Source organism: Tamandua tetradactyla, chromosome 8, assembly GCF_023851605.1.
Source record: "Tamandua tetradactyla isolate mTamTet1 chromosome 8, mTamTet1.pri, whole genome shotgun sequence".
Classification (NCBI taxonomy): Eukaryota; Metazoa; Chordata; class Mammalia; order Pilosa; family Myrmecophagidae; genus Tamandua; species Tamandua tetradactyla.
In genome coordinates, this window is record NC_135334.1 from 12,822,797 (window position 1) to 12,876,177 (window position 53,381).

At 48.4% G+C, this 53,381-nt stretch overlaps 2 protein-coding genes and 1 long non-coding RNA gene across 5 annotated transcripts; 2 read left to right on the top strand and 1 right to left on the bottom strand.

The window, feature by feature from the left end:
- Nucleotides 1-14,140: 14,140 nt before the first annotated feature.
- ROBO4 (roundabout guidance receptor 4) lies at nt 14,141-28,862 on the top strand. 3 transcript variants are annotated; one of them, XM_077112570.1, is made up of 18 exons: nt 14,141-14,306; nt 14,530-14,859; nt 15,085-15,242; nt 15,391-15,517; nt 15,768-15,895; nt 15,988-16,216; nt 16,480-16,592; nt 17,117-17,285; nt 17,401-17,586; nt 17,711-17,753; nt 19,397-19,533; nt 19,632-19,895; nt 22,797-22,904; nt 23,070-23,208; nt 23,341-23,586; nt 23,732-24,090; nt 25,869-26,075; nt 26,191-28,862. In XM_077112570.1, exons 1-18 carry the CDS (start codon nt 14,237-14,239, stop codon nt 26,199-26,201), a joined length of 3,024 nt encoding a protein of 1,007 aa, XP_076968685.1. In that variant the 5' UTR covers nt 14,141-14,236; the 3' UTR covers nt 26,202-28,862. The 3 variants fall into 3 exon arrangements, with proteins under 3 accessions (XP_076968685.1, XP_076968686.1, XP_076968684.1); XM_077112571.1 differs by having other exon boundaries at nt 15,391-15,511; nt 26,191-28,861; XM_077112569.1 differs by having other exon boundaries at nt 14,142-14,306; nt 15,391-15,511; nt 25,848-26,075; nt 26,191-28,861.
- ROBO3 (roundabout guidance receptor 3) lies at nt 27,828-43,655 on the bottom strand. The gene is made up of 28 exons (XM_077112568.1): nt 43,496-43,655; nt 39,987-40,313; nt 39,498-39,655; nt 38,997-39,117; nt 38,761-38,899; nt 38,342-38,469; nt 37,942-38,066; nt 36,567-36,738; nt 36,050-36,255; nt 35,707-35,788; nt 35,258-35,420; nt 34,890-35,056; nt 34,288-34,409; nt 33,901-34,126; nt 33,563-33,684; nt 33,112-33,283; nt 32,781-32,966; nt 31,980-32,003; nt 31,856-31,898; nt 31,537-31,676; nt 31,023-31,217; nt 30,736-30,868; nt 30,360-30,572; nt 29,781-29,932; nt 29,540-29,650; nt 29,163-29,324; nt 28,528-28,715; nt 27,828-28,291 (listed from the first exon to the last, which is right to left on the bottom strand). The coding sequence occupies exons 1-28, from the start codon at nt 43,653-43,655 to the stop codon at nt 28,280-28,282; spliced, it is 4,149 nt and encodes a 1,382-aa protein (XP_076968683.1). The 3' UTR covers nt 27,828-28,279.
- LOC143644069 (uncharacterized) lies at nt 42,212-44,463 on the top strand. The gene is made up of 3 exons (XR_013156495.1): nt 42,212-42,273; nt 43,466-43,643; nt 44,319-44,463. It is a non-coding gene; the product is annotated as an uncharacterized LOC143644069 (long non-coding RNA).
- The last annotated feature ends 8,918 nt before the right edge of the window (nt 44,464-53,381 follow it).

Sequence of the window (53,381 nt, forward strand, 5' to 3'; positions counted from 1 at the left end):
CAATACACAAGTAATGAGCTAGGTGAGGAGTCAATTAAGGAAAAAATTCCATTCAAAATAGCAACAAAATGAGTTAAGTACTTAGGAATGAACTTAACAAGGGACATAAAGGACTTGTACACAGAAAACTACATAACATTGCTAAAAGAAATCAAAGGAGATATAAATCGGTGGAAAGACATTTCCTGCTCATGGATAAGAAGGCTAAATATAGTTTAAGATGTCAGTTCTCCCCAAATTGATCTACAGATTCAACACTGTACCAATCAAAATTCCAAAAACCTACTTTGGAGATTTGGAAAAGCTAACTACCAAATTCATCTGGAAGGGAAAGAGACCCTGAATAGCTAAAAGCATCCTAAAAAAAGAAGAACAAAATGGGAGGATTAACACTCCCTGACTTTAAAACCTATTATAAAGCCACAGTGGTCAAAACAGCATGGTAGTGGCACAAAGATAGAAACATTGACCAATGGAATTGAATCGAGAGTGAAGAAATCGACCACCAAATCTATGGTCAACTGATTTTTGACAAGGCCCCCAAATCCTCTGAATTAGGACAAAATAGTCTTTTCAATAATTGGGCATGAAGAACAGGATATCAATAGCCAGGAGAATAAAAGAAGAACCCTATCTTACATCCTACACAAAAATTAACTCAAAGTGGATCAAACACTTAAATATAAGAACTAGCACCATAAAGCTTCTAGGAAAAAATGTAGTGAAATATCTTCAAGACCTAGCAATAGGAGGTAGCTTCCTAAACTTTACACCCAAAGCATAAGCAACCAAAGAAAAATAGATAAATGAGAACTCCTCAAAATCAAATGTTTCTGCACCTCAAAAGACTTTGTCAAAAAGGTGAAGAGGCAGCCAACTCAATGGGAGAAAATACTTGGAACTCATATATTAGACAAAGGTTTGATTTCCTATATATACAAAGAAAGCATACAACTCAACAACAAAAGAACAAACAATCCAATTATAAATTGGGCTAAAGATATGAATAGGCATTTTTCTGAAGAGCAAATACAGACGGCTCAAAAACACAGAAGAGATGCTCATTTTCACTGGCTATAAGGAAAATGCAGATCAAGACTACAATGAGAGACCACCTTACACCTATAAGAATGGCTACTATTGAATAAACAGGAAACTATAAATGTTGGAGAAGATGTAGAGAAACTGGGATCCTTATGCACTGCTGGTGGGAGTGTATAATGGTTCAACCACTATGGAAGACTGGCAGTTCCTTATGAAACTAAATATCAAGTTGCCCTATGACCAGCAATAGCACTACTTGGTATTTACACAGAAGAGATGAAAGCAATGACACAAACAGACATTTGCACACCCATGTACATAACAGTATTATTCGCTATTGCCAAAAGATGGAAACAAACCAAATGCCCATCAACAGATGAGTGGATCAACAAAATGTGGTATATACATACGAAACTGCCATTGCATGCTATGAGCTATGTTCAAAAGGAAACCATTAGCACTATACAGCAACAGTAGAGGTAAATAATGGGGAGAGGGACAAGAATTAAGAGGAGGTTTAGATTTTCTATTTGGCAAGTGTGTGTTTATTGGTTTTCTTTCTCTATTTTGTGAGGCTGTTCTATATATATAACCTGATATTTAGAGATAAGAATGAAACTGAACAGGTTGCAGTTAAAGTAATTCAGAATATAGGGGTAAGAAAGAGAGTGTCTATATTTTAGAACCGCACATACTCTTTGAGACCAATAGAAGAAAGGCTTATTTGATATGGAACTGAAATTTTCTGTTGTGTGTAATCTAATTCAACATATCTGTATAGCTCATTTGAACAATTGAAACACAGGGAGCATAGAATAAGAAAGAGACCCTTTAATCCTGTAAAGATTATTGTAATGCATGGAAACATCCTAGAGTACATCAACAAGATAAACAAAAAGTATTGGCAAAGTCCCCTGAGGGAGGAGATAAAGAATATGGAACTATTAAACCTCACCACTAGGGAATCCCCTGATACTGAGTCAAACATGAAGGACACCCAAATCAATAGGCCATGCCCTCTACCATTAAGCTTACTCTTGTGAAGTTTATGTAGGTAGCATAGAAGCTTAGATTACCTGTAGACATGCCTAAGAATTAGTTCTGGAGGACCTCTTTTGTTCCTCATATGTGGCCCTAGTCTCTCCAAGCTTAACTCTGCAAGTGAAGTCATTGCCCTGCCCCCTACATGGGACAAGACATCCAGGGATGAAAATCTTCCTGGTGACATGGGAGATGACTCCCAGGGATGAATCCAGACCTGGCACCATGGGATCAACAATTCCATCCTTACTAAAAGGGGGGAAAGAAGGGTAAGTAATAAAGTATCAGTGGCAGGGAGAATTCAAATATAGCCGAGAGGCTACTCTGGAGGTTGCTTTTACACAAGCTTCAGTTAGACCTTGCTACCTATCATAACCTGCCAAACCCAAACCAGGACCATTCCAGGCAATCCTAAAGAACACCTAGGGCAATATATAAGATTCCACATGGGTTCCATGCACTAGAGTAACTTTCCAGAAACCTACAACCTTCAGATGGCATTCTAGTTTGCTAGCTGCCGGAATGCAACACACCAGAGATTGATTGGCTTTTAATAAAAGGGAATTTATTTTGTTAGTTCTTCAGAGGAAAGGAAGCTAACATTCATCTGAGGTTCTCTCTTACGTGAGAAGGCTCAGGGTAATCTCTGCTGGCCTTCTTTCCAGACTTCTGGGTTCCAACAACTTTCCCCGCGGTGATTCCTTTCTGCATCTCCAAAGGCCTGGGCTGAGCTAGGAGTGCTGAAATGAGGTATGCTGAGCTGCTTGGGCTGTGCTACATTGAGCTCTCTCATTTAAGCACCAGCCAATTAACTCAAATATCATTCATTGCAGCAGGCACGCCTCTCAGCCAACTGCAGATGCAATGAGCAACAGACGAGGTTCATGTACCATTGGCTCATGTCCACAGCAACAGAACTAGGCACGTTCACCTGGCAAAGTTGACAACTGAATCTAACTACCACAGATGGGTCCCTGGTTCATATAAGTCCTGGAACCTAGCCCAGCCTCTCCAGAACATCAGATAGTTCCACCTTCCCTACCCCATATTAGTGACAGATCCTTCCAATATCAAAAATTTAGTATTGCCATAGTCCAAACAACCCTAAAGAGAGGGATGGAAAGTTCAAAGATGATGGTGGAGTTATACATAGAAGATAGGATTTTAAAAATGAATATGATTGGTGAATCATTAAATTGATATCTCTTTCAGTCTCCAGTATTTTAGAGCAGCTAGAAGTAAAAACCTAAAATTGTGAAATTGTAACCCATGTCAAACTCTGAAATATGTTCTACAACTAATTGTGGTGCTGTGCTTTGAAATTTATAACTTTTTTGTATGTATGTTATTTTTCACAAAAAAAGAAGGAAAAAAGTTGATTGTGGTGATAAATAATATTTAAACCCTCTAGCCTCCTATATTCTAGAGCAGCTAGGGGGAAAAATGTTAGAGGATCGTATGGTAGCCAATGACAAACTCGGGGATTTGTCCTGTAACTTACTTGTTGAAGAGTGCTTTGAAAACTGTCTTTTTATTTCTTTGCTTTGTATATATGTTATACTATAAAATTTAAAAAGTTAAAAAAAAAATTGGCAAAGTCCTTGAGGGATTAGAGAAAAAATATGAAACTATTAAACTTTTCAACCAGGGAAACTGCTGATACTGTCTCAAACATTAGAAACTCTCAAACTGATAGGCTAAGCCCTGGATCTTGAGGCTTGCTTTTATGAAACTTTTTTATTAGCGAAGAAGCTTAGCCTACCTATGGTTATACCTAAGAGTTACTACCAAAAAACCTCTTTTGTTGTTTATATGTGGCTTCTCTCTATATAAGCACAACTCTGCACGGAAAAGCATTATGCACCCCCTACCCTTGCATGGCACATGACATCCTAGGGGCAAAAGTCTCCCTGACAACATGGGACATCATTCCCACAGATGAACTTGGCCCTGGGACCGGGGGATCAACAACGCCTTCCTGACCAAAAGGGGGAAAGAAATGTAACAAAATAAATACGAGAGGCTAAGAGAGTTCAAATAGAGTTGAGAGGCTATTTGGAAGGCTACTCTTACGCAAGCTCCAGCTAGATATTGCTAATTGCCACAGTTTTCCAACCCCCAATCAACACCATTTCTGTTAACCCGTAAGAACATCTATGGCTGTATTTGAGGATCTACAAAAGTTTCATACATTAAGATTACTTTCCAGAAAACTACAACCTCCAGATAATAGTTATGAGGCCAGATAAATCATGAAAACCAGATGGGCCCCTCTCTCCAAGAACATCAACTTATTTCCATCCCCTTAACTCATATTGTTCAATCCCCTTTCTCACATGAAAAAGTTAGAATGGGCATACCCCTAATGATTGTGAGAAAGATCAAGGAGAAGGAGTTACAACAGAGAAGAAAGGTTTTTATAGATGAGTATGACTGCTGAATCATTTTATTGATATTTCTTTTAGTCTTCCCAGTTTTGGAGCAGCTGGAAAGAAAAAACTGATATTATGGAACCCATATGTAACCCATAACGGACTTTGAAATCTGTTCTATAACTACTTGTTACAATGTACTTGGAAATGTTTTGGATTTTTTGCATATATGTTATATTTTACAACATAAATGTTAAATAAATAAAGAGAAGTAAAGTCTAAAAAAATGATAGCATTACAAGGGTGAAAATAGCAAATCGACTTTTGCAGTGGAAGATTTCAACATGCCTTTCTTTATTGTGAATTGGTCAACTAGACTTAAAAAGATAGTAAATATATACAAAATTTTATTAATCCAATGTACGAACTTGTTTTTAAAAAATATCTAGGGGGTATGAGAGTAGTTCAGTGGTACATTTCTTGCCTGCCATATGCCATAATTCCATAAATATTATCATGCCTCACTTATATGGACCAGCCATAATGTACCGACTCAGAACTGAAGTCAAAAGCATGGGTTATCAGGTTGGGGCTTATTGTAAAGGGTCCTAGATTGTAAGCTCTTATAGCAGTCACATCTATTCTAGAGTTGTAACTGTTATTTCTAAATTCTAAAATACTGAGTTATTTGTGTATAATCTGGTTGTTCCTTGAAACTTCAGGTATTCATAAGACACCTGAGACTCAGAGTTAGAACTCTGAAGTTATGAAAGTCAGCATTACCTTACACAGCAACTGTTTAGAAAGTTCAAAAAGTGATCAGTCTTCAACTAGAGATATGAATGAAGCTGATCTGGACAGGACTAAGGTAAATCAAAATACAGGGTAAAGGATGATATCATTCGTGTTTTAAAACTTCAACTTCTGTGTGAGACCAAAGGGAGAGATGTTTATTTGGTGCAAAATTTATATTTTGACTAGTGCATTATCTAATTTAACTTGGATGGTCATTTTATTTGAATGCCATAATTACATGAAATGTTGAACAAGGCATGAGATTTTGTTGTTTTGTCCAAGTTAGTGTGATGCCCTGATACAACCTAGAATAATTTGGGCAGCAAATAAAGAAGCATTTGAAAAGTCCCTTTAGGGGACTGGGGAGAAAGGTGGAAATATTCAACTTCCCCATCTGGAGAATTCCTGATATTATCACCAGTAGTGGGGACAACCAATTCAATAGGCTGAGCCCTCAATCTTGGGGTTTACCCCTATGAAGCTTATTCCTGCAAAGGAGAAGCTAAGCCTACTTATGATATGCCTAAGAGTCACCCCCAGAGAACCTCTTCTGTTGCTCAGATGTAACCTCTCTCTCTAAGCCAACTTGGCAGGTGAACTCATTGCCCTCCCTCCTACATGGGACATGACTCCCAGCGTTGTAAATCTCTCTGACAACATGCGACAGGACTTCCAGGATGAGCCAGGATCTGGCACATGGGATTGAGAAAGCTTTCTTGATCAAAAGAGGTCAAGAGAAATGAGACAAAATAAAGTTTCAGTGGCTGAGAGATTTCAAACAGAGTCAAGAAGTTATCCTGAGGTTATTCTTAAGCATTACATAGATACCTCTTTCTAGTTTATGGTGTATTAGAGTGACTAGAGTGAAGTACTTGAAACTGTTGAGCTGTATTCCAGTAGTCTTGATCCTTGAAGACAATTGTATAACTATATTGCTTTTACAATGTGTGCTGGTTTGAAAGGAAGTATGCCCCCTAAGAAAAGCCATGTTTTGATATAAATCCCATTTCATAGAGGTAAAATAATCCCTATTCAATACTGCATGTTTGAAACTGTAATCAGATCATCTCCCTAGATGATGTGATATAGTCAAGAATGGTTGTTAAACAGGATTAGGTTATGACATGTCTCCACCCATTTGGGTGGGTCTTGATTAGGTTTATTGGAGTCCTATAAAAGGGGAATAAGAGATTTGGAGAGAGCAGAGAATGCTGCAGCACCACGAAGCAGAGAGTCCACCAGCCAGTGACCTTTGGAGATGAAGAAGGAAAACGTCTCCCAGGGAGCTTCATGAAATAGGAAGCCAGGAGAGAAAGCTAGTAGATGATGCTGTATTCACCATGTGCCCTTCCAGCCGAGAGAGAAGCCCTGACTGTGTTCGCCATGTGCCTTCTCACTTGAGAGAGAAACCCTGAACTTCATCGGCCTTCTTGAACCAAGGTATCTTTCCCTGGATGCCTTTGATTGGACATTTCTATAGACTTGTTTTGATTGAGACATTTTCTCAACATTAGAACTGTAAACTAGCAACTCATTAAATTCCCCCTTTTAAAAGCCATTCCATTTCTGGTATATTGCATTCCGGCAGCTAGCAAACTAGAACACAATGTGACCATGTGATTGTGAAAACCTTGTGTCTGATGCTTCTTTTATCCAGAGTATGGATAGATGAGCAAAAAAATAAGGACAATAAATAAATAATGAGGGGAAATAAGGGAGGTGTAAGGGGTATGGAATGTATGAGGGTTTTTCTTTCTTCCTTTTATTTCTTTTTCAGAAATGATGTAAATATTCTAAAAATGATTATAGTGATGAATACATAACTATGTGATGATATTGTGAGTCATTAATTGTATTCTCTGGAGGAACTGTATGTGTATGAAGATATCTCAATAAAAATATGTATTTTTGAAAGTCTGTATCAATTAGGAAATACATATTTGCGCTGGTTTGAAGCTGTTATATACCCAGAAAAGCCATTTCCTTTTTCTTGATCCAATCTTGTGGGGGCAGCCATTTTTCTTTTAATCCTGATTCAATATTGTAGGGTGGGACCCTTTGATTAGATTGTTTCCATGGAGATATAATCCACTTAATTGTGGGTGGGACCTCTTATTAGATGGAGATGTGACTCTGCCCATTCAAAGTGGGTCTTGATTAGCTTACTGGAGTCCTTTAAAAGAGGAGACATTTTGATGAAAGCTCAGTGCCAACAGAGATAAAGACATTTAAAGTTGCTTGGAGTGCTAACAGAGAGAGCAAATACCTAGAAACAGATGTTTGGAGATGCAGAGCCCAGCAGACATCACCATGTGCCTTCCCACGAGATGATAATCAGACCAGAACCCAGTGCCTTCCCATGAGATGCTTAACAAGCTAGAACCCAGAATTGTGTCCTAGAGGAGTTAAGTGAAAGCCCACAGACCCTTAGAGAGGAAACCAAGGGCATCAGAAGCAGGAAGTAATGGAACTGGGAATTAGGACCAGCACAGGCTGGCCATGTGCCTTTCCATGTGACCGACATCGGCCTTCCTGAGTCAAGTTATTTCTTTCTGGATGCCTTAGTTTGGACATTTTTATGGCTTTAAAACTGTAAACTTGTAACTTAATAAATTTCCTTTTTAAAAACCATTCCATTTCTGGTGTATTGCATTCTGGCAACATTTAACAAACTGAAACAATGTTCTCCTAAAAAACACATGGAACATTTTCAAACATTGACCATTGTGTCAGCCCAGAACCCAAGACTTCTCCTAAATGGCCAGTAACAAACCTGTTTTAGCCAAGGACAAAGGTCAAGAAAGTAACCAATCTCCCTGGAGGGAGAAGAATGTAACCACGCATATAAAAATACCATTGCTTTTATCTGTCTTAAACACTAATCTTAGTAAAACATCAGGTTTTAGACCCCTTTAATGATTATGCTAGAGACTCGATGTCCTCATACTATATGGATTGTCTTCGTTCTAAAATTATATATTACTCCTTATATCCCCCCATTCCGTGAGTCCATGCAGAGACAAACTAGGTCTGGGCCCAAATAACCATACACTAGGGCATTAAAAGACTTTTTATTTATTTATTTATTTTTGTGTATGGGCTGGGAATCAAGCCCAGGTCTCCTGCACGGCAGGCAAGCATTCTATACATCTCCCATATATATTTTTTTTTAACTTTTTATTTTGAAATAATTTCAAACTTACAAGCTGTTGCAAAAATAATACAGACTCCATACACAGAATTCTAAGATGCTCCACCACAGCTCAAATACCCACATCCACCGACTTGGAAATGTAACATTTTGTCACATTTGTCATGCAATTCTATCTATCCATTTATCTATCTATATCTATCTGTCTATTTTCTTTTTTTTATTCTGAAAAATAACATATCTACAAAAAAGCAATAGCTTTCACAGCACACTGCAGCAATTAGCTATAGAACAGATTTCAGAGTTTGGTTGGGTTACAATTCCACAATTTTAGGTTTTTCCTCTAGCCATTCTAAGACATTGGAGACTAAAAGAAATATCAATATAATGATTTAGCAGTCATATTCATTTGCTAAATCCTATCTTCTCTGTTATAACTCCACCATCTTCTTTGATCTTTCTCTCAATCTTTAGGGGTATTTGGGCTATGCAATTCTAACTTTTTCATGTTGGAAAAGGCTATCAATAGTATGGGATGGGGGGATGGAAATAGTTGATGTTCTGGAGAGGCTGGCTTCTCTTGGTTTCAGAACTCATCTGGCCTAGGAATCATCTGGAGGTTGTAGGTTTCTGGAAAGTAATCATAGTGCATGGAACACTTGTAGACTCTCAAATAAAGCCCTAGGTGTTCTTTAAGGTTGGCAGGAACGGTTTTGACAAACCGTGATAAATAGCAATGTTTAGCTGAAGCTTGCATTAGAGTAGCTTACAGAGCAGCCTCTCAACTCTATTTGAATTCTCTCAGGCACTCATACCTTATTTGTCACAATTTTTATCCCTTTTTGGTCAATAAGGCATGTCAATCCCACAATGTCAGGGCCAGGCTTATCCCTGGGAGTCATATCCCATGTAGCCAGGGAGACTTTAACCCCTGGATATCATGTCCCATGTATGGGGGAGGATAATGCTTTTTCCTTGCAGAATTGAGTTCAGAGAGAGAGAGGCCACATGTGAGCAACAAAAGAGGGCCTCTAGATGTAACTCTTAGGCATAACTATAGGTAAACTTACCTTTTCTGCTACTTAAATAAGTTTCACAAGAGCAAGCCTCAAGATCAAGGGCTTGGCCTAATGACTTGGGAGTCCCTAATGTTTGAGACAGTATCAGGGGTTTTCCCAGGGGTAAAGTTTAATAGCTCCATACTTTTTCTCTAGCCCCACAAGGGACTTTGCCATTTACTTTTTAATTACTTGCTCAACATACTCTTTGATGTATCTGAGCATTACCTTAAGCTATACAGAATTACAAGCCCTTATTCCCATTTTGGTCTCCATGTGTTTGAGTCGTTTAAATGATCTTGCCATTGACAAGCTGAATGCAAAGTATAGCAACTGATTTCCCCTTTTCTCTGGTCCTGTGAATGAATTGTTAAATACTGATACCCGCAGTCTTAGAAGTCTCCAACTGGGCAATGTTCGGTCTAGCACAGAAGTCAATGCCATGACATTAGGATTTTTTTTTTTTTAATTAAAAAAAGAATTAACAAAACAATTAGAAATCATTCCAATCTACATGTACAATCAGTAATTCTTAATAACATCACATAGTTGCATATTCATCATTTCTTAGTACATTTGCATCAATTTAGAAAAAGAAATAAAAAGACAACAGAATAAGAATTAAAACAATAATAGAAAGAAAAAAAAAAAAACCTATACCTCACATGCAGCTTCATTCAGTGTTTTAACATAATTGCATTACAATTGGGTAGTATTGTGCTGTCCATTTCTGAGTTTTTATATCCAGTCCTGTTGTACAGTCTGTATCCCTTCATCTCCAATTATCCCTTCTCTTTTTTTTTTTTTTTAATTAACGGAAAAAAGAAATTAACCCAACATTTAGAGATCATACCATTCTACACATGCAATCATTAATTCTTAACATCATCACATAGATGCATGATCATCATTTCTTAGTACATTTGCATTGGTTTAGAAGAACTAGCAACATAACCGAAAAAGATATACAATGTTAATATAGAGAAAAAAATAAAAGTAATAATAGTAAAATCAAAACAAAACAAAACAAAAACCTATAGCTCAGATGCAGCTTCATTCAGTGTTTTAACATGATTACTTTACAATTAGGTATTATTGTGCTGTCCATTTTTGAGTTTTTGTATCTAGTCCTGTTGCACAGTCTGTATCCCTTCAGCTTCAATTACCCATTGTCTTACCCTGTTTCTAACTCCTGCTGAACTCTGTTACCAATGACATATTTCAAGTTTATTCTCGAATGTCCGTTCACATCAGTGGGACCATACAGTATTTGTCCTTTAGTTTTTGGCTGGATTCACTCAGCATAATATTCTCGACATTAGGATTTCGACAAAAGGAAGAACTTTAATGCAAGGTTGACCAGCATGGAGACAGGAGCCACAACTCAAATCCGTTCCCCCAAATCTCAAGAGCTTAGGGCTTTTTTGGTATTTAAACAAATGGAGGTGAGGATAGTGATGTTAATTTGGCATAGATCTATTGCTTGTTTCAGTTTCAGTGAATAGGGAGTGTGCATGCATGGGCCTAAGAAGTCCTTGAAAACTGATCAAAGTTAGCTGGGGTAAGCATACACTGGCTGTAAATGAGGACAAAGGAAATAATTGAAACAAATAGGCTATAAATCAGGAGCAGTAAAGAAGGGCAAGTATTTGGTTACAGTAGTGTTGTAAACAACTACAATTTCAAGTAAAATAAGCTAAACACACTGACTGTAAGTGAGTCATGACAATGTTATAAATCCTTCAAATTAACATAAGGTAACAATTATAATAACAAATAAAATAAATAAGCTAATATAACAACTACCACTTCAAGTAAAACTGCCATAGTCTGCAGTTGGTTCATTGATTGTAACAAAAGAACCACAGTAATGCAAAATGTTAATAATAGGGAAAACTGTGTGTGTGAGTGTGTAGGGGTTATCTAGGAATTCTGTCTTTCAGCATGATTTTTCTGTAAACCGATCGCTGCTGTAAAATAAAATAAACAAATAGATAATTTTTAAAACAGTGTGTGGGGGGGTTGGTCAGGAAGAAGATAATTAACAAATGTCTAGTGTGTTCAAAGCACTTCCCACATCCATTATCCACAATCTTCACCCAAGTGTTTTATAGAAGAGGAAATTGGGGCTCAGAGAAGTTATATGCCTTAGCAAAGATTTCTCTGAGAATGGGATTTCAGGATCATCAACCTCAGGGTAACTGCCTGCAAATCCCACTTGAGTTCATACTCCACACTCCTCTGGTTTGGCCTGGGGCAAGCCCCTGCCCACATCTTCAGAGAACACAGAACAGGGTGCCAGAGAGGACAGGAGCTAGAAGTAAAGAATTGCCTCTGAAGGATTGTTCAGAAGGGCGCCTGGTTCTTCTCTCTCCTTCTTACAACCGACTAAGGAGTTATTCGCCAAAACACAAGACATAGCGGATCCAGGGGCCGAAGGAAAATACTATCTCAGCTGAGACCCAGCAAAGCGATTTCTTGAAATAACACTGGGGGTGGTTTCCATGGAATAGCATCCTTTATGACTCATGCCGTTGGCTCTTCCTTTGTGTGTGGAAATGAGACAATCAGGATGCTGGTGGGTCACATTGCTGGGAAAGAGCACCTGCCTCACAGTTGGGAAGTCCCCTTGATCACCCCTCCATTCATCCCTGAGAGCCCTGGATGCTCCGACTGAGAGGGGAGAAGGCATCCTAAGGTCCCACAGGAGCAGCTCAGAGCAACTGGCCCCTCCCAGCCCAATCAGATCTTAGAACTTGGTTCTTCAGAGGCTGGAGCTGGAGAGAGGCTGGCTGATGGTGAACCTTAGAGATGGGGTATGTGACTGTGGGGCGGGGCCAACCCTTGGGCTGTGGTAGCTTCTGGGCTACCTGAAGTGGCACTGGTACTTCTCCTCACCTCCTTCTCTGTGCCTGCTTACCCAACCGAGGACAGAGCTAGTCATGGACCTAAATTCCCGAGAGGCACCTTCTTCTCCCCTGAGGGAGTCTTGACAGTAAAAAGCACAAAGAGCCAGGTTGTGGAGATGTGAGTAAAACAGAGCTTTGTTAGAAGCAAATTTGGTTAGTCTCCCCAGATCCAAGGTAAAAGCAGTAGAAGCTGAAGAAGGACTGCTGACAGATTCTGGGGGAGCAGTGGGGCTCAGACAAACTTGGAGGCTCTGCACCTGAGAAATCCCACGTTGTAAGTGCAGTAAAGCCACCTGCCCCACCATATCATTTCCTTTGGCATCCCTGGCCAACCTTGGCATCCCTGTATTTATACATCATTCTGGCCCCACAGTTCCTTGACCCCATAAACTCTATTCCACTCTGACTGCCACTCTCACACCATGCTCCTGCCCCAGTGGCATCACCAGCCTTAGCTACTCCACTTCTGGAATCCCAAACTATTCTCTGACCCCTGTCCTTCTAGCCCGGTCACTCTGTTACTTTCACTCTATGCTATGCCCCTTGTAGACCCCTAGTTGGTAGAGAGCATGGTTTCTTGCTCTGGTTCTGTCTTAATCAGGACAAGTCTGTGTGGCAAAAAGAGAGGCATGAAGCAGACCTGGCCCTGGCAGGCTGTGAGGGCTGCAGCTAGGAAGGGAGAGGAGGGGAACGACTCAGCTGGGTCAGGGACCCCGCAGAGGGGCTGGCCAGAAACAGCTGGAAACAACAAAGACCGGCCACTCTTCCGCTGAGGCCCCAGAGCCTAGCCTTCCAGGAAATGGCTGAGATTCCAGATTTAGAAGGAAGAGACCTGTAAACAGGAGCTGGGCCCTGGGAAGGCAGAGTGGCTTTTCTTTAAGGAGGAGGTGGGAAGAAACAGGGTGAGCTCTGACACTGCAGGCTCAGACGCCACAAGGCCTGCCTGCTCCAGACACAGGGTTTAAGGAAAGACCTTTGGACATCCTTTATCCCAACCACTTTTCCAAGTCCTACAAAATGTCCCTGCCAAGGAGGTGCAAACAATTTCAGTGATGGAATTTGTGCAGAAACAAGATTGGCTAAACTTTGCTGATCATTTACTGTGTCAGGCATGGAATAGTAGTTCTATGCTTATTTTGTTCTGACTCCAGTCCTCAAGGTAGGAACTACCATTATTATTCCCATTTTACAGAGTAGGAAGCTGACTTGCAGGGGTTCAATGACTTGCCCAAGGCCTCACAGGAGCTTATTTCAGCTGTCTCTGAGCCGAATGTAGACACACTCGGGAATCTCCCAGCTTTCCCCAGAGGCTCCAAATCCACCCTGCCTTCTATCCCACCCCACCCCAGCCCATCATTCCCTGGGGAAATGGAACATGGAAGAGACAACACCCCAGTCCCCTGCACTTAGCTGCAGGATCGGCTGCCCCATTGTCCACTGACCTCAGCTTCTTCGCCTCTGGGTTTCTGTTCCACTCCAGTAGGAGGCCACTTGGAAGCAAAGGGATAAGGATTGCAATTCAAGGATCAGGTTTACATCGAGGTTTAGAGTAAAAGAACTGAAGGAGATGATTGGAGGTACCGTTACTGTGAGAATTACATTTAAAGAAATCCCAGACTGATCACAAGGTAAGCCTCAGGGTGGGGTCACGGTTATAGGGCCAAGGTCAGAAAGGTTCTTTCCTCTGGTCTCCTCCCAGTTCTTCATGGCACTAAGGGCTAGGCAGGAAGCAGCAGTTTCCTCAATGCTGCTTCCCTCCCGGGCAGAGTCTCGGTCAAAAACAACCGCAGCCACCCTGCCCCGCCCCTCCTTCCCTCTGCTGGGAGCTCAGAGCAGCAGTACAAGGACAGAGGCCTGGGAGCCGCCATGGGCCCTGGAGAAGTGGGGTTCCTTGGGGCCTGGTGGCCCCTGTCGCTCCTGCTTCTGCTCTTCATGGGTGAGTGTGGCCCTCTCCTCCCAGCCCACGCTCCCCACGTGCTGTCCAAGGGCCGGGGAGTGCCCTGGCTCCTTTGCCTTCCTTTTGCACTGGGGGTGCCGGAGATGTGTGTGTATCAAGTGTGGGGGGAGGGGCAGAGGGGAGGTGAAAGATGAAGTGAGGGGCAGGGATTTGAGGGCCCTATCTGGAATCAGCCCGGGCCCGACATCCCTCTTCCTCCCAGGAGGCCTGGCCCAGGACTCCCCACCCCAGATCCTCGTCCACCCCCAGGACCAGCTGCTCCAGGGTCCTGGCCCCGCCAAGATGAACTGCCGTGCCTCGGGCCAGCCACCCCCCACCATCCGCTGGCTGTTGAACGGGCAGCCCTTGAGCATGATGTCTGCAGACCTCCACCACCTCCTTCCTGATGGAACCCTCCTGCTGCTGCGACCCCCTTCCTGGGGCCATGTGCACGACAGCCAGGCCCTCTCCACAGACCTGGGCATCTACACGTGTGAGGCTAGCAACCAGCTGGGCACAGCGGTCAGCAGGGGTGCTCGGCTGTCTGTGGCTGGTAAGGGTCTGGGAGGGTTCCCGGGGTGGGGCTAACCTGGGTGAGATGTCTGAGTGGAGGGACGTGTAAGACTGGGAGACCAGAGAGGAGCGCCCCAGGAAGGGGGTGGTTCTAGACAGGGGCCTGGGCTGTGGGGCTCTGCAGAATGAACCCAGGGCAGACAAGGGGTAGGGGAGGTGAAATGGGCCCTGCTCCTTGCCCACCCTCCACCCACCCCACCCACAGTCCTGCGGGAGGATTTCCAGATCCAGCCTCGGGACGTAGTAGTCATGGTGGGCGAGCAGCTGAAGCTGGAGTGTGGGCCACCCTGGGGCCACCCGGAGCCTATGGTCTCATGGTGGAAGGATGGGAAACCCCTGACTCCACAGCCAGGCCGGCACGCGGTGAGTGCAGCCCCCTTCCCCGCACTCCATCCTGGCCTGGGAATCCCCTGAGAAACTTGGAGGAGGGTGGCAGCGAGGCCGTAAGCTTTCCTTCCCGCTCAGAGCCCCTCCACACACAGAGACTTCACTGTGGACCTGGGCCCCACAGGTATCCGGGGGTTCCCTGTCGGTGGCAAGAGCAGAGAAGAGCGACGCCGGAACCTATATGTGTGTGGCCACCAACAAAGCAGGGCGGCGTGAGAGCCGGGCAGCCAGAGTGTCTATCCAGGGTAAGGGTAAGGCCAAGTTCAGGAGCCCCAGTGAGGGTTGTCTGGTTTGGGCCGGGGTTAGGGAAGGCACAGCTCAATCTGGGTCAGAATGTTGGGCCCCCATTTGGGGGGAGGTTTTCCCAACCTAGAGTAGAAAGAGCAGTGCTGTAGATCTGGGGAACTTGGGGGTTATGGTTCCTCCATGACAGGGGATGCCCCCTCTTCAACTCCTTCCATCTGGCCCGGAGGCCCCAGCCCAGCGCCTTGCTCCCCACAGAGCCTCAAGACCACAAGAAGCCCCTGGAGCTTTTGGCTGTGCGCATTCAGCTGGAAAATGTGACCCTGCTGAACCCCGACCCTGCAAAGGGCCCCAAGCCTGGGCCTGCTGTGTGGCTCAGCTGGAAGGTAAGACTCGGGACCTCAGCCAGTCCGGAGCTCCAGAAAGGCTGGTCGCAGGCTCCTTGACCCCTGGTCCTTCCTTCTGCCTCGTCCCCCAGGTGAGCGGCCCGGCCGCACCCGCACAGTCCTACACAGCGTTGTTTAGGGCCCAGCCGGCGGCAGGAGGCCGGGGAGCTCCGTGGGCAGAGGCCCTGCTGGCCGGCTGGCAGAGCGCTGAGCTCGGGGGCCTGCACTGGGGCCGGGACTACGAGTTCAAGGTGAGACCGTCCTCCGGCCGGGCGCGAGGTCCCGACAGCAACGTGCTGCTTCTGAGGCTTCCAGAACGAGGTCAGGGACTGGCTCTCCCCAGGACATCAGTATCCTCTCCGGCCTCAACTGGTCCCACTTCAGTCTGGGGTGGGGGGATGGTGGGTCCTTCTCCTGGACTCCCTCTTTCTGAGGCTGGGCAAGCTGGCCTGCCAGAAGCTCCTGTTCCCATCAGTGTGTGGGCTCAGACCCCAAGGATTCTGACTCTATGTCCCCATTCCAGCTCTTTTTCCCCAGAGTCCCCTCCCTCATAACCCCTTACAGCCTCTTTTCCTCTCCTCCAGTGCCGAGTGCCCCTCCCCAGGAGGTGAGCCTGAAACCCGGCAACGGCAGCATACTAGTGAGCTGGGTCCCGCCACCTGCTGAAAACCACAACGGTATCATCCGAGGCTACCAGGTATATGTTCCACAAGCTGATGCTTTGGTTCCTAAAGTAACAGGGCACCGCTTCTCCCCAGTACCCCTTGCTCTGGGCACTAAGGAACAGTGTGTGGACAGATGTGCCGAAGTGTGGCTCCCGGAGCACCATGTCAGCGTCAGCTGGGAACTTGTTAGAAATGCAAGTTCTCAGGCCCTTCCCCCAGGCTACTAAATCAGAAACTCAGGGATGGGGACAGTCAACCTGTCCTTTGATAATTTAGCAAATCCTTCAGGTGGGGTTCTGAAGCACACTGAAATTTGAGAACACTGTTCGCAAAGGAATATTTTGGCTGATGACTTTGCCCTCTTCCGTCAATGCGAAAGAGAAGTCTGTCCGGCTCTGTAGGGAGAAGTGAACAGGAAGTGAGGGTGCATGTGGGGGTGTCCCCAGGTGGTCGGCAAGGAAGGATGACCACGTGCCCTGAGTCTGGTCTGGAGATGAAGGGCTCGGCTGCTGGGGTGGGGCCAGGCAGCAGCTGCCCACCTCTGCTTGTGCCCCAGGTCTGGAGACTGGGCAATACCTCACTGCCCCCGGCCAACTGGACCGTGGCAGGCGAGCAGACACAGCTAGAGATTGCCACCCACGTGCCAGGCTCCTGCTGTGTACAAGTGGCTGCTGTCACCAGCGCTGGGGCTGGGGAGCCCAGCAGCCCTGTCTGCCTCCTTTTAGGTAAGACACTGCTCACCAGACCCACTCCTACCTCCCCCTTCATCCCCTCCGCCTCCTCTGACTGGGCCTCCTGGTCTCCCCTGCCCCCTCTTTCTGAGTGCTAAATACCATACAGAACAGGCCATGGAGCAAACCGCCCAAGAACGCAGGGACCAGGGGTCCTGGAGCCTGGAGCAACTGAGGGACACCCTGAGGCGGCCAGAAGTCATCGCCAGTGGGGCCGTCGTGCTCTGGCTGCTGCTGCTGGGCACTGCCATGTGTATCCACCGCCGACGCCGAGCTGGGGTGCACCTGGGCCCAGGTGAGAGGGCGGGGACCCCAGCTGGGCAGGCAGCCCCTGGGTCCAACCAGAATACACAGGGGGGTTAGATCTCTGGCCAGGTGGTGGAGATTCTGGATTTAGCCTTCCTCCTGCCCTCTCCCAGGTCTGTACAGATATACCAGTGAGGACGCCATCCTAAAACACAGGTGAGAGAGGAGAGGGGGCCCTGGGATGGGGTGTGGAGGCCAAGGGACAGTGGAGCTGGGGCAGAAAGTCAGCTGGAATACCAATCTTTCCTACTGCCAGGCAGTTACGGATCCTAGTAGCTCAATCTCTTCTGAACCTCAAGTGAGAATTAATTTCTCTTGAATTTGTGTCCCTAACACAACACTTGCTAGGTGAGTAAACTAAGACTATTGAAGTGTAAGAGGCTTTGCACCAGGCTTTCTGAACTCCCAATCCAGTGCTCTTGTCCCCAACTCTAACATATACTGCACAATCCTGCTGTCTCACCCTGCTAGCTGGAGAACAAGCACAAGAGGGCTTAGTCTAATTTCTCATTTTCCCTGTATACACGGCATCTACCTAGCAGTGCCTTGGCATCCTTTCCTTCACTATAATCCACCCGCAGTTCCAGCAGGGGGCGATTTCTCCCTATCACAGATCCTGTCATTCTCAAAAACAGGGCCAGCCTGTACGGACTTTTGTTCCAAGTGTATTTAGCTGTCAGTACAGGTCTGAGAGGTTGTGAGCCCAGATACTAAGAAAGCAAGCATCCTTTTTCTCCTCCTGGCTGGTTTTATGGTATGGAGCCATTGGAGCTGTCCGCCCTGTTGGCTCCTGGTCTGTATCTTGTCAGATTTCCCCTGAGAGGCAGGTCTGCATCTTTCAACAGATGTTTATCATGCATCTACTATGTGCCATTCAAGCCCAGGCCTTGGGTTGCCACTTCACTCAGGAATCAATGGGTCTGTTTCTCAGCCCAGAGCAAGTTTCCAAGCTGGGTGGTGCTGTTTTCCTGTGCTCACTGGCCATTCTCTTCCAGCTACTTCCGGAGACTTTTATGCTCTCCTGGAACCTTTCCCCTTGTCCTTAAGGGGGCTTCCCTCCCAATCCTTTTGTTTATTCATTCCTTTAAAACAGTCTCCACCTGCCAGGAATGCTCAGTCTATGCAGAAACAGCTGAGCTAAGTTATGAGTGCAGTCGGGTGTTGGCAGTGCCCTAAAAGAAGTGTGTAGATGCTACCTGTTTGGGGGAGGGATGTTGATTTGGGGAGACACAGGAGGAACAGGATTCCACTTTTGCCCTGCCAGTAAGGAGGGGATGGGCAGTGGAAGCAGCAAGAAAGAACCTGTCTTGTGCATCGGGAAAGACAAGTCAAGATGGGAGACAGGTCAGGGTAAAAGATAAGGCTCAGCCCCTAGAAGTCATTCAGAGCCACCCTGGGCAGCTGGGCCCTGTCTTGGTAAACAGGGGCACCACTGACAGGTTCATGCAGAGAAGCACCTTGGTCAGAGCCCTGTTCTTAAAAGCTGCCTCAGGCAGCCAGCATGGTGTCACGTTCAAAGGCAAGGAGACCAGGGGCAGAAAGAGAGGCAGAAAGAGACCAACGCCCATGTAGCAAGCTCCTGCTTTCCCTGGTCCCAGAAGAAGGGCACTGAGTTTGGGGCACCAGGTCAGACATCTAAGAGGAGCCTGTGAAAGTCTGAAGAGAGAGGAGTGAGGATAAAACCAATAACACCATCTCCTTAACCCCATCTGCTTCCCTCTGAGCTGGAGGTCTTGGGCAATTCGGGTCTCATGCAGCCCGCTTCTCCCCATTCCATGCCCACCCTGACCCTGCCCCAGGATGGACCAGACTGACTCCCCCTGGCTGGCGGACACTTGGCGTTGCACCGCCGGCTCCCGGGACCTAAGCAGCAGCAGCAGCCTCAGTAGCCGGCTAGGAGTGGATCCCCGGGACCCACTAGACTGCCGTCGCTCCTGTGAGCATCCTAGAGGGGGCAAAGACTCTGGGGATGAGGGGTGAGGGAGCTAGGACGGGATGTACTTACCATTTTCCCTGCTGCCATTTCCATTACAGTGATCTCCTGGGAGCCCCGAAGCCCTGGCGTGCCCCTGCTTCCAGACACCAGCACTTTTTATGGCTCCCTCATCGCTGAGCTGCCCTCTGGACCCCCGGCCCGGCCCAGCCCCCAGGTCCCAGCTGTCAGGCGCCTCGCTCCCCAGCTGGCCCAGCTCTCTAGCCCCTGGCCCAGTTCAGACAGCCTCTGCAGCCGCAGGGGAGTCTCCTCTCCTCGCTTGTCTCTGGCCCCTGCAGAGGCCTGGAAGGTCAAAAAGAAGCAGGGTAAGAAGGGGGAGACAGGCAGAGCCTGAAGCTTGTGGAAAGGGGTACCAGGAGTGGGAATGTGGTCTGCTGGCTCTGAAGCCCAGTCTGGGTTGCGGCCCCACACACAGCTTCCATTCTCCTTTCCTGGAGGGCATAGGCCCCTCTCACCAAAGCGCTCGGCTGCAAGTGTGTGCGCCGCGGCTGTGCAAAGACGTGTGGTCTTCTTTCAGGTTGGTCACACCAGTAGTTAGCCTTTTTTCTGCGGTCTGTTCAAGTCAGCAAACATTTAATAAGCACCACTGTATGCCAGGCATAAGGGGCACAGATAGCAAGGGCAGTACTTGCCCCCTAAAGGCTCACAATCTGATGGAAAGAGCTAGTTGGAACACACATAATTCCGCAACCTGGCTGAATGAATGTGATGACTGCTGGAAAGAGGCCTCAGGCTCTCGTGGACCCAAATCCTTGTGCCCAACTTAGGCGTTTGCTCTAGCATTTGACCCCTGACTCATGCCTATTTGCTTTCTGAGCCAGATTTCTCTCCTGGCTTCAAGCTGCCTTCTTTGGCTTTCCAGAGAGAAATAAGTATATTTATCTGCTTAATTTAACAACTACTATAGGCTAGGGGCTTTCCTTGCATTTGTTAGTTCATTTAATCCTTACAGCATATCAGCTAGATATTATTTCCCTAATTTTACAGATAGGGAAACAGAAGGTTACAACAATAGGGTAACTTCTTCAAAATCCCACAAGTCAATCAGCTGCAGAGCTCATATTTGAAGCCTGGATGATCTGCCTCCAAAGTCTACTCTAAAGCTCTCTAGGAGCTCCCTTGGGAAATCCTATTTTCCACCTATGTCCTCCTGTTTTGAACACGGACCTGCACATTCCTTACCGTCTCCATGAGTCTTCTGTACTGATTGGCAAGACTTAACAGATGTTCTATACCCAATTCTTTCATCATTATTATTTCATTTATTTTTTTTCTATTTTTTTATTAATTAAAAAATTAACACAACATTTAGAAATCATTCCATTCTACATATACAATCAGTAATTCTTAATATCATCACATAGATGTATGATCATCATTTCTTAGTACATTTGCATCGATTTAGAAAAAGAAATAGCAAGACAACAGAAAAAGAAATAAAATGATAATAGAGAGAAAAAAATAAAAAAATATATATATAAAAAAACAAAAAAAAACTATAGCTCAGATGCAGCTTCATTCAGTGTTCTAACATAATTACATTACAATTAGGTAGTATTGTGCTGTCCATTTTTGAGTTTTTGTATCCAGTCCTGTTGTACAGTCTGTATCCCTTCATTTATTTTTACTACCTTCCTAACCATCCCCAAGTGTACAATTTAGTGACACCAATCGCCATGCTGTGCTACAAGTGCCGACATTCATTACCAAAACCCTCTCATCACCCCAAACAGAAACCCTACCTATTGAGCAATAATCCCCCATCGTCCCTATCCCCAGCCCCTGGTAACCTCCAATGTACTTTCTGTTTCTACGAGTTTATCTATTCTAGATATTTTATCTCAATGAGATCACACAATAGCTGTCCTTTTGTGTCTGGCTTACTTCACCCAACATATCTTCAAGGTTCATCACATTGTTGCATGTACCAGAACTTCATTCCCTTTTAATGGCTGAGTAATATTCCATTGCATGTCTATACCACATTTGTTTCTCTGCTCATCAGTTGATGGGCACTTAGGTTGTTACCACCTTTGGGCCATTGTGAATAATGCTGCTATGAATGTTGGCTGTCATGTATCTGCTTGAGTGCCTGCTTTCAATTCTTTGGGGTATATACCTAGAAGTAGAATGGCCCAGTCATAGTACTAAGTCTGTGTTTAACTTTTTGAGGGACCCCAAACTATTTTCTGTTTTACATTCTTGCCAGCCATGTTCCAAACTCTCCACGCTTCTTATTTTCCATGTTTTAAGTAGTAGCCTTCCTACTGGTTTACTATTCCTTTCTCCTCACCCCAACCCCACTCCACCTCGACCCAGGATGATCTGTTCTTTTGCTTACCTCAGTTTCTCTATTGTTAGAGTTCATCCAGAACCCTGACTCAAGAGACCATGTGGGCTAGAGATGATAGCTACCATCTTACACCTGACTGTCCTCACTTTGTGCTTATATCCAGATCTCTGAGGTTTTTCATTCATTCATTCACTTATTCATTCAGCAAATATATTAAATATCTATAGGCAGAGTACTTGCCCTGCCTGGGTGAGACAAACACATTTTCCTATTCTAAACTTCCTCTTTTTTGTCTTGCCATCTCAGCTCAACTTGACAATCCAGCCCATCTCCACAAGTAAGAAACTCCCAGGTTTCCCAGGATGTCTGGAACCACATGAAATATTTGCAATATAAGAAATTGAAATGAGTAGATTCTCTCTAACAAGAGAAGGACTATTTTGTCTTCACAGGCCAAAATTCACCAGAAGAATTGCCAATGTAAGATATGCAGATCAGGAAGATTGGAATGTATACACTAAAGAAAAAAAGTTTTCTTTTTTAAATATATCTATAGGAATTTCCCAGTCAGTTTTTTTATTGAATTGATGAAACCACCATTTAAAATGGGTGTTTACAAATCATAAAACTGAGGTTCAGAAAGGTTACTCGGTGTGTCTGAGAGCACACAGCTAGCACATGACTGAGCTGGGCTATGAATATAGGACTTTAGACTCTAAGCCTAGTGCTCCTTCCTCCCTATCACAACTGCCTGGATGAAGGTAGAGTGGGAGTGGAGAACACTGAGGAAGGTCCTCCTCTCTTCCCTTTGGATTCAGGGACCCGCAGGCTTAATGGAATAACAAGGCCTGTGACTGGGGTCCAAAAGGTCCACCCTGGCTCATCCCCTGACCATGAACCCTTTCCTTTGCAGAGCTGCACCAGACCAACAGCTCCCCGCTGCTCCAGGCCAGCCACCCCATGGAGCTCTGGGCATGGGAGTTGGCGGGTAGAGGCTCCAAAAACCTTTCACAAAGCCCAGGTGAGAGGGAAGGTGAGGCGGTAAGGCAGGATGTAGAGACACCCATCTGGGCCCCTGCACCTTTTTTTTCCTACTCCAGAGGAAGACCTGGCTGAGTGGACAGGCGGGCTGAGGTCCAGGCTGCTGGGGGCTATACAATTCTCACGCCCAGGCTGTTTCCCCCAGGAGCTGCACCTCGAGCTCTGGTTGCCTGGCGGGCTCTGGGACCCCAGCTCATCAGCTCCTCGAATGAGTTGGCGACTCGCCCTCTGCCCCCCACACCACCCTCTCCTCATGGTACCCCCACTCGGAGTCAACATACCCAGTAAGAGGGCACAGGGAAGGAAGCAGTGCTTGGGAATTGGGGGAGGGGGATTGGACAGAGGCTGGCAGAGAGGTGGACAGGGATGGAAGAACTGCACTAACTATCATGCTATCACTCTTTTACCCCAATCAGGCACTTGGTGGAGCCCCAAGTTCCCTCCCTCCTCCCACTGTCAGAAGCTCTCATTCCTATCCCAACCCCCTCCCGTCCCCCCAGCCCTCCCAGCCCCCAGGGCTCTTCCCTCTCTGGTCCCAGCCCACCTTCCAGTCGCCTATCCAGCTCTTCACTCTCATCCCTGGGGGAGGATCAAGACAGTGTACTGACCCCTGAGGAGGTGGCCTTGTGCCTGGAGCTGAGTGAGGGTGAGGAGACCCCCAGGTGAGTAGCCTAAAGGATAGCAGGTAAGCATGCTACAGAAGTATGCTTATCTCTACCCCGCCCTTCCTCAATTGCAATGTTTCTGCTGCAAGCCACCCTCTCCCATCCTAACCATTGTACTATCTCCCATCTCCCCTCTTCCTAGGAACAGTGCCTCTCCTGTGCCAAGGGCTCCCTCACCCCCCATCACCTACGGGTACATCAGTGTCCCAACAGCCTCAGAACTAGCTGACATGGGCAGGGCTGCAGGAGGGGTGGGGTCCGAGGTGGCTGGTTTATTGTGTCCACCTCGGCCCTGCCCCACCCCCACCCCCAGTGAGGGCTCCTTGGCCAATGGTTGGGGCTCAGCCTCTGAAGACAATGCCCCGAGCACCAGAGCCAGCCTTGTCAGCTCCTCCGATGGCTCCTTCCTCGCTGATGCTCACTTCGCCCGTGCCCTGGCAATGGCTGTGGATAGCTTTGGCTTTGGTCTGGAGCCCAGGGAGGCAGACTGCGTCTTCACTGGTACGTGAGATCGTCCATGTCTTATTTTGGACTCCCCACCCACTTAGAGTGGACATGGCTCCTATAACTCTTCCTTCTCCCCAGTCAGTAGTCAAGATATCATCATCATCGCCGTCATCATAATTGTCATCATCATTATCTTTTTCTTCTTCTTCATCATCCTCATCATCATGGTCAAAACAGTTTTACTGAATAACTGTTATGTTCCAAGCACTGTGATAAATACTTTATATACATTTAATATTAACAACTCTATGAGGAATATTCTTTCTCCCTTTTTTCCAAAGAGAAAACTGTGAGGCAAATTTATCAACTTATCCAAGGGCACCTATAAGAACCAGGACTCAGTCTTCAACTCTAAAGCCTCAAGGCAGCCAATTATCTGATCCGTTTCCATGCCTCCAGGACTGTCCTCTGATCTCGACATGTGTCTCCAGAGAATGTTGCTCCACAGGCTCTAGTACTCACTCTAATCCAATGCTAGCTACTGGAATGCAATATACCAGAAATGGAACCGCTTTTAAAAAGGGGAATTTAATGAGTTGCAAGTTTACTGTTCTAAGGCTGAGAAAACGTTCCAATTAAAACAAGTCCACAGAAATGTCTAATCTAAGGCATCCAGGGAAAGATACCTTGGTTCAAGAAGGTCAATGAGGTTCAAAGTTTCTCTCTCAAGTGAGAAGGCACATGGTGAATACAGTTAGGGTTCCTCTATCATCTGGAAAGGCACATGGTGAACATGGTGTCATCTGCTAGCTTTCTCTCCTGGCTTCCTGTTTCATGAAGCAACCCAGGAGGCATTTTCCTTCTTCATCTCCAAAAATCACTGGCTGGTGGACTCTGCTTCTCGTGGCTATGTTGTTCTGCTCTGCTCTCTCCAAATCTCCCTCATTCTCCAAATGTTCCTCTTTTATAGGATTCCAGTAAACTAATCAAGACCCACTGAATGGGTGAAGTCACATTTCTATCTAATCAAGTTTAATACCCACTCTTGATTGAGTCACATCTCCAGGGAGATGATCTAATTAAAGTTTCAAGCACAGTATTGAATAGGGATTAGAAGAAACAGCTGCTTTTACAAAATGGGATTAGGATTAACACATAGCTTTTCTAGGATACATATATTCTTTCAAAGTGGCACACCCAGTGTTTCATATACTTCTTCACCTTTGGGAAGTTCTCTTTTCTCTCTGCCCTGTGATGCCCTTTCACTCCTTTCTTCTTGTCTCTGCTGGGCTGAGGAGCAACTGGACTCACTCCCTTGCCTATTTAGCTGGTGGAACCACCATCTTCATGTCAACAGAAGTAGCTCAGGACCTCCTTAGCGGATCTGGCATTCTCTTCCCCATATACCTTGCAGACCTCATGCCCATCTTACTCTCTTATTACCTCTTACTCTATCTTTTGCACCCAAGAGTGAAAACAGGATTGTTGACAGTGGAAGGGCAAGGATTATCTAGGACAGAAGTGCCATCATGGAGGGAAAAGGATGCATGGGGTGGGGGTAGGGGGGTGGGGGAGGTGGCAGGTGGTGAGTTGGGAGCGAAGGCCTGAGCTGGACTGGGAGGAAACTGTTGAAGTTCTTCCTTCCAAAGAGACTGGTGAGCCATTTTCCTTTTCCTAGGTCTAGGGCCCATAGGGCTATGGCCAGTGGAATTGATGGGGTGAGTTGTGACTAGATTAGGTTTAGGGCTGGGTTGTGCCATGAGCCTTCAGCCCTGATCCTCAGGCTAACCCCTGCCACCACCCCTTCCCAGGCATCTCTAACTCCCTGACAGATTCCTTATCTCCTCCTTCCCCCCGGGATCACCTCCCCCTGACATCTGCCCTGTCCCTGCCTGTGTGGGAGTGGAGGTCAGACTGGTTGGAAGACCTGGAGAACAACCATAGCCTGAGGCTAGGAAGGGCGCTGCATCCCTGGCCCCCAGAGTCCCGGATCTCTTCCCAGAGAAGTCAGCTTGGCTATCCTGCACCCAGAGCAGGTGGTGAGTGTCTGCCTACCTGGCTAATGTGGCCATCAGGGTAGGAGGGATCCTGGGATCTGGCAGGGGAGAGAAAGAGTAGGGGGTGGATAACTCCATTCTCCTTCTCTTCCTACAGACTCTTCATGAATTGTGTCCCTGAAACTGCCCAGAAGTGAATCAGAACCATCTCTCCTGCCAGCCCGAGGCCCAGGCTATGGAGTTTGGGTCTTGGCCTATGCTTCTTTGCTTTTTGGGTCTCCCTTCCCTACCCTCCAGGAGGGCTCTGCCTCAGGGACTGTGAAAGCAAAATGCTATGTCGACTTCAGTGGCAAGGCAACAGGATCAAGACTGGGTGTAGGGAAGAAGCTGATGGAAGGGAGGTGGAACAAGCCACCCTCCTCAAACTGCTGTCACAATGAGCTTAAAGATTTGACACTGTAAAACTCAAGTAACCAGAGTTCTGCGAGATCATTCCCTGGAACACCATTTTTGGGAGGACACCAGGGGTGATATGGGAGGAGTTATTTGAATTGGGATGGGGTGGAGCATTTATTGACACTCAGGTATATCACCTATTTGTGTCCTGCTGTTGAGGGGGGAACTACAGGCATCTTTCAGATTTTAAGAATTCTAGGAAAGGGAAGGGTGGGGGACTTTTGGGATCTGCTGGTCCAGGTAATTTATCCTAAGAAGACGACTCACGCTTTCAGAATTCTATCCCTTTCCCCTCAAATATCAGTCCCAGATGATTTCTTAGAATAGGCAAAATAAATACCATAAAGGATGGAGCCACCTTTAATGGTTGGCTAGAGAACAGGGAAAACAATCCAGCAGAGAAAGGGCCCAGGAAGTAAGAGCTCCGGGGCCCGGAGCCAGAGAAAGCTACTGGAGGGCAGGTTAGGTCAGGGTCTTCCTCATTCGGTGGGAAAGGTCTCGGGCAGAATCCACAGGTCAGGGGATGGGCAACTGCTTAGAATGGCCAAGGTCACAGGAAAATACCTTCAGGGAGGGCCCTCTAGGAAGCAGGCTCTGAAAGGAAGCCATCACCTGAAAGCACTGTGAGCTAGGAGGCAGAGTGAGTGGGACCAGGGAGACTGGGTGTTTCTCAAGCTACATTCTCCAGACCAACCCAGGGCTATGCTCTCATGATCTCAGGATAAGAGATCTGTGCCCTGGATACACATCCGTTCCTCTCTACTTGTTTTCCTTTTTTGGATTTTTGTTTTTCTTTGGGCTTCCTGATAAAATTCTTTTTGAAACATGTTTTTCAGACCTAAAGGGGGAAAGGAATTGCACACTTAGGTCAACGTGGTGAGAGGGGTCAGAGAGCCCGGCTTGGAGGAGCAGTGAGCATCCCCTGGGGAAGTCCAAAGGCAGGTGCTGACCCAGAGGGGAGAGCAGGAGAGAAGGCTGCAAAACCTCTGGAGCTGGATAGGTAGCCAGTGAGGGGCTGGGACTGTGTGTGGGATGGGGAACTGTGGCATTCATAGTCAAAATTTTTAAATGCCACATCAGCCAAACCCATCATGCCCGAACCTGATAAGGTCAAGAGCTACCGGTTTACACACACTCACTATGATGGACAGTCGGAGTGTGTGGGAAACCTCCTTTCACGGAGTGTTTAAAAATGATCATTATTGTCAAGGGCATGTTCCCTCATAAGAGAGCGGATTCACCCCAGAGAAAGGGCATTAAGGCAGGGTCAGGGTCCATAATCCACAGATGGGACAGGTTTCTCATTATTGGCTATTTGGAAAGTCCATATGCTAGTGACTCAGGGGATAGTGGGCTTCAGTACCTTGAGGAGGGAGGCCGGCTCAGGGTCTCTTGACACTGTCCTCACCCAGTACCTTGGCAGATGAAGTTCGGAAAGAAGTGTGAAAGCTACTTGTGTGTGCAGAGCCCAGACCCACAGCGCCCCTACCCCCACCCTTCCTGACATCCTATGCAAAACCAGAGCTATGATCAGACTCTTTTTATTGTCTTTTTTACAAATGGGTCTTAGAAAGAGATGGAAAGGGAAGAACCAGCTCTCTGGCCTCTAAGCCTGTGCCTCAGTGACACCAAGAGCCCCATGCATCAGTGCTGGGAGGGAAAAGAGGGACCCATCCCTGCACCTCTTTGCTCATGCCCTCATTCACAGGGTGAGGGGCTCCTTCCCAGGTACCTGGCCCAGGGACAATCCCTTCCCCAGGCAGTTCTTGATATTCTTACTGCCTCAAGCATCATCTCGGTTCCTAGAGAAAGAAGAAAGTGATTGGGTAAAAGCTTGGCCTGGGACAAATGGACCACAGGAGGGTACGTGGCTCTTTGCCTCTCATCCTTTCCCCAATCAGGAAAACAGGCTTCTCAGTTGCATATGACCTTGTCTTCATCCCTCACCACCTCCCTTCCCTCATACTCACTGCATCCCTTCCTTTTGACATCACCCCTCAGCCCACCCTCTCATTTTCCTGGGATCCCTAGCCCCCACCTCTCGACACTTCTGTCCTGGCCTTTGGCTTTGGCTGCGGCTGCGGCTGCGGCTCCGGCCAGGGCCCCGGGAGCCCCGAGAGCTGCTGGAGCCTCGTGAGGAGTTGCTGCCGGCTGTGGAGCACGTGCCAGTGCCCTGGCCCCGGGACAGGAAGCTCGGCCTGCTGTACGGGGGCCAGCCCTCTTCTGCTGCACAGAGAGGATGGGGACTGGAACCAGGCAGGGGGCAAGACCTCACCACGCCCGATCTTCCCACCCTGACCACAATCCCAGCTCTGGGAGGAGAGTCAAGGGAAGGCCCTGGGGCTCAAGCTACCCCACAGGCACGTGGCCTTGGCTTAACAGAAATGGGCAGAAATTCCCAAGCAGAGAGACGCCTTGGGGGCGGAGGGACAGAGCTCCCAGTTCCTATCCTCTCTCTCTGGGCTTCAGCCGACTACAGGATGATTAGGGAACGTCTGGGCCCTCTGCTCAGGGAAAGCTAGAGGGAAAAGTGAGCCTTCGATGCTGATCAAAAACCAGGACACAACTGAGAGAGAGGAGAATGGATGACTCTGCTCTATAATGAGCCTCCAGTCACAAACTCAGCTTGTCCTTGGGGAGTGGCTGGCCCTCCCGCCTACTGGCTCCCCTTACCATCCCGGCGGGGGCCCTGCTGGCTCCCCAGGGGCACGGCCTGCACAGCTCTCCTCTCCCCACTTCGCCCCCGCTCCAAGGAGGTGGTGCTGCCGGCTGTTCTTAGCCCTAAGGCCCAGTTTGCTTCTTCCTCTGGTGGTGGCAGGGGTGGTGGGGGCAAGTCTGGGGAGAGGCCTGTTTTCAGCAGAGTCTCCCGCTTCTCCTGATGCTAGTCTTTCCCCAGCCCTATCCCCTGCATCATGAGGCTTCAACTGAACAGTTCAAGATGTGCGTTCGCCTGCCCGCTTCTTCCACCCGCCCAGAGCTCACCCTTGGTTTTCTGCGTGACAGCCCTACCCCACTGAGTGTCACCATCTCCCAGGCCAGTGGCTCCTTACCCCCAGGACTGTGCTCCCTCCTGTAGGGAAGACCCTTGAGTTTCTTCCGGATTCGAACCCGGCGTCCTTGAAATGGGGGCGTCACCTCACCATGTACCTGCCGAGTTCTTCCTATAGCATTAGGGGACAAGGAGAGGAGCAGGTAAGGAGACAGAGGGTGAAGGGAAACAAGCTTTGGGGAGGGAAAATCCCAGACAGGGGGTTCAGAGATTTGGGGGAGAGAGGGCTTCTAGAGACTCACCTGGGGCACTGCTGGCTGTACTAGGGACAGAGCTGGGGCTGAGGCGATGGGGGCCTGCAGGGCCAGCACCTAAGCCGGCAGACCCCGCTTCGTGACTACTCAAAACAGGCTGGGATCCACTGAGAGGGGAGCCTGGCCCAAGGGGCAACCTCCTGCAACAACATGAGGCCTACACTAAGTGCCTACTATGTGCCAAGCGCTGTGTCAGATAGACACGCAGCCTAGTATTCAGACAAATAAGTCACAGCGCCTCCCAACAAGGGGTCCAATGCTCCTGAAACAAGGGGAGAGCCACATCTTTGAAATGCCCCGGGAAGCTCACGGAATCATGCCAATGGACAAACAATCTGAAAGGAGTGAGAGACCTTGCTGGCCTTTATCCTCCTCCCCAAATCCCACTTCCACCCTGATCCAGCCATGAGACCTCTGTTCCTCAGATCCATCCATCCATCCATCCATCCATCCATCCATCCATCCATCCATCCATCTATCCATCCATTCCTCCATGCCCTCATTGACTGCTCAGTTAGATATGTCCGGAGAGTATATAAAGGTGCAAGGTACTATATACATCCCTACCTGGGCATCTGATGGAGATGGGGGATGTCAGTGGGAGGGTGGGGAGGGTCAGGTGGGGAGGGGGTAAGAGTGGCTGTGGACTGCTGTCCATAGGAGGGTGTGGGAGAGGGGGTTTCCCCTCTGGATGGGGCAACCAAGCACCCTCCACTGGAGCTGGGCTCAGCCAGGTGACTTCTCTCAGGCATTGGTGGGCACCAGTCCTCAGGCTCAGAGCTGGGAGCAAAGAGACAGGACAGTAGGAATGGATCTAGTAGCTTCCATCCCTTCCCCTTAGCCTTCCTGTGCCCCCTTCCCTTCTTCTCCCAGCATCTTTTCCCACTCCACAAGAGGTCCCTGGGCTGGTCCCATGTGTGCAGGGAATTGGCAGCTTCCTTACCTGTCCCCCAACTCCTCCTCAGGCCCCTCCAAGCAGCTCAACTCAGGGGGAGGTGGGGGTAGTGCTTCTGGCCAGTTCAGAGAGGGCATCTGCACGGCTTTCCCCAGAAGCTTCACTTTGCCTCCCCTGGCTCCTAAGGAGAGTGGGATGGGGGCACACAGAGATACAGGCAGGAAGGAACCAGAGATGGGGCCATGGGTCAGAAGGATGGGCTGGGCTGGATCCCAGGTTCTTTGGGGATACCTTGGTCAGGGTTAAAGTGGGGAAGTTAGGGATTGGAGTCATACCACTGTCCCCCTGGCTCCATTCTGGAGGAGCATACTGGCTCCAGGTGCCTGGATCCCCTGGGGGTTGTGGGGGGAAACCCCCGTGGAAGGTCCGCAGCTCCTCCCCAACCGGGTCAATGGTGCTGTAAACCGGACCCTCACCAGGGGCCGCGGTGCCCCGGGCTGTCTGGGCCAGGTATAGCGAGATTCCTGCTTCTGAGGAGAAGAAAGAGGGAGGCCCAGGGGAGGAGGCAGGGGCAGAGACAGAAAGCAGGGGGACAACAGGAGAATGGAGAGCAAAAGGATATCCCACCAGATCTGTTTATTCCCAGATCCCAAACCTTATGTCTCATGCCAGGGCATCCACACAGGTCGGGCTTGAGAGAGGCCCCCAGACTTGTATCCTCCCCAAGGATTGACCAACTTCAGGAAGACCGGGACTCCTCGGTTCCCTTCAGTTTGCCCCCAGCAGGACGAGAGAAGGGTGCTGGGGGGGGGGGGCAAGTGTGCCCCTGAGGGAATGAAAACTCCTCACCATTGTAATATCTGTCATCTGGGTCAGGATTGCTGGGGCAGCAGCTTCCCCTGGGCTCCTGAGCTGAGGGGCTTCGAGAGGGGTGGGGCCACGAGTCTGCCAGCCACGGGTAGGGGGCGGGGCCAAGGCCCACCGGCGGCCTGAGGGGGTGGAGAGCCCCATGAGGCCAGCAAAGGGCTGGGAGTCCCAAAAGAGGAGTGGTTGCGTTTCAGGGTTGGAGCGGAAGACGCTGAGCAGGGAGCAGGCAGTGAGGCCTGGAGAAGGAGCGCGTCCTCTTGGTTGAGGGGATTCTCCTTGGAAGACGGGTTAAGAGAATTACCTGGAACTGGCTCCAGAGAGTCCCTCCGAGTGTGGGAAGGACACTGGGGGAGATGAGAGGGGGACAGAGTGAGAGGCAAGCCCGCATTTAGGGTCCAAACCCCATGGGGGCGGAGACGGCTTACCTGCAGGTGTGTAGGCAAAAGAGGCTTCCAAAAAGGAACCCATGGGAGAAAGAAGAGGGTAAATGAAAGAACGGTCAGAAATACCCATATTCTTGTCGGCCCCTTGGGTCCCATCCCTCCACCCACCCCAGGCTACACCCTGGACCAACTTCATCAGAATTTCAGGGGTTGGGACTCAGGCATCGATGTATTTTTTCAGCTCCCCCAGATGATTCCCATTGGTACCCAAGCTGAGACAACAGAATCTTTCCAGGGCCCGCCCCTTGCCAGAGGGTAGCAGAGCTCCGATTTCCAGCAGGCCCCACCTTACCACTCGGACTCCTTCTCACCATTTACTACCAGGGATCCTGGCCTCACCCTCATCCTGCCGGGCCCCGCTCAACATCCCCCCCCGCCCCGCCCCCCACTCCGGAGTGATGAGTACGCGTTTGTCCCCTCCTGACTTGTCCCTTCTTTACTGACACACGAGCTGCAAGTTCTGCGTTTTAAGGAGGAGGTTTAGGGGCAAATCTTAATCCTCTCCCGAGGCCCAGGTCCGGGCCTTTTCAGCTAGTGCCGAGCCCTCGTCCTCGCCCTTTTTCCTCTTCTCGGGTCCTGACAGCTCCCAGCTCCGCCCAGTGCACCCCGCCCTCCATAGGGGCTGACCCCACCTCCAGGCCCCGCCCCTTCCCAGTCAAACCCCGCCTCTCTTTCCTGAGGGCGGGATCTTCAGGCGACGTCTTCTCTCAGGGCCTTCCTATCTCTGTTTTCCCAGGCCAAGGGCGCCCCCAGCCCGCACGCCGCGCCGCGCCCCGCCCTCACCCGTGTAGTGACTGAGCTCTTTGCGCTGCCTCCGGCGCCGGTAGAGGGCGGCGCAGAGCCCGAGGAGCAGCGCCCCGAAGGCTGCGCCGCTGCCCGCGAGGAAGGCCGGTTCCCGCAACACCCTCGCCAGCCGCTCCGCCAGGCCCGGGCCCACCTCGAGCCCAGGCTCCGATTCCGGCGGGGATGCTGTTGGGGGTCAGGAGACGTGAGGGGAGTAGGAACCAGGAAGTCCAGAAGCGGGGACGGGCAGCCACTCGCAGGCACGGCTACCCCGAGGGATCTCCTTCGGCTCCCCAGCCCGGCACTCCCACCCTCAATCCTCCGGACTCACGCAGCTGCACCAACACCGGGGCACTGGCTACGCCCACGCCAGCGCTGGTGGCCGCCGCGACCCGGGTCCGGTAGGGGAGACCCGGCAGCAGTCCCCGGAGCACAGCGGAGCGTGCCCAGCCTGCCGCAGACCGGTTCAGGTGGAAGCGGCTCTCGTTGCCCAGACACCAGATCTAGGGGCGCCGAGACTCGAGTTTAGGGAGTCAGCCGTGGAACTACGGCCCCAAGAGACAACTGGAGGCTTGCAATGGTAGAGGGTGTTTAATCCGGCATAATTCAGCTGGAGACATCACTCTGAAACCTCTTTCCTCTACCCCAACCTCAATCCCAACCCCCAATCCAGCTGTAGGTTCCTTCCATCCTAATCCCAGACCCTGGGTCCTCCCCACCCGGTCTCCCTTCCTAACGCTCCCACCCAAGCCTTGACTCCAGTCCCTTCTCAAATCCTGTACCTGGTACTCCTTGATGACCCCGTTTTGCTGGGAAGGGAGTGGAGGTTCCCAGGACACTGTGATACTGTTGTTGCCATCAGCCCCCAAGGCCACTGTCACTCCCTGGGGGGGACCACTGGGGACTGGGCCAGGGTGGAGCGTGGTGAGAAGGACACCGACAGTCAATGCAAGCTACTCACTTGCGCCCCAACCTCCCCCTCCCTGTTCTAACATGTGAGGGAACTGAGAGCCATCCTTCCTTCCCACCCACTCACCCTTGCTCGCCCCCTGCAAAGCTTTCATACTCCCACACTTCCTCTTCCCCCTTGTCCATCCATCAGCTCTGTGGCCCTCCTTACCCTCCTCAGGAATACTCCTGGTCACCAAGGGGCTTTCAGCCCCCAGCCCCTCTTGGCCTTGGGCTTGCACCTTGATCTGGATTTGGGTCCCTGGAGGAAGTCCTCTTAGCACAGTACTTTGCTGGCTTGGGTACTCTAGGTCCAGCACTGTCCAGCTTCCTCCCTCAGGGCCTGCAACCCGCCAAGAAACCCGGAAACCTTGCACCAGCTGGACTGGGCCATCCACCTGTAGGAGACAGGACAAAGAATACCAGCTGAAAGGCTGGGTCTCTACAAGTCCTTCAGGCCTGGCCCCCCCTCCACTCACCTCCAGTTTCCTTACCCATTCTCAGAGCACCCCCCCCCCCCCCCAGCTGTGGCCCATCCTCATCCCTGACCCACACTCACAGTCCAGGACACCTGCAGGGCCCGAGGCCCAAAGACTATGGGCTCCTGCATCCGCACAGCCACTTCAGCCAATCTCTGCTGACCTCTCCATGGGTCCTCCACTGACCTGGAGGGGCTGCTGTCTGTTGACCAAAGAGCCAGCTCATCAGGGACCACCAGGAATAGGGAGACAGATCTGAGCATGTGCTTATGACCTCTATTATTTACTACTCCAGAGCACACCCCAGATAGAAAGGGCTGGTGAGAGAAGTAGCTTCCAGAGGTAGACCTGTGTATTCACCTAACACAAGTGTTTTTTCTGCATTTGCATCTTTAAAGACCTCAGTTCCTCATCTCCAGCTTGAAGATGACCCCGCTAATGTCATTTCTAATCTTAGTAATCTACATTACCTCTGAGTAAAAGAATACTTCTAAAGATGGATTGGTCCCTCTCTCTCTCTCTGCCCCCACAAGAGGCAAGCCTAGCCTTCTATTCTGGGCTGGGTTAGCAGTAGAGACCTGGCAGAGCATGGAAGAACTCTGTGTGCTGCCGTGGGGCCATGCTTTGGGGTCAGGCATGGGGCTGTCTTACCCATGAGTTCAGCGGCTCTGATCTTACTCACCCTGGGTGCGGACAGGCTCAGAGACAGGGCTGGGCTCACTGAGGCCCCAGGTCCCCACAGCTCGCACCAAGAACAGGTAGATGGTATCAGGCTGCAGACTGCTGACTGTGTGTGTTTCCAGCTGCACACCATCTGCCACTGTCCTCCACGTGTTGCCAGCCTCTTGGCTACAATAGGAATGAAGTGCCAGGAGTGCCTGAGCCAGAGATCCCCACCCTGTCTCCACCATCTCACCCATTCTCTGATGTCCCCTACTACCTCTTCCCTGGGATAGGGAGCTGGTGAACTCCTCTTTACAAGAACAAGGACCCTAATGACAGAGGGTCCCCTCCCTTTAGCTCTTGCAGGTTTGCAAACTATGTTCATACCTGAAAGCCTCTATCACATATGCACTGACGGGCCCACCCTGTGGGTTGGGCTTCCAAGTGAGGGTGACGCTGTTCTTGGTGACATCAGTAACCACTGGTTGTGAGGGAGGTCCTGGAGGAGTACTGGTTTCTGTAGGGGGGTCTGGTGATACACCCCAATTTTCTGCAGTGAGGAAAGAATCTTTGAGTAGAACGATGGGAGAAGGGTGGCCCCTTCCAAGAGGAGCTGTGGAGCTGTACTGCAGTGCTGGAGGAGAGGGCCATGGTGTCCTAACCCCTACTCACATCTGCCTCCCCGGGGGACCACTTCTATCCTCCTCATCCCCACCACCATGGCCATGGCTTTTGGAAGATTAAATCAGTCCTGGGGCTTGGGGAGATAATAACTGCCTTTGAAACAGGTTTGGAGAAAGGTGCTGGCAAAACAAGGAAAGAAAGGAAAAGCTCACCTCGCACCCTAAGCCAGCCATTCCAGGTGGCCTCCCCTGTGGAACTCTTGGCCACACAAGTGTAGAAGCCCATGTGTGTCTCCTGCAGGATGGGTAGAGTACTGGCAAATATATACTGGGAGTGGAGCAAGGCAGGGCGAAGGGGTGGAGGCAGGCATATAGAAGGATGGGGAGGATGTTGTACACTTCCTTGAAAGAAGGCAGGAGGATAGAGGGAGGCGTTCAGAAAAAGCAGAGGGGTGGAAATAGCGTTAGAGTACCAGTGGGTACTCACTGGAGTTGGAGTTGGGAAGGTAAACCAGGTGGCCATTCTCACATATCAGGGCTCCGAAGTGAGACTCACCTGCACATTGGCAATGTACAGGGTACCATTGGCCAGTAGACTGAACTGGAGGTCATCCCCCTGTAGCCACTGCCCATCCTTCCTCCATCGGACACTGGGCTGAGGGTTTCCGGTCACTCTGCATGGCAGCCACACAGGGGAGCCTAGTGCCAACGTCTGGTTGGCTGGTCCCTGGAGGATGATGGGAGGCATCCCATCCAAGGAGGCTGAGAGAGGAAGAACTTGGGCAGCTCAGGGGAGGATCCTAGGTTCAGGCAACCAGCCCCTTGGTCCTCAATCTCTGCTCCTTCACCCCCCTAGAGATCAGAGAGGGCTTCGATAACCAACTGTATTCTCTGCCTAGGACCAGTCATCCATTAGTGGCTTTTGCTGCTGATTTCCAAACTTCCAGGACATGCCTCAGGAACATGTCCTTCCCCTATAGACATATTGTCTAGAATCCAGGAGACACAGATCTCTTTATGTCATTATTTGCTTTCAGGCCCATGGGTCTAGCCATAACTCCACGGGTACGTACCACCTTTTATCTCCAGCAGGGCCTTAGCCAAGATGCTGCCGGCCACGCTGACAGCTTGGCACACATAGTAGCCAGCATCCCCACTCTGCACTTCAGTGATGCTGAGTTGGCCTCTTGGAGAGACTGAGAAGCGCCCCGTGGGCTGAAGCGACTGGCTGGGAAAAAGCAGGACCTGAGGCCAGGGCAAGGAACCAAGGCAGGGAATAATCAGGCAGCTAGAGTAGAGAGAGCTCTCCATTCCCATCAGGCCCAGAATCCAGACAAGTCCTAAGGTTCTAGTTCATATTATGTACCTGACCACCTATGTGACCTGGAGTAAATTAGTTATGGCCTATTCACAAAAATGAAGGAATTTGATGACACGGTTTGAAGGTCCAATTCCTAGCTCAGTGATGTACTAGCTGGAAAACTCTGTGCAACCTACCTAAACTTCCTAAGTCCCAATTTCCCGTAATTTGACTCTTAGAGAATAATTATGAGTATTAAATGAAGTAATCATGTAAAAAAATGCTCTATGTATTTATATGAAAAATGCTAATTATTTCCCCTTCTTCCAGGCTGTAACATTTTACGTTTGATAGTTACATGGTAGGTAGGTAAACAGTTTTTGTTTCAGTACTAATGGAAACGCGCTGAGTTCCTGACTGATATCAACTCCCATAACCTACTAGTATCACCATTTCTTATTCATATGATAATTGAACCAAAATGCAGCAATCCCAAGTGCTAGAAAATTGTGGCTCTGGATTTGGAATGAGGTAATGAGTTGTCTCATTTTCTAGTGAGGTGGAAGTTAAATAAGACTTATTTCATTATAGCGACCCTGTTTCCTAGTAGCAAAATTCCCCTCCCTTCCATTGGATGTTATACATTAAATGTATAACTTCAGTTAATGTCCTTTCTGGCTGTGTGTTCGGGAATTTGTCTGTTAAGGTTGAAAGATGAGCTCCCCCTAGTGGAAGATTCCTGACAGCTATTAAATATTTAATAGCAGATAATTTTATTCTCTGAGTAGCTCTAGATACAACACATGGTTTCCAGAGCAGAATGCCTTTAAGTCAGGGCCTAAGGGGGTTGGGAGAGGGGAATTTAATTGGGTTTTCTTTATCCTCAGGACAGCTTTGTTCAAATAGAAAGATTCTCCAAAGAAATACCATACATAACTATTCCCTAACACCTAGACATATTGCTTTCATTTATTTAAAGTGTCCATTTATATTAATGAACTTACTTAACCTTCCCAAATAACCTGCAAGTATTTCTGAGAGGACCAAAGGGGAAACAGAAGCCTCAGAGAGAAGTCGGTGGAAGGGAAAGGGGGAGGCTGGAACCCAAGGGGAAGCTGGTGGGGAGGACTGCTGAGCTAACCACCTACTTGACTCCCTTCCTTCTGCCAGAAGATGGCAGGTGGGGGGTTTCCTTTGGTCTCGCACTGGAAAGCCACACTCTCTCCAGGAGCCACCATCTGGTCCTGGGGCCTGGTCACCAGCTGGGGTGGGACTGCGAAAGGGAGGAGAGAAAAAGAAACAGGGAGTGAGGGGTACTAAGAAGGGAGGCTGAGGGAAAAAGAGAGAGATGCTCAAGCTTGGCTTAAGACACACATCCATCTCTTTCTTAAGCCCCATTGCTTCTCCTCCTTTTCTTCCTAGAAGTGTCACTGACCCACTCAGAGCTCCCCACTCTGTCTTCCCCGCCCCCATTCTCCTCCATGCCCACCTATCCTCCTTCTCCCCACACCCCATCCCTACTTCAGGCCATTCTGGGTGGGGCCTCACCATGAACACTGAGGGAGCCAGATGCTTCGGCTCGGCCCACGCTGTTCTCTGCCACGCAGGTGTAAGTTCCCTCATCTTCGGCACTCACCCGCTCAATCCAAAGGCTGTGGTCACTTCGGATCTCAAACCTGCTCCACTCCCCACCCCCAGGCTGGGTTGGCCACAGCTACAGACAGACCCCCTTCTCTCTTCCCCAGGACAGACACCAGGGTCAGGGCAATCAAAGACAACAAGGTAGGTCTCAACAGGGACAGAAGCTGGTACCCATGGACCCATGAGTGGAGATGGGAATCAGGTGGGAATAAGGGCACAGGCTCTGGACACAGGTTTCTCTGTGCTGTCAAGCATGAGGGAGTCTGCATTCCAGTTTTCTTGAGTTCCATGGGTCTCCTTACAGGTAGGAAGAAGGGGCTCCTCACCTGCCTGGTGGCAGTTCCCCATCATCCTTGCGCCAGCGCAGACGAGGCGGAGGATCCCCCTGCACCTCGCAGGAGAAATCCACAGGGGCATCAGCCAGGACCACCTGATTGACTGGTCTACGCAGGAATGAGGGGCGCTCTATGGAGTGGGAGTGAGTGACCAGTCAGGTGGTCAACGCAGCTACTTACTTCCCAGGCTACCCACTACCATAACTCCAAAAACTCCTTGTGCCTACCCAGTACCACAAGCTCAGCTGCCCCACTCTCCCGTTCTCCCGCCACGTTGGAGGCCACACACACGTACATCCCTGCATCACTCTTGAATGTATGTGACATCATCAGCTTCCCGCCACGGATCTGCAGAGTAATGATAGTAACTTTGGTCCACTATATACATAGTGGTCAAAGCGTATATATCTCTATATAATCCATTTCCTCCACCCAGCAACCCAACGGAAAAAGACAGGTAAAGATTTGTCCAAGGTTGGGCCCGGGTCTATCTTTGCCTTCACAGTCCCACCAGTCCCTGGAATATCATGCTCCCCAGCCATCTTATCTTAGTTTCATGCTACCCATTTATCTCTCATTCAACTGCTCAAGCCAATGATCAAATGATGCCCTGAAGGCAAATTTCCGGCCTTATCGCCTCCAAGACATTTTTCCCAGCCCCTCCAAGAGCCTTAGATTCAGACTTCAGTCCTTTGGGACCTGTCCCCCACCCTGGCCCCACCCCTCACCGTGATCCTTCCTTCCTCCTCCTTGACTCTCGCACTGTCCTTCTTCCAGGACACGGAAGGCTCCGGGTGGCCGCGGGGAGGCACGCATTCCAGTACCGCTGGCTCCCCCACTGCCACCACCACATTCCCAGGAGACTGCCGGAAGTCATCGCGGAGGACTAGAGAGGGAGGGGGTGAGAGTGAGGGAGATAGCGTGCGAGCAAGTCTTGAGGGAAATAAACAGGTATAGGGCTGACACAACTGGGTAAGGACACAGGGAAAGTGTCTTGGGGAAGGGTTTGCACACCAGAACTCTTTCCCGGGTACGGGGATAGCAGGCTAGAATGTAGAACGTAGAGCATTTTTTCCTTTGGCCACGGTGGCATAGGCGATAGAATCTAAAAGTCAAGGTCTTACAGGAAGGCGCTAAATGGGTTGAGATTGGAGCTCAATTCTGAGTGAGATTGCCCCGTGCCCTCCTGAGTAACCAGCTGACGCCGGGACACTCACCTGCTACTTCCAGCGAAGCGTTTCTACTGGCCGCTGCCCCCAGGTAGTTGCGCGCCACGCAAGTGTAGACACCCTCGTCCGGCCGCGCGCGGCGCCCGTGGACTATGCGCGGAAAGAAGAGAGCCCCGCTGGGCAGCAGCAGGCGGTGCGCGCGCGGATCCTCGCGTGCAGTGGCCACGCGCGCCCCATTCTTGTACCATTCGATGTTGGGCCGGGGCCGACCCTCGGCACGGCAGGGCAGCGTGGCCGGCTCGCCTCGGGAGACCAGAAGATCTGGCGGTTGCTCCACGATGCGCGGCATCGCATCCTCCGGCTGGACCCTTGACCCTGGTGGGAGAGTGGCGGTGCAGAAAATTCAGACCAGGAAAGTAGGGAAGAGATTGAGGTTCCAGAGGGGAAAAGAACCCTTTGTTCGTCGCATTTGCTATGCTTCGTCTGCTAGAGTTCCATCCCGCCTGCCCAACCCTGCCAACCCTCTCGAGGATCTCCTTCTTGGCAGACGCTTCTTAAACTCAAAAGGAGACGCTAGCAGACAGATCAGTAGAAGAATTAAGACAAATTCTTACGCCGGTCTTCTGGACTGCCTAAAGTAGCCTCAAGAAGCCCGCTTCTTCTCCTGCCAAGTTGAAGTGAGCAATGACTGGGCACAGCTTGGCGAACAGACCGCTTGAGGGCACAAAAGAAAAGGCGTCCCCCTGCTTCCGCGACGCAGCCTGGTGTCAGGGCGCACGGACGGCTGGGAGACCTTCCAGCCAACTGGCTTTTCAGCAGCCACCACCCCTGCCTCCAAACAGGTTCGCGAATCGTCTTCGCGCAGTGAACAATCATAAACGACGCACTTAATCCAAGATTTGGGACTTCGCCTCCGCACGGTCCCCAGAGGATCCACCTAAGTCTCACAGGATGTTATGGAAGGAAAGATCTCGGTGCTTGGGCGGGGTCGTTGTACTAGAAGTTCTTAATCTGGAGTCCATGAACAGGTTTTGGGCTGGGGTGGGGGTTGTGAACTCGAAGGGATTGAATATAAACGGTAATGGGAATGTGCGTGCTGTTCCTTTTCCTGAGAAGTGCACCGTTTCGGCAGATTATTTATTCTACAAGTCTGTAAATCCAAGAACCACTGGAAAAGAGGAATTTGCTAAAATCAGTTCGCCCCCATATTCTGCCCTTTTTTCACACTTGGCCTACAAAGTCCTGTCCGCTTCATCTTCTATTGCACGGTTTGGGATCCAGCAGTCTGGAGCGGATTATGCTTCGACACGCCCATCTCCCAGTTCCGCCGTCGCATGTAGATTTGCAACCAGTGGCTGCCAGTAGGCGCCGCTGCCACCTCGCGTAATCTGGCGTCCTGAACTCAACAGGGACGACTCCGCGTTTCTGTTCCGTGCCTTCCCAAGCTCCGGCCCGCCCCCACCCTGCTCTGAAATCTGCGGAGACCTCTGCTTCCAGCCCTGGTGTGAGAATGGTTTTATTTCCCTCCTCTCCGCGTAGAAGTTCTGATCGAGTCAAAGCTGGACAAGTTGCCCTGTACTGAAGCTGTCTGGGGAGTTTAACTGCTGGGGGTCAAAACGATGGGTTTCCCTCCCACTTGGGGAAGGCAGTAATTTTCTTGATCAGTTCCCTTCCAAATGGAAATCTGTTTTTCACCCTCTTCTCTCCTCCATTCCATCTCGGTCCCAATTTAGGCAGACGCCATAGTGGACACCCAAAAGTAGTTATGCGTGTAGGCGTGGGGTACAGACGACCACGGCCTGGACCTCAACTTTGACACTTCCGTGGGGTAAGAACTTGGGCAGATTACTTAACTTCTCTGAGTCCCAGGATTCTATTTCTCTAATATGAGTGAGGCTAGTGAACGGTTTATCATAAGGCCATATGTATGTAAAGCACAACAAATTGTGGTTATTCCACTATTATTTAAGGGTGCTTTCTGCCTAGCCCACTCCACTTTATCCTAGAATCTACCGTCTCTACCTAGAACAAATTCTACCAGACCCCACTATTCCCTTTCCTCGTCACCCCCCTCCCCACCACACACACACACACACACACACACACACACACACACACACACATACTGTACACAGAACCCTGAGGTACAAGAGAAATAGACAAGTCTATTAATGGCCAAGGTTTTGCTTCATACTGGTTTTGTGGCATATAATCCACCCTCGGAATTTGGTTCTTCAGATGCAAAATGTGACTATTAATATTTTTCCTACACAGCTCATTGACTTTTCTGGCTTAAAGAAGACGGTGTGTGATGAAAATATTGTACGAGCTCTGAGTAAGTAGAGGCTTGTTTACCTAGGGTGTCAACTTTCGTGCGTAATCTCCGGGGAATCTAGGAGATTGGAGAACCCCGGCTCGTTCCCCATCCTCTTCCTCCGCATTTCCTCCTTACATACCGCACCCTTCTTTCTGGTTGGCCCTCTCCCCATAATTCCTGCACACAGCTGCAGGCGCCCTGTCCCTGGAATTTCATCTCAGTCATTCCCGGTCTCCGGAGATAATTCGACATCAGCCTAATGAATAGCTAATGGCCATGTTAATACGGCCCTGGGGCTCCTCCCCCAGCACCTGGAGTAACGCCCCCACCCCACCCCTGCCCCCCTCACACAAACACACACCCTGCCCGGCTCTCCTTTTACGCCATCTTCGAGTTCCTGGCACCATGCTCGCCATTAGGCTCGAGTGGGTGGAAGCGGAGGGATGCGAGAGCGGGCGGGATCCGAACACCCTAGAGGACCCACGGAGAAGCCGAAGTCCCAGAAAGTGGGAGTTCCCAACCCTCCCGAAAGGGGGCGCGATCTGGCCTCTCCCCGGGCTCCCGGCGAACAGCTCCCGCACGCTTTCCTTCAAGACGGGTAAAGAGCACACGGTCGCAGTCATTTATTAATCCTGGTAATTAGCGGTAACGACCTCGCCGCCCGCACTGCCAGTCCTCCGCGGCTCTGCCGGAGTGTGAATCCCAACGCTGATAGGCAAACTTCTACGTTTCCCTGAAATTACCGCCGCCCCTGCCCCACTCCGGAGCAAACATACCCAACATTATGGCTTTCTCACCCTCGTCCCAAGTAAGTTCTTGGAACGTTTCAGGTCCCAAAGGAACAAGTGGGTCACTAAGTGGCCTGGCTTAGCCCAGGATCTCCCGGAGGCTGCGCTCCCTCCACTACCCTCCCCTCAGCGGGTCCCGCCTCACTCAGTTCGGGACTTGTCCTTGTGAGGTTTTTCACACCTGGGGTGGGCGTGGAGTAGCTTGAGGAGGTGGGGAGCAGTGGACACAGCAGCCATGCTCTTCCAAGCCCTTGACCTCCTGCCGATGCCCCCAACCAGGTACTCAGAGTCCCACATTGTCCCTTTACGCCCACTCCCTAGGGAAACGCTGGGGGTCTTCTGGGTGCCCCACCTGGGACCAGGAGGCTTTCCCCGCTCCCACCACGCCGACCACCACCCACCACCACCCCACCCACCCCCAGATCCGAGAAGCCCACACTACAGGGTCTCACCATTGAGCGGGGGTTCGCCCCGGGGCGGCAGGCTGTGGTTGAGCGCCGCCAGCGAGGAGTTGAAGCCGTAGAGCAGCTCGCTGGAGTTGGAGATGTCGCCGGCCAGGGAGTCGGCGAACAAGTTCATCTGCAGCAAGGTTTTGAGCAGGTAGCGTAGCATGGCGCGACGCTGCTGCGGCCGGGGCGGGGGGCTCCGGGCCCAGGCCCTGGGTCCGAGCCCAGCGGGCCGGGAGCCGCGCGCCCCTCCACAATCTCTGCGCGCCGCGGCAGCCACGGTGCCGCTCTCCTGCCGCAGCGCCTGAGTACGGTCCGTGCTTCCGCGTGCCTTCCACCTTCTCTCGTACTTCTCTCCACCCCCCAGTGCCGGGGTCCCAGGGGAGCTGGGCAGGCGGAAAGCAGGTGCCACACCGATCACGGCGTAATTACGGGATTAATCCGCGTCCCTCCACCCTCCCACCTTCACCCCGACGGCCACTCGCAAGGCAGGAGACTAGAGTCGCGTAACGCGAGTTGGAGTCCCCGCCCCGCGTCCCGCTCTGGTCACTGCAGGAGGGATTCCCTCCTTTCTAGAGCACCCACGATGAGAGACGAGGCTCTATCGGACTCTGCCCTTCTATCAGACGTTAGAACAGAAACTTCTCTCTTTTTCGACTCTTAGAGAAACTGAGGCAAAGCGCAAGCATGCTCCTCTAGTTCTCTAAAGTGAGTCCTGGCTTTCCTCCCTCCAAGTATCAGGATTTAGCGGCGGAAGTGGGGGAGGCCGAGGGATTTGTAGGGGGAATTGGGGGGGACGAGAAGACTTTCACTGTTCTTTCATCCCTAGTCCCAGAATTGTCTGATCGGCAGGATCAAGGACCGAGGATGGGGTGGTGCGTTCTGACCGGGGGTCCTACTGCAGACGCCCTAATCTAGGCTTTCCAGCAGGAGACTCAGAAGAGGGATAAAACTGAAGAAGAAAAGCCCAGGAAGCCCAGGCAACTCGCATTTATTTGCATCCTTCCCCCGCCCCCCCCCCCGCATTTATTTGCATACCTTTTGCATTATTCGGCACTGGCATGTTTTATTAACTCGTTTTACATTTTTAAGGAGACTGAAGGGAAACCAGAGAGTCCAGGACAAAGACAAAGAGAGCAATATTATTTCTGTAAATGCAAGTGCAAGGGAAGAGATGGGATTGATGCAAAACTCGTGCAAATGTTTAAAACCAGGGAAAAAAAGGAAAGAAAACCGCCTCATGACCCCCAGCTCCAGTCTGCTTCTTACCTCTATTTAAAGATTTCCCAGTCCCCCACCCTGCAAACACACACACAGACTTTCTAGGTTGGAGATGGCATTGGGGTGGCAGGGGAATAGAGACCCTGGACCCAGCTGATGGGTGAGTGGCAGGGTGTTCACTCAGCTATGGTGCTCTATGTGTTGAGACAATCTTTGTGGGGTAGTTGCTTCTCACCCAGGGTATAGGGGGTGGGGAACGGGTGAGATCCAAAAGAGTGTGTTCTACAAAGTCGTGTCGACCCCAGAGTAAGCAGAGCAAAGCTGGAGTATTTCAGGCAGAGAAACTGCTCAAGTGAACCAGAGATATTATCAACGAGTGGCGGTGGTGGTGTTGGGGGAAGGCTTGCCCCAAGACTCCTTCCTCAACTCACACATTTCTTGGCGAAGCCTCAAACTAAGGGATGTGTAGGTGCCTTTCTACCCCTTTGCTTCAGCTTGTGCTTTGAAGGCCCGAAGCATTAGGTGGAAGGCGGAAGGGTGGCACTCCCTGGGAGCTGTTCTTTCAGCACCGGGCTGCCGGGGCTAGCCTAGGGGCGGGGAAATTCACGGAAGATTTAAATCCGAACAGATCCTGAGGCTGAGACCCGTTGGGGTAGATGAGAGAGGGGCTAGCGACATATTCTTCCTATAGTACTAGGACCTGTATCCCTTGCTCCAGAGCGAGGCTGCACGCAATTGAAAGACATATTAAGGGCGGTGCAACGGTGGTGGCTCAGCAGGCAGAATTCTCGCCTGCCATGAGGGAGACCCGGTTTGATTCCCGGTGCCTGCCCATGCAAAAAAAAAAAGAGAGAGAGAGAGAGAGAGAGAGAGATTAAAGATATAGTTCCTTGCAAGAAATCTGTCCCTTCAAGAGTGACCAACACAGAAATGAGTTCCAGTCCTGTATGTGTCAATAACAAGATGTCACCGCTCTGAAACTCAGTTTCCCCAGTTGTATGTGTGGAAATGAACTATTTGATCTGCTCCGATCTTCCATATTCCCAGTTCTGAGGTTCTTGGTTCGGCCCGCTGCTAACCATTATCATCTGACTTGCATCACACCCGGGCTGAATCACGAGAGAAATCTTGCATACTGGCACCCCAGCCCTGTTCTGGGGTGAGGAAGGCTGCAGCAGGCGAGAAATCGTGCCCCACCATGTGGATCCTGCCCCTTCTTAATCCCCTGATTTGCTCCCAGTCGGCCTCTTAGCAAACACAGAGCCAGCCAGCGTCTAGGGGCTTGTCACCCTGTTAGCGGATTTGTTCCTGGAGACGGTGCAGTTAATTGGCCCTTTATGTGGGGATCAGGGCGTATTTGCTCAGGGTTCCCTGAGCGGAGATGGCAGCTCAGCCCCTGGGCACCGTTGCTTCCTAGTCTCTGTCATCCCAGGTTTGGAGGCTGGACAAATGGGGCACTCCTCGATGGAATCTCCTGCCTCTCTTCTACACCTTGCTCCTTCCCAGCGTTCTTTTTTCTCTCCCAGCTCCTTCTTCATCTTATTTCTCTCTACTCTTTCTTTCTTTTTATTTCTCTGTATCTCGAGAATAATCTCCCTTTAGACCAACTCAGGTCTAATGCCAAAAAAGGGTCAAGCACTTAACTGGGAAGAATCAAGAATAAATACTACCCAATTATCGTACAAATCTCCCCACAACTCCCCTCACCCCTGCAGTATCTCCAGAGCCCTGAACCTGGCAGAGGGTGGGCAAAGAAGGCCCAGTAGATATCATGCCTCCCTGCTCTTCTGCAGCCCTCTCCTTCCCTGACCTTCTTCACTCAAGCCAGATGAACAGCCTGGAGACCTATCTTTGCACCCTTTCAAGTTCAGCTTCTCTCTGCGATGTTCCCATAGGCAGTTCTGGACAGGGGTTGCCTCCTACTTGTCTCCTTACAGCTCCCTGCCCCAGCTCCAAAATACCAACACAGCTCTTTGGTTTCTACCTTTTACTTAGAAGGGGTAAGTAACTCATTGCATCTGTCCCCTTTTCCTGATCTGTAAACTATTGGTGCATGTGCAGGATCTAGGACACGCTGAGCATGTGCACTGCAATGGGGGCAGGGTTCTTATTTGGGGATTCATTCAGCTGATTTAAACGTTTCTACATTAGGCCAAAGACAGAGTTGGGTTCAGGGCCCCCTCCCTTCTACTTCAAGAGACTACTCTTCCAGGACTTTATTAGTATTACAGTCTATAGAAGCACTTTAGAAAAGAACAGGAGTTAAAGGAGGTTTTGAAGAGGGGTTGGCAAAAAAAGAGAGATGATCAAGAGGAAAGGAGGATGTGGGGCGAGGGTTGAGTAGTGGAGCTAGAGGGGTAAATTTGTTCTGAAAGGGTTACGGCATCTGACAGGAAGCAGTGTGTGTGTGTGTGTGTGCATGCTTGTGTGTGTGTTCGTGTGTGTGTGTGTGTGTGTGTGTGTGTGTATGTGTGTGTTCAGGGAATACCTCAGGTGGAACCATAGAAAAGAACCTGGGGCCAAAGGGTGGTTGATGAAGTGGATGCTGGGAGAGGGATATTTCTTTCCCAGGGTGGTATTCTGGGTGAGTTGGTGTGCAGAATAGCATGGAAAATGGGAGATGGAAGTGATTCTGAGTAAGGCAGGAACTCTACACAAAAATGATGTGACTGGAGACCCGGGTTCGGTTCCCGGTGCCTGCCCATGCAAAAAAAAAAGATACAAATGAAAAAAATTAAAAGTGATATGATAGGAATCATGGCCTCTGAAGGAACTGTAAGCGCCCACCCACAGCATGTGCACGTATGCGTATGTATGTATGTGTGTGTATGCGTGTGTGTGTGTGTGTGTGTGTGTGTTGAGGAAGAGAATAGTTATCCCAGACAACTTCCTTGGCATAGTGCCAGCACTTAGGTCAGAGAATGTGGCTGGGAATTTTCAGTGCCCACACTGGGGAGGGTGTGGGGAGGCTTCTTGGTGGTCCAAAGCCTGCATGCCAGCTGGTAGAGGATGAAGCTGCTGGCATGTAATTGCCTGGGAGGGCTGTCTGAGGACAATCCCCCTATCTCACAATGATTGCTGCCACTGTCTCCCCCCACCCCCAATCACACACACACACCGCCCAGTCTATTTACATCCCTCCAGAGCCTGCAGCCTCCATCACTCTCTCTGCCTGGACCCCTTCCCAGGGCACTGATACACATTGAGCATATGTGTGTGTTAGGAAGAGGGGGCTGGGAATAACATCTGCCCCCACCCTCACACTAGCTGTGCCTGTGAATGGCCCAGCAGGGTTGCTGACTTCAGAGTATGATTCCAGGGGGGGAGTGACCCAGCCGACAGGGGCCAGAGGGCCAAACAGGAGGGGGGATCAGAGAGCAAAGAGCAGGCATCGGCTGGAAAGCAGACAGCAGGAGCCTGCCCCCGGCAGGAGCCAGGGTTTGTTGGCTCAACCCCTGTAGCTGCTGGGATAATAAGCCAGGCCCCCTGCCCAAGAGTACCCCTCTCTCCACAGGGTTCCAGTAGAGCCTGTGGGAAGACACTGCGCAGGGCACTCTCCCAAGTCTGGAAATCTAGAGGCAAAAAGGCAACAATGTCGACATCCCAGTAGAGAAGTAACAAAGGGTAAGGAGAACAAGAGTCTTCTTGGTTCCTTTCACAAAATTAGCATAACACCTCAGAGTCAGTACTTCAAAAATATTGGTTGGGTGGATAAACCTGGTTAGCTACTCAGTCCCCACAACTGCCCCCTCTGAGCCCAGTAGCCTTCTCTTCTCTAGACTGAAGAACCCACACTGCTTTGCACTCTCTCTGTAGTCGGTCTCTCCCTATCCCTTCTTCCTGTTCTGTCTTTCTTCCCTCCTTTCCCTGCTGCAGTATCCCCAATGCTCTTTTAGGGGCCTTATTTTGCTAATTTAAAATAGTTTTTTTATTATAAGCATAATAGCTCCTCATGCAAAAATATCCAAGCAGTATAAAAGAGTAGTCAATGAACAAAGTCTTCTTCCTAACCCATTCCTAATTCCTTCTTCATCTAAAGACCCACTTGTCACTGGAAAGCCACTGAGGCTATTCTCCAGAATTTTTAAAAGCATAATTAAAAAAACATTTATATATATGTTTATCCTTCCAAAAACACAATATGATCATATTATTTGATTATATCACTTGTACAGTTATGTACTTTGCCTTTTTATTAACTTGCCAACATTTTAGGGCATCTTTTCATATCTGTACATGTATCTCCATCTTTTCTACTTTAATGACTGCCTAATATTCCATTGTGCTGAATTATCATACATTTTAACGGGTCCCCCTATTTATGGAGATTTAAGTTGTTTCTGGATTTTTTTTTTTTGCAAAAAAATCTACTAATAAATATCTTGTATATATATCTTTGTATATGTATATCTGTAGGACAAATTCTTGAAAGTTAAACGGAGGGGACAAAAAATAATTTAAAATAGTGAATATTAGAGGCTACTGGGCCAGGCCTTAGAGAAAGGGCTTCACTTTCACCTGGAAAGTGTACTTTTGAACAAGATGAATGTGCATTTACTCAGGATAGAAGGAACCATAGCAGCTGGCACAGGAGGAAAGGAGGCACTCCCACCTCCTACACAGGGCCAAAGGGAGATCACACCACTGGGTAGGCTATTACATGTACATCGAAGCCTCCAACATGGTATACGGACAAAAAGCACAGCTCTTTTCCATGCCTCTGTGAGGGGTCGCCGGAAAACACTGACGTTTTTCTACCACATGTATGGAGCAGGGACTGGCCTATTGAGTGTTTATTTGAAAATGGAAGACTTGAGTGAAGAGCACCTCTTATGGAGAAGAAGGGGTGAGCAGAGCATCTCCTGGCTACGGGCACCGATTGAATACAGCTGTGCAAGGCAACACCAGATAATTTTTGAAGCTGTTCGGGAAATGTCAATAAGAAGTGATATTGCTATTGATGATGTTAAATTTCAGGCAGGACCCTGTGAAGAAATGGAAGTTATAACTCAACAATCATTGGGATATTCTGAGGACTTAAATGAAATTGAGTATTAAGACAATCTGAATTGGATTAACTAAATAAACAGCAGCGGTACATACCTCTCTTCAATCCAAATGAAAACAAAATAAGTGAATACTGGACAGTCTTAACCATTTCATAAGTTATGAAAGGACTTCAGAGCAACCTCTTTCATTACTTTTGCAAAAAATACCGACTCGGGGCTTTTTTTTTTTTTCCTTTTTGCATATGACAACTGTTACTAGAAGTACAGGCTGCTGGTTTTAGGTTTTGCATAGATTATTCATCTTAATGTTAATATCAGTTAAAAATACAAACGTGGTGTATTGTAGTCACTTAAAGCACACAAATAAAGGGCACAATCAGAATGAGATGTGCTCACTTAAATCTGCATTCAGTGAATGTGTTGGGAGGAGAATAGTTCTTGTGGGTTTCCTTTTGAATTTCAATGGTCTTAATTATTTGTAAAGTAAATAATGTGCAGTGTCAATAACATCTGCAGATTGAATGCAGTTTTTCATGTCACAAGTAGTCTGAGAAAAATAGTCTTACAGGTTGGTTATGTGTTTTTATTATAAAAATGGAATATTAATTATTAATATTTTTACTATATGTGATAAAGGATCTTTCATGAATGTCACAGGGTAAGTCAGTATTGATTAATACTGCATTACAAGGCAATGCTATCTACTTCTTTCCTCTTTGAATTACTTTTGAGAGTCACTTTGAATGCATGGACAGGAATTGCAACTTATTTTGCAAAGCAAGCTTGAAAATGTTTATGTGCACACATCCAGTAATTTTTATAAACATGTTAAACAATTTTACTGATTTTTATAATATATGTTTTGGTAAAGTTTTGGGCAATATGAATTCAAGCAGATATACTAAACTACTGCTTTCTATTTACCTGTTTAGAAAATTATACATATATTTTTGTATATCAAAATAGCTGTTATGAAATTACAGAATTACCTAATAAAAGATAAGTTGAAAATCTTTTTACTAGCAAAAAATATATATAGTGAATATTTACTGAGTGGTTCTATTCGTTCGTTCATTTGGTAAATGTTCACCAGGTACCTACTAGTACTGGCACATTTCTGGATGTGGGGGGTACAAGTAGTTAGAAAGATAAACAAGCAACCTGATTGAAGCATAGTCTCATGTAATTCTCAGAGGGATCCTATTTTTACAATGGATATTAGAATCCTTATTATCACTATTTTTCAGATAAGAAAATTGGGCCTAGGAAAGGTTAAGTAAGCTGCCTCAAGTCACACAGCAAGGAGTATGTGCATTTAAAATTTTCATAAATTTTGCCAAATCACCCTCCAAAATGTTGCAGCAAATCACAGTCCCACAGAAATGTATGAGGTCCTATTTCCCTACTATCACTGAATACTATATAACTAATTTTTTACAATTCAATAGATGAAACATGTATTTCATTGGTTGAACACCCAAATATTTAATTATGAGTGATATGGAGTATACTTTCATATGTTTCCTGACCACATGAATATTTTTCTATGATTTTTCTAAGGTCATTGGAAAAATTTTATTCTTTGTCACTTGTATATGTGTTTCTCCCAGTCTGTATTTCAACTTTCTTTTGTCATTCAACTTATTCTTATTTTTGTGTTGTGAAAAATAACATATACACAAAAAATCAATAAATTTTAATTAGCTATAGAACAGATTTCAGAGTTTGGTATGGGTTACAGTTCCACAATTTAAGGTTTCTCCTTCTAGCTACTCCAAGATACTGGAGACTAAAAGAAATACCAGTATAATGATTCAACAGTTAAAGTCTATCTTCTCTGTTATAACTCTGCCTTCTCCTTTCATCTTTCTCCCAATCTCTAGGGATACTTGGGCTATGCCCATTCTAACTTTTCCATGTTGGAGAGGACTATCGATAGTCCTGAGGGATGAGGGGATTGTGCCTGTTTGGAAGTATTATGTACTCCAGAAAAGCCATGTTTTAATCCTGATACAATCTTGTGAGAGAAGCCATTTCTTTTAATTTTTATTCAATACTATAGGTTGGAAATGTCCAATTAGATTATGTCCATGGAAATGTAACATAACCAATTGTGGGTGTGGTCTTTTGATTTGATGGAGATGTGACTCCACCCATGCGAGGTAGGTCTCGATTAGTTTACTGGAATCCTTAAAAGAGGAAACATTTGGAGAGAGTCAGAAAAGACAGCGCTGACAGAAACTTCACAGCAGAGCTGGTATAGATGCCAACACTTGGAGAGCAGAAACATGGATGTTTGGAGATGCCTGGAGCCTCGCAGATGTCACCGTGAGATGTTAAGCAAGCCAGAACCTCAAGAGAGCCAAGGGAAGCCGAAAGATGAAAGCCAGCCCTGGAGAAGTAAAGTGAGGAACCCCACAGGAACAGAAGCTGAAAACAATGAGGCTCAGGAGCAAGGGACCAGCAGACGCCAGCCATGTGACTACCCAGCTGACAGAGGTATCCCAGACCTATCAGCCTTCCTTGAATTAAGGTATCTTTCCCTGGATGCCTTAGTTTAGACATTATTATAGGATTAGAACTATAAATTTGTAACTTATTAAATTCCCCCTTTAAAAAGCCATTCCAGTTCTGATGTATCGCATTCCAGCAGCTTGCAAACTAGAACAGGGATGAAACTAGTTGATGTTCTGGAGTGGCTGGTACCTTTTGTCAGATCTTTTTTTTCTTAGTAAAGCCAAATTTATCAAAATATTCCATTATGCCGTTTAGGTTTGTACCATGCTTAGAAAGATCTTCCTCAGGCTAAGCGTACAGGATAGAATCACTGTTTTCTTCTAATAATTCTATGGTTTAATATTTTACACTTAGATCTTCAATGCCTGTGGAGAATTTTGATATAAGGAATAAGGTAGAGATACAGTTTTTTCCCTAAAGAGACAACCAGCTGCCCTCATCTTTCCTTCACCGATACGCAGGGCCACTTTTCTCAGGTGCTAATTCACATATGAATTTGACTCTGTTTCTGGGCTCACTGGTCTGTTAATTGGCCTGTTGATTTCCATGACAGTACTAAATTGTTTAATTACTACAGCTCTGTAATATGCATTATTATCCAATAGGTTAGTTTCCCTTGTTAACTTTTAATTTTTAGACCTTTCCTGGCTATTCTTTTTTTGTTTTTTTAACTTTTTTAATTGCATAGTATAACATATATACAAAGCAAATTTAAAAAATAGTTTTTAAAGCACTCTTCAACAACTTATTACAGGACATATCCCAGAGTCTGTCATGGGCTACCATATGATCCTTTCAGATGTTTCCTTCTAACTGCTAGGAGGTTAGAAGGTTTAAATATTTTCTTATCATCACAATTGATTTTTTTCCTTCTTTTTGGTGAAAAATAACATATAATCAAAAAAGCTATATATTTCAAAGCACAGCACCACAATTAGCTATAGACCATATTCCAGAGTTTGACATGGGTTATAATTTCACAATTTTAGGTTTTTACTTCTAGCTGCTCTAAGATACTGGAGACTAAAACAGATATCAATTTAATGATTCAGCATTCATATTCATTTGTTAAGTCTTATTTTCTATGTATAACTCCACGATCACCTTTGATCTTTCCATCCCTCTCATTAGGGGTGTTTGGGCTA

Excerpts from the sequence above, each read along its gene's own strand:
- ROBO4 (XM_077112569.1), top strand. The coding sequence starts at position 14,237 with ATGGGCCCTGGAGAAGTGGGGTTCCTTGGGGCCTGGTGGCCCCTGTCG. Across the intron at positions 19,534-19,631 it reads ACTAGACTGCCGTCGCTCCT|TGATCTCCTGGGAGCCCCGA; the intron begins GTGAGCATCCTA and ends TTTCCATTACAG. Across the intron at positions 23,587-23,731 it reads GAGGGTGAGGAGACCCCCAG|GAACAGTGCCTCTCCTGTGC; the intron begins GTGAGTAGCCTA and ends CCCTCTTCCTAG.
- ROBO3 (XM_077112568.1), bottom strand. The coding sequence starts at position 43,655 with ATGCTACGCTACCTGCTCAAAACCTTGCTGCAGATGAACTTGTTCGCC. Across the intron at positions 39,656-39,986 it reads CGCTTCGCTGGAAGTAGCAG|TCCTCCGCGATGACTTCCGG; the intron begins GTGAGTGTCCCG and ends CTCCCTCTCTAG. Across the intron at positions 31,677-31,855 it reads CTCTCTGGAGCCAGTTCCAG|GCCGCCGGTGGGCCTTGGCC; the intron begins GTAATTCTCTTA and ends CCACCCCCTCAG.